Raw genomic sequence first — 71,755 nt, forward strand, 5'->3', positions numbered from 1 at the left:
TCTGTGCTCTTGCACTTTTGACTGAGTGTTTCCTCGTATCCTTTTGGCCTCCTACATGTCCTCTCTTCCTTGATATGATGTCATTCTTCTTGAAGAGACAAATCTTTGGGAAAAAATCGTAATATCCTCCCAGTGTCTGACAAAGCAAGGGTTGCATGTTGCGGAAGTAATAATAGAACCAATACTCAAGTACCATAACCATGTCAGATAAATCATTACCGTTGGTTGACCATTCGTCAAGAAATTTATAGGTATTACCTAACGAAGCTATAACCCAACTGTATCTAAGTTATTCAACAATAAAATCCGACATTTATCTACTCTTCTACTAGAATCCGCAAGAAGAAAATGACCAAAACACCAAAGAAAGAATGCTCGTGTCAATGTTTCTGCGCATCCAATGTTGTCCTGGTTTTCTCTAATTTTAATGTAGTTTTTCAAGATAGCCAAGAATGTTGAATTATTCTTAGTCTTCCATGCACCCTGATTTTTGATATCCAAAAAATATAAATCATCCAGAGCAGGATGTATTAGATCACTACCCAACGACGACATAACTACTGGACGTTTACTAGGGTCACCAGCGGGAATTCCCATTAACATGTACCAATCTAAAAGAAGGATGCCAATTTCAAACTCCTAAAATGAAGACTCTTTGTTTTTTCCCACCATCTCTCAGCTATGGCTTCAACTAAGCCTCTATCCCCATTGGCGAAATCAAACTCAAAAACAAAAGAAAACCCACAATTATCACAATATTGTTGTGTTGTAGGTTTATTTTGCACTACAATTTTATAAAACGCTTCAATCTCTTTCAAGGTACTTCTAAAATTTACATTGCGAGGATCTCTCGTAACAAATATACATGTTTATCAATATTCTTTGACGATACTATATCCAAACGATCTAGCAAATCATCCATACTCATACTACAATCAATAACAAACATGAAAAAAATATCAATCACAAGACTAACTAAATTTCATACAAATTTTCACACAAACACATACAAATTTACCTACAAACTAATCATACAAATTATCATTCATTTTCATCAGAAATAATCAAAATTTCATTTTTTTTCATCACAAATAATCAAATTAAAGCCCAAAAATTATAAAAATCAATTTCAATCACATATCATCTAAATCATCTAAACATCAATTTCAATCATGCACTGTAACACATATCGATCATCAATTTCATCAAAATTTCATGATAATTAAAAAAAAAAAAACTAAAATTTTAAGTTCTTATCTCAATCAATTTCGTGGACGGAATCGACCGAAAATACTCTCGAACGATCACAAATTTGATGTAGAACAAACCCACGGAAGGAATTGAGAAAAGCATCTCTAGCTTTCATGGAGTGAGAACATGCATTTCCGTTAGGTTTGCGAGATAAAGAAAGAATGAGGAAGAAATGAAGAAAGGTCGTTCTTCTATGAAGATAACACGATTTTCTCAGCGCCGAATAGTTCAGCGCTGCGCTGATTGAAACAGCAAAGTCCACCTAGTTAACTGGGTGAATCGTTGTTTTCTTCGACGAAAAGCAGATTTTTATTTTGCGTTGTACTGTTCAGCGCCCATCGCTATTTTATTCTGCGACTAGAATTCTAGATTAGAACTGCCATAAGACTTAGGTCCTAATTCACGTGGACTGCTAATCCAACTGCTAAATTAGCACACCATAGACTAAGCTTAAGTTCGGCGGATACAAATCGATACGCCTCTAATACCTCCCCACGTATACCGCTGATACAGTATCAGCCGACGGGGCAAACCCTACAAGGACCACATACAATCTAGACATCTAGAAATTTAGAATTATGGCATTTAGGCATGCCGCATGTGCTGTAAATAGACAAGGCGGTCAAGTGGTGTACGTGTTCCCAGCAGTTAACCAGACACTTAACAACACAATAGAGTGGTGCGAGTTGTGTCGAATCCTGCTGTTTGCTGCTGCACCAAGTGGGGTTCACGAACGAGTTCAGAACTTGTGGTGGTGCCATATGGGTTAGGTGGCATTACAGGAGAAGTTTTAACCATGTGCTAGGTGTGAACACATGAATCACGAAGCCATCCACGTTTTCACAAACAACATTCGCATACAGTCTAATTCTAGAATTGTACGTTGTATGTGTAAAGGGAATGATTATATCGATTCATCGACTCGAAGCCTTCGAGCTTGTCATTGTCTTGTCGAATATTATCATAAATAATGTTCGTATAAAGGAATAGACAGATAATCAAGTATAAATGTAAAGCACATGAAGTTCAACGCTGAATATAAGGTGCTGAAATGTAAATAAGACAAAGATTTACGTGGTTCGGTACTAAGGCCTACATCCACGGGGCTGGTGTTTTACTATGTATTGAACGATTACAAAGATATTCGAATGACTTTAGAGTATACATAGGTCTGCGGAAGTAGGGGGATTACTTACTCTTCCTATTTCTCTCTCCTATATTCTCCTATAATTGCTCTGGATTGGTCGACCCCTCCTCTCTTAGTGGAGAGGGGTATTTATAGGGTTGGAACGTGGGTCCTACTTCTAAGGTGCCGTTGTAATCTTATCTTCTTGTGCTTTGTTCCCATTACGCAGAGGTCTTCGGCATACGCTGCGTCCTGAGCTTGAATACGAAGGATTATCTTCGCCTCTTCCACGAGCTGATTGACACGTGTATATATCTTTGGTATTTAATGCGGGTAGATGGATGTCTGCTCGTGTCAGACAAGTGTCTCTTTGTCTGGTCACATCTATGTCAGTCAAACTTCCTCTCAGCCGTTGATCTGGGATCTTCCTCGGGATTGGGTGTATTAACACCCAAGGGGTATTATCTGGTGCTCCTCTGAGCCACCATACCTCTGTGATCCTCTGTCCCTGACCGTCGGATCTGCTGACCGGTGGCATCTTCTGATGAGATGCTTGCTATTAATGTTTTGATATCTTGTTTTGCATGCCTTCCACGTGTCTCTTTCTGTACACGTGGTGGATGATGAAAGGTGTACATACAATTTGCCCCTCTTCTTATGACTTGGGCGTATTTTGCAATTTAGAAGAAGAAAGGTCGTCCTACACGTTTCCCACTTTGCATTAACTTTCCCCATAACTGCTCCTTGGTACGAGGAACAATTATTGTCTTCTCTAGCTTCATAAATAGGAAAGAGAATGTGAAAAAAAACTTTTATCCTCTTCTTGTCAGTGTTCATCCTCTTCTTGTTTTCTATTCTTGTTCTTTAGTCATTTATTATCGTCATTCTTGTGAGGAAGATAACATCATTCAATTTTTAATTTTCTGTCTCTTTCGCTCTCGATTGTTGTTGCCCCTGTATCGCAGACAACTAGCTTTTGATATCTCCGATCCTCCTTTCTTCGACTGTGGTTGGTGCTTGTCGTCCTCTTCTATACAGGTATGGGGTTTTTCATTAGCTTCTCATCATTGATTTATCTATGTATCTACCCGTTTGTTTCCTGCTGCTGTATTGTTGGTTTTGTGATGAAGAACACACATGTCGAAGCATATATGTTTACCCCTGTTCTTTGTTACAAAGTCTGTGAGTCTGTATCTAAGTGTTATCCCTGGAGTTAGATGGAGTATTTCTGGTTATTTTTAGTTCTTAGGGTTTTTAATGTTTATCCGGATGAACCATCAATTATGGGTTTTTTGATCTTTAGTGATCTTCTCGTATTCTTCTCTAAACTGTTTTTGTGTTTCCTTGTAAATATGTCTGATCGTCCGCGGGATCCTTACCAAACCCCGCCGTCTAGTCCGCCAAGATCCCCTCTGCGTCGAGATTCTGACAGATCTCCACTTGGGGAAGGTCCTTACAAGTCTTCACAACCGGATCCTCGGAGTCATAGGGTTTCATCTTCCTCTGGTGCGAAGGTTGTGCCTACTAAGAAAGGGGATGTGCCGAAGGGTCCTTATGGATCTAGGTATGTTGTTAACCGCGCCCCTTCTCGTCCTCGTGAAGATTCTAGGAGTACGCGGGCTCCTTCTCCTCGTACTGAAACACTGGATGTTCCGCCCCTTCGTTCAATGGCTCCTCCTTCAGTGCCTCCGCAGAAATCTTTGCCGCCTCCTCCCGCGGTTTCTTTCAAAGGGAAGTACTCCAAGGGTACTATGCCGAGATCTGATCCGTCTAAAAATCTTCCTTCTAAAAGGAAAGCTTCGGAATTGAGTCCTACTTCTGATTCCGCAAACGAAGAAGAAACTTCCCCATGATACGCAACATTTCAGTTGGTAAGAAGAAAGTCACTTTCAAGCATATTGATCTTGAGATGTTCAAGGAAAAACATGAACTTCAAGCTTTTGAGGTTCGCTTTTATGCCCCTGACGATGATATCACTTACGAGCTCCTTGCTAAGTATCAGTTTGACGAGTTTCATCTGTTGACTACGGTTGGAGCCTTCGAGGCGGGTCTCATGTTGCCCCTATATAAGTCGGGTGACTCCTTTTATTATGACGTGTTGGCTAGTCGCGAAGGATCTTCCACGAACACTCATAATCGTTCCGTGTCACAACTATCTGGGAATTATCTTCGTTCACTGAAGGAATGTTACCTGCGAAGCAAGGGAGAGACTATGATGACCTGCTATGTTCCAAATCCTGCTGAGAGAGAGTGGTACACTCCTCAAAATTTTAACAGTTCTTTTGGGGATTATGTCAACAGTAGAAACCGTAAGCCGTGGAGTGTTAGTCTTCGTAATATTGCTGCTCCCCGTGGTGAAATTCGTCTTTTGAGTGAGGTGAGTGATGCCAAGCTGACGTATGTTCCTGGTACTGAGGGATCTGCTAAACGGAAACTCTTTCCTGCTCGTGAAAAGATTAAGCATGACCATGATTATGAATGGCATGCTACTGTTATTGAGGTAGTTGGTCCTTGGGATTATGGTTGGATTCCGGGTCCGCGCGGTTGGCGTCCTTCTGAAAACAGCAAGCCTCGTGAAACTCCTCCTGCTCGTTATGGATATTTCTGTCCTTGGCGTCCGAATTTCGTGGGCATGAATTTTCCTTACGCTCTTGATGTCGTTGATGGAGATGAGGAGGAGGGTTCTGGTGCTACCCATCCAACAAAGAGTGCTGCTGCTGCCAAGGTATAGTTTTTTCTTATATTCTCTATTCTATTTGCCCCTTTTTCCTTGCTTGAAATAATTTTCATTTTTGAAGTGAGGGAAAAAATGAGCCTTTGTGGGGATGTGTACTGGTTTGTAGGTGTCGAAGAAGAATAAACTTGGACCCAAACAATCTTCTACTGTAATTACCGGTGAGGCTGAGGTTTATGAGGAGGTTACGAGTCCTGTAAACGAAGGGTATGCTGAAGATGAGGAAATGTCCGATGGAGAAGAGCGTTCCGACACTTCTCACCCTGATGACGAAGGTGGTAATGGTGAAGAAGAAGTTGCCGCGGGTGGTGATGGTGAAGAAGGAATTGTCGCGGGTGGTGATGGTGAAGAAAGAATTGCCGCGGGTGGTGATGGTGAGTCTGAGGGCAATATTACCGTTGGTGGTACTGGCGGGGGTGGATCTGCCCCTGTTGGCGATAATATTGTTGGTGTGGGTACTCTGCCCGTTATTTCCCCTGAATTTTCTTTCGGTAGGATATATTCCGCGAGGGAATCCTTTGATGTGAATGATGCCATGGGTCTTGCCGAAGACTTCTCATTGCTTTCCCCAAATGATGATTGGGATGTGCTTGGGGATATTGGTAAAGAAGATGCCACCGGTCAGCAGGCTGAAAACGCCGGTGGTCATACTGAGGCTGGTGATGTCGAGACTTGCGCGAGTGAGGGGAGAACAGCCAAAGGGAAGTCTGCGGTTGAATCTCCTTCAGAGGATTTCCCTTACTCGCTAATGCCTGAAGGCGAAGATGCCATTTTGGCTTGGCTTAAGAAGAAAAGTCTGATGTTCGTCCCCAACCCTGCCCCAGTGGTCCTCGGTGAGAAGAATTCTGACGCTTATACTCGTCAGATGATGCAAGTGTCTTCTGAAGTCCGCGTTGCTGAGATGTGGGAGAAGAATCTGAGAGCTTCAGAAGCTAACCTAGTGGTTGACCCTCCCTCCTCTGTTGCTGATATGATGGCCATAGCTGATGGGTATCAATACGGTTTTCCCCAGCAGCGTGTCTTAGAGGTAAGTCCTTGTACTGATTCCCTCATGATATACGAACATTGTTTTCTTCGCGATATCCGATCCCTTGGGTATAATAATGTTTGTCGTTTGTGACATAGATGATGAGGAGCGAACATTGTAACCATGTTCTATACCAATTCTTTAAAGCAAAGTCTTTAAAGTTGGAGGCTAAGCTTCGTCATAGAGAAGAAGAACTATCTGCGGCCGAGATGGAAATAAGTGAACTGAAGGGTCGCCTGAAGGAAAAGGAGCGGCTGGGTAATGCCGAGGAGAGTCTCCGTTCGGAACTTGCTATAGTCCGCAACGAATTGGAGCAAGCTCGCAGAAATGTATCGTCCCTCACAGGTTCGTATTTTTTATTGGTCTTTTACTCCTCGTGATTCCCTATTTGTACTCTGGTGTTCTGTCTCAGTCTCCCCACCCTATCTTCAGTGGGTGGAGTCCCCGCTCTCATATGGCTTCGGAAAAAAAGGGAACGACAGAAATCCCGCATTGCAGAGTTGGTGGGTAAGTTGAAAAGCGAAGCCATAAAGTGGAATGCTTGTGCTGATGAACACAACGCCTTAGCAGCTGAGTGGCGTGAAAAGCGAAAAATGATGGTTGATATGCAAAATAAGTACAATCATGACTGTAGTCTGTTTAATGGTACGCTGCTATGGACGCGTGACAACCTGCGTGATGCTCGAGGACATGCTTCAGACTTAGAGGCTAGAGTGCGCTTTTTGGAAGGAGAGTTACAACGGGCTCATTCTTTCTTAGGCCCCGGGGTTAGGGATAGTATGTTGCATCTTTTCGAGGAAAGAGATAATGCTAGGGCTGAGGTTGGCGCTCTTAGTAAAGCCCTAGCAGCGTCTCAAGCTGATGTTGCTCGCCAAGTGGGATCTGAAAGAGATCTTGAAGTGAATGTGTATCGACTCCATAAAAGGATGGGGGAGATGAATGACGAAGTCAACCATCTTCGTCACTTGGATTCAATGAAGCAGGTAGACTTAGACGCGAGTCAATTTTCTCTTACGAACCTTCACACGGATTATAAGAAACTATCCGACGAATATGACTTTCTTGATGAGGCTTGGGATGCAGTTGTTAATGAGTATGAAGAGTCTTCGGCTAATGTCGAAGGTATAACCTCGTTTTATCGAGTGTGATTCTGTTATTTCTTCGTTTTAACCCCCTGGTATTTCTTGTTTTCAGCACTCGAGGGACAGCTTCACGCAGCAAATGATGAGCTTAAAAAAACTCAATCTGCCTTAGTGCAGCATGAAGGACAAGCCAACTATTTCAAAGAGTTGGCCGCGTCTCGTGAGGAAGCAGCGGAGATTGCCTCCAAAGAGGCGGAACGCCTATCTGCATTGCTGTCTCAGGCCAACCAGCGGACCGCTGTTATCACTTATAAAGCTCGATGTCAGTTGGCTGAGGAGACTAACAAAGTCCTAGATAAGATTGAACTTGATCTTAAAGTCGAACATGGTCTTGTCAAGAATTATCAGCGTCGTCCCCTTCCCGCGCCCTTGCCTGGTTCTTCTGGGCCTTCTTCAGGTGGTAGCGTATCTTCATCTCGCAGAGACAACCTTGTTGATGGAGCTGTATCGTCCAAGTATATTTCTTTTATTAGTCATAGAAAGTTGATCCTTGTTGATTATATAATTTCAGATCATTTTTTGATGTGTTTCCTGCTTTATCTTATTTGCTGAACTTGTAATCAACTCTTTATGAAATGGATCATCCTTTTGGCATACCTGCGTTATCAATTCATCTTTATTTTAAGTATTGTGAAGTGTTAAACTAGAAATAACTTGTTTTGTAAAAAGTTGAGAGTGTTTGGGTACGATACCGAAGGTAAATACCTTCGTGATCGTCTTGAGACCTGTCACTCCGCTGGCGAATCCTGGGCCAGAGGATTCCCAAACGGTGGGGTCCGAGGCAGTGTTTTAGGATATGGAATGCTTATTTAAAATATTTACATGCACCCATTCCGTCGACCCGCTGCCTTAAAATTGGTTGGGTATCTCTTTCTACTGGGTGCCTTCCCCCTGGTCTTACACTCATAGACACTGATAGGGGAGCCCTGAGAGATTGTAGATTAACTACTTTCCCCAATATTGTTAATTTATTATGTAATGTACATGTGTTCACCCAGCGGGCCTTTTGACCATTTTGTTTGCTTGAAGATTTCCCAAAAAGTTTGTTTGATTGATAGGTTGAGGCCTGCTACTCCTCGTCCAGAGATAGAAACATGTAATGCGGTTACGCTACCTTCTTCTTCTGGTATTCTTCACGCAGATGTAAAGCTGCGTTGTTCCTATGGGTAGTACGGTTTGAGCCATTTAGCATTCCAAGGGTGCCGGAGGACCTCGCCTTTCAGATTGCGAAGATAGTAGGAACCGTTTCCCGCAATGTCGTGTATTATAAAAGGTCCTCCCCATGTAGGTGCTAACTTTCCCCATTTCTTCTCTCGTTGATACTGCCGGATTGTTCTTAGCACATACTGCCCTTATACAAAATTTCGAAGCTTAACCTTTTTGTTGTACTCTCTCGCTAGTCTCCGTTGATAATTTTCCATCTTTTGGAATGTTGTTTCCCTCCTTTCTTCCAGGTCGTCCAGTCTCTCTATCATCATGTCTGTTGTGAGATTTTTCTCCCATGCTTCGGTCTTTGTGGTTGGCATGAGGATCTCTGTTGGGATGACTGCTTCAGCTCCATAAGTGAGGAGAAATGGGGACTCCCCAGTGGCAGATCTTCGTGTTGTCCTGTATGCCTATAATACATTGTGTAGCTGTTCACACCATCGCCCCTTGTGTTCGTCTAATTGCTTTTTGAGGATAAGGGCGAGGGTCTTGTTAGTAGCTTCCGCTTGTCCGTTGCTTTGAGGGTATATGGGGGTGGACTTGTTTTTCCTTATTTTGAAAGTGTCGAAGAGCATGTCTATGTTTTTCCCCTGTAATTGTTTACCATTATCGGAAACGATTTCCGCAGGTATGCCGAACCTGAAAATAATGTTTTGGAATACGAAAGTAAACACGTCCACGTCTCTGATCCTGGCTAAGGCTTTGGATTCCACCCATTTACTGAAATAGTCCGTGGCTACTATCAAAAATCGTCTTTTCCCTGATCCTTCGATGAAAGGCCCAACGATATCTATGCCCCATTTTGCAAATGGCCACAGGCTATCCACAGAATTCAACGTTGTTGCTGGTGCGTGTATCTTTTTAGCGAAACGCTGACATTCTTCACATCGTCGGGACATTCTTGCAGCATCTTGTATCATTGTGGGCCAGTAATATCCTTGCGTTATTGCTTTGTCGGCTAGTGATCTCATGCCGCTATGATTTCCTGCGTCACCATAATGGATGTCGTTTAGAATTCGATGTCCCTCTTTCCTGGATAAGCAACGTAGTAAAGGTCCGAGGAAAGATTTCTTGTACAGGATCCCATCCCGAAAATCATATCTTCCTGCTTTGGAGAATATTTTCCTGGTTTGTTTGTGATCCGCGGGTAAGGTTCCATCTTTGAGAAACGCATGGATCATCATTCTCCAATCATCTTCGTTGTTGAAATCTTCGTCTTGATTTGCTCTTGACAGGATATCTTCTTCGTCAAAATCGTCACGGATGTCTTCTCCCACCTGATCTTCGATATTTTCTTCCACTGTATCTTGATTTGTAGCAAAGGAAAATTGTGATGCAATCGAAGGCTCGTATACCCTTGTTATTTTGATATCTTCGATACTCTTGTCCTTCAGCATGGATGATATATATGCTAGGGAATCCGCGTGCCTGAGATCCCTTCTGCATAAGTGCCGGAACTTGATGTTCGGAATTTGTGATGCCAATGTTTGGATCAAGGCCATGTAAGCTGAGAGGGTGTCGTCGTACACATTGTATTCGAGCCCTATTTGCCGTATGACAAGCTGCGAATCACTTGTCAGTCTTACATCAGTTACCCCCATCTCTATTATTAAGCGGAGGGCATGTACGACTGCCTCGTATTCGATGGTGTTGTTAGTATGCTCTTTGAATTCTAACCTGAGTGCATGTACGATCCTTTCTCCAGTTGGGGTGGTGATGACAATGCCTATTCCTGCCCCTTCCTTATTTTTGGAACCATCAACGAAGACTTCCCATTGTCTTTGACTCGCAGGTTCGAGGACATCAACTGGATCCTTGCTTTCCTCGTCGGCTTCTGGTATTCCCCCAATCTCTTCATCGTTGTCCAGGGGGAGGTCTGCTAAGAAATCCGCCAAAACTTGGGATTTTTGGGAATGTTGAATTTCATGAATGATGTTGAACTGGTCCAGGTGGGTGTTCCACTTGGCTATTCTACCTACTTTTCCCGCGCTTTTGAGGACTTCTTCCAGTGGTGCTTTGCATGGGACGCGGATGAAGTGAGTTAGGAAATAGGTTCTCAGCTTTTGAGTAGCCCATACTAATGCCAGGATGAGTTGTTCGATCTTCGTGTAATTCCTTTCCGCAGAATTGAGGGTCTTGCTGACATAATAGATAGGTTGTTCTATCTTCTTATTGGTTTTGACCAACACTGCGCTAACTGCGTCTTCTGTCGCTGCTATGTACAATGCCAAAACCTCATCAGGATCAGGCTTCTGCAGGATTGGAATTGAAGCCAGGTGTTCCTTGATTCTTTGGAAGGCTTCTTCGCATTCTGCGGTTGGTGGGCCCGGAAATGTGTGAAAATTAAGCGAAATGAAAACGCGGGCCTACAGTAATACCGCAAGTGCACGGTCGTCAGTTGTAGCTCGTGCAAGTACGGGTCGATCCACAGAGACTGGGTGTGTTTGGAGTTTCTAGCTATTTGGGCTCTAAATTTCTATTGGGCTTCTAATTGTGCTTTGGGCTTATTGGGTTTTTGTAACAATGAAATGGTTTTGGGCTCAGTGGGTTTGGATTGACTGTGAACTTATGGACTTTTGGTCTTTTGAATTGCACTGGGCCTTTAGATTAGCTAGGCTTCTGAGCTATGAACTAGGCTTTAGGCCTTAACCTGGACTTTGAACCTGGGCTTTTAGCCTTTGGTTCTAAGCTAACTGTTTGGAGCAGCAGCAGACAAGGCTGGGCTGGAGAAGAAGCAGCAGCAGCAGTGGTGGCTTCAGCAGCAGCAGAAGCAGAAGCAGTGCACAGCAGCAGCAAAAGCAGTAGCAAGTAGTAGCAGCTGAGGGAGAACAAGGCAGCAGAGCACTACGCAGACAGGCACTAAATCACACAGGGCCAAGGATGGCATTTACAATGACAGGTACAAAGAAAAAGTGACAATGGTATATACATGGAAGCAACACAGGGCAAAAGGATGAAAATTTACAATGGCAAAAGCAAACAGCACAAAAGTATTATGAGAAGGTGACAGAACAATGAAACTAAACAAAGAACAATGGAACCAAGGCCTAAGCCAAGGGCAGGGGAGACAGTGCACTGACTTCAGTGCACAGCAAAATGTGAAGTGCAAAAAAAAAAACAGTTAAGTTGCAAGTGACTGTGAAAACAAAATGTGGGTTAAGCTAAGGCTTTGAATCCACCCTTGTGTCCTAGCCAAACAATGTGATCCTAGGTTGAGTTGAAAATCCTATGCATACATCTAGAATGGGAGGAAAACTAATTTGCTCACTAGTTTGCCCCTAGCATTGACTGTCTTTTGACAGAACAATCAATCACAGGCACTATGAGCATCAATCTCTTCCCATTGCTCAATCAACACACTGCACTAAGGCTCTAACCTAGCATTCCACTATCTAACAGTCCACTAAAGCTTCATCTGAGCCTCAGCAGTGAACTCAGAACATGAGAAAACAGATGGAACAACACATGATTAACAGGAACAACACAACATTTAAACTACTAAACAGTGAATGAAAATTGCAAAAGAAGAACCCTAAAAATTAACAGTGAAATCAAATTAAATTAACCCAATTAGGGGGTTTCTCGGCTAACCAAGAACAACCTTTAACATCCTACATCACTTCCCTTTTATAGCTTACCACAAAACCCTAAATTTCTACAAACTCTAATTTGAAAATCCCCAAATCAGCAGGATTAGGGTTTCGAGAATAACTAAAATTAACTCACCCTCTGATGCAAATAGACTCGACCCATGCTTCTTCTGACCTCCCTGCTCCTCTCTCATGCTTCAATTGACGCCTCTGCTGCTCTAATTGTTCCCTAGTTCGAGTTATTTTACTCACCCCAAAACCTAGGGTTTCAGTGGTTGTGAGATGGGGAAAATAACTAGGCTAGGGAGATGGGTTTGAGGTGGTGTCGGGGTATGGAGATGGTAGTGAGGCAGAGGGTGGCAGTGGACATGGAAGAGAGGCAGGAGCAGAGCTCGACTGCAACTGTCGGGGGAAGAAGAAAGATTTTGGGGAAAAAAGATTTGGGGAAGAAGAACTTGTTTGGGTGAAGTCGATGGTTTTGGATGCTAGGGTGTTGAGCGGGTGTAGCGAACTTTGATGATCTGCGACAAGGAGCGATGGATGGGAAGATGGTAGGTGGATCCAACGGCGATACGGAGGTAAGCGTGGAGCGACCGTCGGATGAAGGGATGTAGCAAAACGGACGACCCAAGATGGAGATGGGCGTTGCGATGTAAAGCGGGGGCTTCAGAGTTTGATGTGCGATGATGGAGCGACCGTAGGATGCTGAAATGCTTCGATCTGACGGCTGAAATCGAGACGGGCTTGGATAGTGGAAATGTGTTTGAGTAAGGGTTTTGGGCCTTGGGTATGCCAAACCCATATCTTCTTTAAGGACAATTCTTCTTCTTCAAGCCCACTTCTAGCCTTTTGGTCTTGTGCACAACATTCTTCGCGGCTTCCTTGTGTAATTCCTCCCGGCTTTTCACTACTTTTCTGCTCTTTTCCGCTCTGCTATTCATCCAAACTTTATTTATTACCTAAAAATGCAAAATTAAGTAAGAAAAATATTTATTCTTGAAAACAATGAAAATACAGAATATGGGATAAAATGTAGAATTAATGCACAAAAGATGAGTTAAATGCCAAGAAAAATATATAGAAATATGCACTTTTTAGCACTCATCAAATACCCCCAAACCTGAATTTTACTTCTCCTCAAGTAAAACAAAACTAAGGAAATCCTACCTATACCACTGTCGCTGGTCTCTCGAATGCATTTAGCGTATGCACTAAGCCTTTTAAACCACTAAGTGTCCCTAGTGGACGAGTTGAAGTCTCGTGAAGGTTTGCTTAGAACGTACCTACAAAGTTCTAGGTCAAATATAAGCTCAGATTCCATCAAATGTGACATGTGCAAGTCAGTTAAGCTCACAGCAAAATGGAGATGTCAATCTAGCTATCGAAGGCACAATCCTAGCACTGATAACAAATAAAGACATGTGATAAGAGTGTAAAGTGTATCTACACATGTGTAAAGAAAGATCGGATGTTATGACTACTAATCACCAAGAGATAGTTTCTCAGGCTAAGAACCAAGGTCGAAATCTAGCTAGCTGTCCGGACTTTACGAGAATTGTGAATGAGTTGGAGGTATTTCACAATTACTCGCGTTGTACATCAATGGCATACACCCTCCTTGCTTATTACAATGAAACAAAAAAGACTCTTTACATGACTCTTATTTACATTGACTACTCTCTTTTATTTTTGGAACAAGAGATTATGGAATTGATAATACTTGATTTTTTTTTTTTTTTTGTATTTTTCTGATATTTTTTTTTCTGAATATATACATCGTTTTTTTTTTTTTTTTTTTTTTTTTTTTTTTTTTTTTTTTTTTTTTTTTTTTTTTGAAAAGGAAACACTTTTGATACATACAAAAGGAAACAAAAGATTACAATACACTTTGCAAGAGGTAGCCCTTTTTGATGCACCCAGTTAAATTCGATGGTTGTCTTTCTTAATGTAACCTCCACCTTCTATCCCAACCAACCAAAGAACAAGCTAGTCAAGTTTCGTTCAGTATTCTAAAGTGATTGGCAATCGTGACTTCCTATCAAACACCTTGAAGATCGAGGCTATACATGTATTGGTAGATCGTGCGCGTGCAAATTTCTTATCACTATGTGAATTGTGCTAGAATCAGGGTGCCTAAATATCTAGACTAAGACTCCTAATAATTACATATTTGCACAAGAGTCAACATTTCAAGGTAAATGAGCTCCATTTTTATGTTTTTTTCAATTTTTCAATTTTTTTTTTTCATTTTTAATTTTTTTTTTTTTTTTTTTTTTTCAAAAAGAAGGAGTTCTTGTTTTCAATTATGGCATATATCAAAGTATCTACTTTTCACCCCCAAACCTAAACTAAACATTGTCCTCAATGTTTCAAAATATGAACAAAATTATAATACAACATATGAAGAGGATCATGTTGAGTAGAGAAAAAGGAAAGAGAATACCCGATTTCGGCGAAAACAATATTAGAACTCCGTTATTCAAGGCAAGAATCCAACATATGTCAGCCGAGATCATATTGGATTAGCAAAATATATACAAAAGGAACAAAAAGGTTTTTAAGAAATTTTATCTACTGGATTATATACAAAAATTCACCATACACTAACAATCTAAAGAGTTGAGGATCAACCCAAAAGACAAAGTGTAGAGGTTTCAACAGCTTTACACAATAATAATATGATAGGCATGCAAGTGAAGCTGTGAAACAAAATGAGCTACCCCCAAACCTGGATTTTCAACGGATAAAATTTTGGAAACAAAATCTCGCAGTTTTGGGGGTTCATCATGCACAAGGTCTAGCTCGAAATGAACTGTGCTAGGGACAGGCAAACATGCTCATTCCAACTGTGGCTCCTCAAAGATATTATACTTAGATGCAAAATAGTCCAAGAGGACTTGGGAAGCACACAGTTCCAATCCTAGATTAGGGACTCTCAGAAAAGTCGGTTTGACAATATGGGTACAAACCAAATCTAGGTTGGGTGGAAGGCCATCAGATTGTGACTCATGTAGGAAGATAGGCACATCATTATTAATCGCATCAACATCTCCTAAGTCTTCTACAAGTGTCACAACATGCTCACAATCATCAAACAAATTGGCAAGATCACAATCAGAGTCATCAACATCATCAACAGATTCATTCTCATGCATCGGCAAATCAGGAGAAATATCACAATGTGACCTAGGTAGAGAATCAGACACATCAAATATATTTTCATGCATATTAGTGTCTACAGAAGATTCAACTATTCCTATGTCATGCTCATCTTCACAGAATAATTGTACGAATCCCATGTCAATATCAAAATCATATGAATTACAATGAGTATTAGAAAGAACAACATGCATGAAGTTCGAGGGAGAGAAGCCATATGTTTTTGAACCAACAGGTTCCACAATATTTTCATGTTCTTCTAACATATCATCATAATCATCATAATCATCATCATGGTAGCATGCATATTGGTCCTCATTAACAGTGGTGGTGTCATTAGTCGATTCATGTTCCTCTAAATTAGGTTCATATTCAACATTATTTACATGAATGGGACTAGACACTTCATTAGGGACAACATACATTTCCTCATGAATTTCCTCCTTTTGTAGGTGAAGCAAAATCTGATCTAAATATGCATGAATTTGTGATGTAGATCTATCATAGTCTTGCTTACTGAGTCTTAAAGCTTCTGTGGTGGAGTCTAAATTCATGGGAGTACCAAATTCTTCATGTTCAAATTGTGGTGAATGGTACATGTGTGCATGGTCATTAGGGTTTACAAAATATTGATCGCAACCCTCAAAGGATTGATTATGGTCCCAATGACTACCATTCTCACAATTTATGGGCATTTCATACCTTGGATTTTCTCTAGATTGCCTAAAATTATGCAAAATATGACAATTCTCAACAGGGTGGTCTAAACTACCACATGCGGGACATGCATAGATTTCAGGTTGCCTAAGAAAATTCGATGTGACAGATTCCTCATGTGATTGCATTTCTAAAGCTGTGATTCGAGCTTCTAATTGATCCATAAATGATGATTGTGTGAGTGAGGCTCTAGCAGAATGTTCATTTTCACGTTGCGATGAATGATGCATGTATGAATAGTCATTAGGGTTCATGTATTGCGGCTCGGGACTTTGAAAATGTCCATAATAATTCCTATGACTATTGACATCATGGTCCGTGGAAGGTTCATAACGTGAAGTTTGTCCATATGCAAGTTCTCTAAGGGATTTCTTGTACTCCCCAACTGTAGAAAAAGATCTATTCATGATTGGCTCAAGAGCTAAGTAAAGAATGTACAAAGCTCAGAATTTAGTTTTTAAAGGGTATTTGGTTTTTATAGGTAACCTTTGGTTTTGTCGGGTTTGAAAAGAAATTTGGTTTTTAATGGGTTTGGATTTTTGGGAAAAATTTGGTTTTGGTGGGATAAAAGAAAAAAAAATTGGTTGTTAATGTGGGAGCAAAATAAAATTTGGTTTTAAAATTTGGGAGCAAGTAAAAATTTTGGTTTTTGAATGGGAGAGAAAATATTTATTTATTTATTTATTGTAAAAGAAAATAAAATTTGGTTTTTTGAATGGGAGCAAGCCCACTGTTGGTTTTGTGTTTGCTTTGGCTCAGCTGGTTTGAAAACGTTTGGTGAAACTGAGTCCAAAATCTCGGCCTAGAATTTGGGTACTCGGCCCACTAACGAGTTAACCTAGCGTGGTCGGTTACAAGCTCAGCTGGGTTTAAAAACCCAGAATACAAAATACCAGTCCAAATTAAACAAGCTCACAAAAATTAAATACAAGCCCACAAATTAAACAAACAAGCCCACAAAAATTAATTACAAACCCAACAGAAAATAAAAAGCCCAAAAATTGGCTTTAATATTACAAGCCCACAATTAAAAATTGGAAGCCCACAATTCGGGTTCTCTTAAATGGGTTACCTTTTAAGCACAGCCCAGCTGCTCTGATATTGTTGCAAAAACCCAGTTGGGATTTGGTTCTTTTCCTTGGTGGCGTCCCAGCAGAGGAAAAACTGGTTCAGAACAGCAGGTCCAACAGCAAATGAAGTGAAGCAGATGCAGATGCAAATGCTATGCAGTGAAATGCAAAATAGCCAAGAAAACTACAAGAAAAACACAGCACCAATCCCCGGCAGCGGCGCCAAAAACTTGGTGGGCCCGGAAATGTGTGAAAATTAAGCGAAATGAAAACGCGGGCCTACAGTAATACCGCAAGTGCACGGTCGTCAGTTGTAGCTCGTGCAAGTACGGGTCGATCCACAGAGACTGGGTGTGTTTGGAGTTTCTAGCTATTTGGGCTCTAAATTGCTATTGGGCTTCTAATTGTGCTTTGGGCTTAGTGGGTTTTTGTAACAATGAAATGGTTTTGGGCTCAGTGGGTTTGGATTGACTGTGAACTTATGGGCTTTTGGTCTTTTGAATTGCACTGGGCCTTTAGATTAGCTAGGCTTCTGAGCTATGAACTAGGCTTTAGGCCTTAACCTGGACTTTGAACCTGGGCTTTTAGCCTTTGGTTCTAAGCTAACTGTTTGGAGCAGCAACAGACAAGGCTGGGCTGGAGAAGAAGCAGCAGCAGCAGTGGTGGCTTCAGCAGCAGCAGAAGCAGTGCACAGCAGCAGCAAAAGCAGTAGCAAGTAGTAGCAGCTGGGGGAGAACAAGGCAGCAGAGCACTAGGCAGACAGGGCACTAAATCACACAGGGCCAAGGATGGCATTTACAATGACAGGTACAAAGAAAAAGTGACAATGGTATATACATGGAAGCAACACAGGGCAAAAGGATGAAAATTTACAATGGCAAAAGCAAACAGCACAAAAGTATTATGAGAAGGTGACAGAACAATGAAACTAAACAAAGAACAATGGAACCAAGGCCTAAGCCAAGGGCAGGGGAGACAGTGCACTGACTTCAGTGCACAGCAAAATGTGAAGTGCAAAAAAAAAAACAGTTAAGTTGCAAGTGACTGTGAAAACAAAATGTGGGTTAAGCTAAGGCTTTGAATCCACCCTTGTGTCCTAGCCAAACAATGTGATCCTAGGTTGAGTTGAAAATCCTATGCATACATCTAGAATGGGAGGAAAACTAATTTGCTCACTAGTTTGCCCCTAGCATTGACTGTCTTTTGACAGAACAATCAATCACAGGCACTATGAGCATCAATCTCTTCCCATTGCTCAATCAACACACTGCACTAAGGCTCTAACCTAGCATTCCACTATCTAACAGTCCACTAAAGCTTCATCTGAGCCTCAGCAGTGAACTCAGAACATGAGAAAACAGATGGAACAACACATGATTAACAGGAACAACACAACATTTAAACTACTAAACAGTGAATGAAAATTGCAAAAGAAGAACCCTAAAAATTAACAGTGTGAAATCAAATTAAAACCCAATTAGGGGGTTTCTCGGCTAACCAAGAACAACCTTTAACATCCTACATCACTTCCCTTTTATAGCTTACAACAAAACCCTAAATTTCTACAAACCCTAATTTGAAAATCCCCAAATCAGCAGGATTAGGGTTTCGAGAATAACTAAAATTAACTCACCCTCTGATGCAAATAGACTCGACCCATGCTTCTTCTGACCTTCCTGCTCCTCTCTCATGCTTCAATTGACGCCTCTGCTGCTCTAATTGTTCCCTAGTTCGAGTTATTTTACTCACCCCAAAACCTAGGGTTTCAGTGGTTGTGAGATGGGGAAAATAACTAGGCTAGGGAGATGGGTTTGAGGCGGTGTCGGGGTATGGAGATGGTAGTGAGGCAGAGGGTGGCAGTGGACATGGAAGAGAGGCAGGAGCAGAGCTCGACTGTAATTGTCGGGGGAAGAAGAAAGATTTTTGGGAAAAAAGATTTGGGGAAGAAGAACTTGTTTGGGTGAAGTCGATGGTTTTGGATGCTAGGGTGTTGAGCGGGTGTAGCGAACTTTGATGATCTGCGACAAGGAGCGATGGATGGGAAGATGGTAGGTGGATCCAACGGCGATACGGAGGTAAGCGTGGAGCGACCGTCGGATGAAGGGATGTAGCAAAACGGACGACCCAAGATGGAGATGGGCGTTGCGATGTAAAGCGGGGGCTTCGGAGTTTGATGTGCGATGATGGAGCGACCGTAGGATGCTGAAATGCTTCGATCTGACGGCTGAAATCGAGACGGGCTTGGATAGTGGAAATGTGTTTGAGTAAGGGTTTTGGGCCTTGGGTATGCCAAGCCCATATCTTTTTTAAGGACAATTCTTCTTCTTCAAGCCCACTTCTAGCCTTTTGGTCTTGTGCACAACATTCTTCGCGGCTTCCTTGTGTAATTCCTCCCGGCTTTTCACTACTTTTCTGCTCTTTTCCGCTCTGCTATTCATCCAAACTTTATTTATTACCTAAAAATGCAAAATTAAGTAAGAAAAATATTTATTCTTGAAAACAATGAAAATACAGAATATGGGATAAAATGTAGAATTAATGCACAAAAGATGAGTTAAATGCCAAGAAAAATATATAGAAATATGCACTTTTTAGCACTCATCAACGGTCCATTCAAATTTACTCCCTTTTTTGAGAATATTGAAAAAATGTTTGCATTTGTCCGAGGATCGGGTAATAAATCTTCCCAAGGATGCTAAGGACCCATTGAGCTTTTGCACTTCTTTTAAATTCTTCGGAGATGGAATTTCCACTATGTCCTGAATCTTCGCGGGGTCTACCTTAATACCCCTTTTTGTTACCAGATATCCGAGGAATTTCCCTGAGGTGACACCGAAGGTGCATTTTTCTGGATTTACTTTCATGTGATGTTTCTTCATTGCTTCGAAAATATCTCTCAGGTCCTGGTGGTGATCTTTGTTCAGCCTACTTTTGACGAGCATGTCATCAATGTAGACTTCTAGGGTACTACCAATCCATGGCCTGAAGATAGCATCGACCATTCTCTGGTAAGTTGCCCCTGCGTTTCGAAGTCCAAAGGGCATTCTAGTGTAGCAATAAAGGCCATGCGGGGTGTAGAATGCTGTGTGTAGTTGATATTCCTCTGCCAGGGCTACTTGGTTGTAACCAGAATATCCATCCATGAATGACAGCTCTTCGTACCCTTCCACTGCTTCAACCAGTTGATCTATGCTCGGTAGGGGATAGCTGTCTTTTGGACATGCCTTGTTGAGGTTAGTAAAGTCGATGCATATCCTAACCCCTCCATTCTTCTTAGGAACGACGACCATGTTGGAGATCCATGTAGGGTATTTGACTTCCTTGATGAAGCCTGCTTCTAGTAGTTTCCGAAGTTCTTTTTCTACTGTCTTATGATACTCTGGTGCAACTTTTCTTATTTTCTGCCTGAAAGGTGGCGTGCCTGGTTTGATGCGCAGCTCGTGTTGGATTATTTTCGGATCAATCCCCGGCATGTCTCCTAACTTCCAGGCGAATACATCCCGAATTCTTTAAGTAATTTGGTTAAGGAATCTTCTCTTTTTTCGTCCATTATGGTCCCTACTTTGATCATCTTCGGGTTTTCTTCCGTTCCTATGTTGATTTCTTTTACGGGCTCCACTGGTGTGAACACCGGCTTCGGGTCCCCAAGGACTGGGACGTTCTTTAATTGCTATTTGGTATGTTTCTGTCCTTCGTTGGCTGCTGAAGTACTTGCTTATGTGTTAAGGACATTATCATCATTTGTCAAGCCCTTACCTGCAGTTTTCTTGAGGAACAGGTCTATGGCCTTTTCTTTCGCAGCTTCTTTATTTTTGATCCTTCGGGTTTTTCGCTGCTCTTCCTGTTCGTTGTTGATACGATCCTGAGTGGCCTGTCACTCTATTGCAGAGACCCGATCTCCCTTGATTTCCATTACTCCCTCGGGTGTAGGGAACCTGAGATATTGGTAGTAATTTGCTGCCACCCCCTTGAGTTTATGTACCCACTTTCGTCTAATAATGGCGTTATAGGGGGATGGGGCGTCTACCACGCTGAATCGTGTTTCTACTTTCATGGGCCCGGCGTTCACCTGCAACACGATGTCTCCCAATGGCTTTGTGGGCGCTCCGTTGAACCCGTAGATGGTGTAATAAGAGGTCATCAGCTGTTCATCATGAAGCTTCATCCGTTTGAAGGTGTCGTAGAATAGAACGTTTACTGAGCTTCCCCCGTCGATGAGGATCTTTTTGAGGTTACATCCGGCCACTGGTAGTGTGAGGACCAAGGGATCGTTATGGTCTTCCATATCTTCTTCGATATCTTCAGTATCGAAGATGATAGGTGCGTCCATCCACTCTTCGTGCTCGTCCACCTCTACGCAATCAATCTTATACAATTCTCAGTGGTCTTCGAATTGTTTTCGTAGCCTCTTTCCTATCTGCGCCGTAAGTGAGGGCCCTGCGGCTTCGGAACACGAGATGGTGTTGATTGTGCGGTTTCCCTCTGGAAGTTGGACTTGCTTGGTTCGTTTGGATCTGTCCTTGGTGAGCTCCTTTCATATGTATTGCTTGAGTTCGCCAGTATCAATCAATTTTTGGATCATTATTTTGAGGTTTTTTCATTTCTCGGTCTGGTGTCCATTGAAGTAATGATACTCACAGTAATCTTTAGACTTCTCGGTCCTTGGGGGATCATTTCCCTTAGACCATGGCCACTCCAAATTTTTCCTTCCTTTGATCTCTCGCAAGATCCGAGTGTAGCTAGCATTGAGCTTCGTGTAAACCCGATCTTCGAATTTTCGATCGTCTTTTCGTCGTTCATCTCTTCGTTCCTTATTATCTTCGTGCGGTCGTTCCACTGAGTTATTTCTTTTGGCCCCGCTGGTTTGTTCTGCGGAATTGGTACGGTGAGACCTCTGCGTTTGTGCCCTTGGGTTCTCACGCTAGATTTCTTCAAGACGAGCATACTTCTCAATAATTATTCGAAGATCTCCTTCTGTCTTAGGTACGCTTCCGTGGATCTCAACAAGTAGTGGACTCATTCGGTCTAATCCCCACTTGTAGCAGTTGATGCTGACTACGGGATCCACACTCCCTATGGCTTGGCAGATCTTGTGCCATCTGTTGGTGTATTCCCTCGTGTTCTCCTTGTAACCAATTGCCAGAGAAAATTTTTTATCCATTCCGGTGTTGACAGCTTTGTTGTACATGTAGGTTCTCAAGAATTTCTCTGCGAGTTGATCGTAGGAGTTGATGGAATCAGGTGGCAGGTTGTCAAACCAAGACAAAGCCGATCCCTTCAGACTTGATGGGAAATACCTACAGAGGACGGCGTCGTTTTGACTCCATCGGGATAAGATACGATTATAATAACGGATATGTGCCGAGGGATCACTGGATCCGTCATAGCATTCAAAAGTTGGGACAGGGCACTTTAACGGAATGGGGGTATTTGCCAGGCGATGAGTTAGGGGCGTGGAGTTAGATTCTTTCATCACCTCTTGAAGCCTTCCTCCGCCTTGTCTGGCTTTTAACTGCCTGATCTCAGCCATCATCTCATCACGCAACTTCTCCATTGCGCGGTAATATCCCACGTTCTCATGCTCAGTTGAGCGTTTCTTTCTTCGAACTTCACTGTCATAATAGTCTAAGTCTTCGGCGGCATATTCCATATCGGGTGCACTGCTTCCCCTAGCGGCGTTTGCTAGGATGATTCTTCGGTCTCGATTAGGCTCTGGTGCTTTAGAATTTGCTTCATCCAGTTGTTGGCTAGTCTTCGTGCTTTGGGCAATCCTATCTTTGAAGTCTTGGTTCTCCCTGGCCAGAAGAGCTACGGCATCTGCGTAGACCTGCTGGCTCTTTTTCAATTCTTCGAGCTCTACCATCAGTCGGTGGGACTGGTTTGATCCCTGATTGGGAGTTCCGGCTTGTGCCCCTATGGCCATAGTTCCCCTTACTGTGTGTATTAAGGGTGGCAGAGGATCATCTTCAATTGTTGGTATCTCCAAGTTTGGTCCCCTCGGTTGAGCTTCCACCCGCGGTACTAAAACCACTGGTATGGTTTGATTCTGACCGTTGGTTGACGGCATTCCGAAGACTGGTGGATGTGCGGGCCGATGTGTCATAGATTCTGCCACCCCTTCTCTTTGTTGATGGATTTGGTTTGAAACCAAAGTCTTGTTAGCTTCTGTAGCCTGGAGGGCCGCAACAGTTGCGTTGTTCTTTGTGGCTGCTGTTTTGAGAGCCGCGGCTGCAATGGAGTTAGTGTTCATAGACGAGGTTATTTCCGCAGCATCCTGTCTTTGAGTAGCTGTTTTAACTTTGTCTCCTTTCTGCTTGCTTCGGGTCATGACCGGGGTAATCCTCGGTGTCTCCTTTGATGAGGCTTTGGTTTTTCCTGCCTCTAGTATCTTTTCCATTTTAGTCTTTTTCTGCATAGGGGAATAAATAAAGAGAACCAAAGATATCCACGAGGATCGGGTTAGTGCCATTCGTACCCGCAAAATTATTGGAATAGAAGGAAATGAGATGCCCAAGGGCCTTAATAAAAGAGAAACATAAAGATTCCATCAGTCTAGTTTTCTCAATACAAATCCTCTAATAAACAATCATGGACCTTGTTTTTAGACTACTTTTGAAAAGGAAAACTCTTGAAAAGGCAGATCCGTCGCGAGAACTCATGAATCTGGATTATTAAGTCTTAATTTTAAAAGAAAAACGCCTCACATGCAAATCTGTGATAGATAGCCGTGGATGTGTCTGCTTTGAAATGGTGTTTGTGAAAATGAAGCACGCTGAACCCAGAATAAAAAAGGTTTTGAAAGCACACTGAACCCAGAATTAAAAAAGGTTTTGAAAGCACGCTGAACCCAGAATAGGGCACAACCGTAATGCTCGTTTAAGGTGAAATCACAGGATAAGATAAATCTTTTACCGGGACAAAGTCCCTGTTTCTAGCGCCAGATTGTGAACACATGAATCACGAAGCCATCCACGTGTTCACAAACAACATTCACATACAGTCTAATTCTAGAATTGTACGATGTATGTGTAAAGGGAACGATTATATCGATTCATCGACTCGAAGCCTTCGAGCTTGTCATTGTCTTGTCGAATATTATCATAAATAATGTTCGTATAAAGGAATAGACAGAGAATCAAGCATAAATGTAAAGCACATGAAATTCAACGCTGAATATAAGGTGCTGAAATGTAAATAAGACAAAGATTTTCGTGGTTCGACACTAAGGCCTACATCCACGGGGCTGGTGTTTCACCATGTATTGAATGATCACAAAGATAGTCGAATGACTTTAGAGTATACATAGATCTGCGGAAGTAGGGGAATTACTTACTCTTCCTATTTCTCTCTCCTATATTCTCCTGTAATTGCTCTGGATTGGTCGACCCCTCCTCTCTTAGTGGAGAGGGGTATTTATAGGGTTGGAACGTGGATCCTACTTTTGAGGTGCCGTTGTAATCTTATCTTCTTGTGCTTTGTGCCCATTACGCAGAGGTCTTCGGCATTACGCTGCGGCCTGAGCTTGAATACGAAGGATTATCTTCGCCTCTTCCACGAGCTGATTGACACGTGTATATCTCTTTGGTATTTAATGCGGGTAGATGGATGTCTGCTCGTGTCAGACAAGTGTCTCTTTGTCTGGTCACATCTACGTCAGTCAAACTTTCTCTCAGCCGTTGATCTGGGATCTTCCTCGGAATTGGGTGTATTAACACCCAAGGGGTATTATCTGGTGCTCCTCTGAGCCATCATACCTCTGTGATCCTCTGTACCTGACCGTCGGATCTGCTGACCGGTGACATCTTCTGATGAGATGCTTGCTATCATGTTTTGATATCTTGTTTTGCATGCCTTCCACGTGTCTCTTTCTGTACACGTGGTGGATGATGAAAGGTGTACATACACTACGAAATGGTTCGTAACAGAGCCAGCCGAGTTTCGCATTCCTCCAAGGTTTTCTCAGGCACGCATTTAGGAGCCGCCGCTATGGCGGTGAAATTCATGAAATTCTTTTTTCTTTATCGAATGATCCATTTGGTTCCTGCACTTTCCTTTATCCTATGCTTCCCACCAAAATAATATGGTACGTCCACTTTCAATACATCAATCAAATTCGTCCAGCAATATATTTCAGCTGCAGATTCACACATCGTGTTACTTAAAAATGAGGAAGGAGACATGGTAAATAATAATATCCGTTGATCTCTCTCCATCCAAATAAAAAATGGACGATTAATCACAGTGATTCAAATGATGACACGTTCCCGCTTCTAGTTTCAGGAGCACAGTTAACAATTGTACATCTCACACCACTAGATAATTTAAGATTTAGTTGTAAACGTAGTTGAATCGGGGAGATGTGCACTAGGAACGACTGAACGAGTAGTTCACGTGGTCCGTTCACATCCTCATAAACTCACACCTTCTCTCTCCAACTTTTCCTCTAATTCCCACTGCACCACTCAATTAGAATGAAGATCCAAGAAAGAAATAAAAGGAAAAAAAATATCTAACTTCTTCCTTACCAAATTAACTAAATTCTCATCAAATCTCCATAACCCCAATTTCCAATTTTTCATCAAAGTGTCAAGTAGATTCTAGAGAGAGTGAGTTATGGGCGGGGGATCAATGGGGGCACTAGTACCATCTGTGAAAAGTGAAGGTAAATCAGAAGCAGTTGGAGCTTCATCAGAAGCTGTAGGTGCTGCTTCAACAGCTATGGTTGAAGTGGGGAAACAAAATGAAGAAGTAGAAGAAGAAGGTGGGAGAGGAAGAGGAGGAGGAGAAATGGATAAAGATTTGTTATGCCCAATATGCATGCAGATAATTAAAGATGCATTTCTCACAGCTTGTGGACATAGTTTTTGTTATATGTGTATCATTACTCATCTTAATAACAAAAATGATTGTCCTTGTTGTGGTCATTACTTAACCAATAATCAACTCTTCCCCAATTTTCTTCTCAATAAGGTAATTTTAATTTCTCTATGTTTACTCTAATTTGATGAATTCCTAGCTTGTTTAGTAATAAGTTCTGCCTGTTTACTCTAATTTGATGAATTCCTAACTTGTTTAGTTAGTTAGTGTTCATTGATGAATTCTTTAATTCCAGAGATGGTTTGATTATACCTTTTGTTGAGTAATTGGGATTGCAATTTATAGGCCAGAGTTCCATATTTAGGTAATCATGGGTGGACAAGAGACTTTAGTAGCCACATAATGTTGCAGAGTTATGGAATTCTTAGATGATAATTAACTTACCTTTACGAGGATAGGGCACTAGTTACTGTGGATTCATACATACTAAAACTTTTGTTCAACCCATGAAACTCTCATTTCCATTGGAGCGAGAGTTGCTTGGATACTGTTTGTCTTTTTCTCTCTGAGTGAGTTCAGAGAGGCCAGTCGTAATTGGACCGTAACTCTGAAGGTAGATGGTTTTGTCGACTTTAAAACTTCTCTCTTGGAGTCTGCTAGGTTTCTGAATAAATCATGGGTAGCAGGTTGAGCCAGTTCAGTTAGTATTTTTGGCAGGTATAGTGATGATAAAAGGTAAGGTTGGTCCGGATAGCCACTGAAGATACTTATCAAGGTTTGAGAACAACATCTAAGCTGTAGTAGCAAGTGCTTTTGGAATACCTTTTTGATGACCTTGTATCTAAGCATCTGTGGTTGCAGACTGATCAATTCGCTTGTTGGCAAATCAATGTGCAGAGAAATCATTTACAGTTTAGTATGGATAGGTCCAGCTGATCAACACTCAAAAAGTTGTATTCCCTAGTAATATTGTTTGATAAATCTAGACGGAGATATCCACTCACCAGCTAAACCCCATCATTGAAGATGAAGAAGATTTCTAAGATATTGCATTTGTGCTAATGATCTTCCTTTGTTGACATGCACGTATTTCACTTATTCATATGCTATGGTATTGTTTGTCTAGAAGTCCTGTGTACCCCTAAGTAAATGAACTAAACACGAATTACATGCTTAATATAGTTATTTAGTTTGCCATGAATAGTTTGTTGTTGCTCTCTTTAAGTTTTAATATGATCTATGGGGTGAATTTATTAAATTCCAACATGCAGCTTATTACTCTGAGGTTTCCTGTACCACATTTTGTAGCTTTTGAAGAAAACCACTGCTCGCCAAATAGGAAAAAATGCATCTCCACTAGAGCACCTTCGACAGTCATTGCAACATGTAAGTTATTGCTTCTGTGTATTGAGTGGTTTGAAGGCATTTGGATGATATTAGTCATGTCATACTAATCAGTATGTTTCTCAAAAGAATATAAACCTTCATATGTAGACTCTTAATGTGACACATTTCATGCATGCACGTAGACAGGGTTACGAGGTTTCAGTGAAGGAGCTAGATAGCCTATTATCACTCCTTTCAGAGAAAAAGAGAAGAATGGAACAAGAGGAAGCTGAAACAAATATGAAGGTTCTGCTTGACTTCTTGCACTGCTTAAGGAAGCAAAAGGTCGAAGAATTAACTGAGGTAATTGCTGGAGCTTGCTTTTGTTTTCTATTTCTTTTAATCAGTTAATGGCCAGAATATAGCTGATTAATACAGTAACTTCCAAAGATATTCTTATCCCTACTGTTGAAATTACCTTTTGGAATTTGCTTCTGAGAGATTTGGTGCCAAGTTCAATTGGATAATGAGTTTAATTACTGGTTATATTCATCCTTAGGTAGCAAATTTTTGTAAAAAGTTCTATAGAAGTTGATGCATTCAGTTATCCTACTGGTTACCTATGGGTATAATGTGGGTTGCCTGAATATGAGTCATTTTTATGTTTATATTTGGTGGTAGGTTGTCTTTGATTAACCAGTAGTTGCTGCCGTTTAAGTTTTAAAATTAAATTTATATAATACATCATCCTACCTTTTTTTTGCGTCTCTGCAGTTACAAACTGATATTCAGTACATTAAAGAGGACATAAATTTAGTCGAGAGACAGAGAATGGACTTATACCGAACAAGGGAGAGATACTCGGTAAAAATGCGGATGCATATGGATGATCATGCTGCAGCAAAAGCGCGACCATTGTCGATTGATAAGCAAAGTAGTGGGCTTGTTTCCAGTGGTCGTACAACTCAATCAGGATTAGGGTTTGGCAGTTTGGTAAATAGGAAAGCTGACCCAAAGCCTCAAGAGAGCTCCCAAGGTTACCAAAAAAAGGAGGCAATGGGCGGATCAGATCCACCAAGCGTTTCTCATTCTGGCTTGGCTATGGCAAGAAAGAGGCGAATCCATGCTCAGGTTTGTTTCCTCATTTCATCTACTGCCTTTAGTAGGGTATATGATCAGCGAATTAAGTAGCCAGAGGCTAAAATATTATTTGAGCAAGCTAATTTGGTATGTGTTATCGATCTTTATACTGATTCTCATTCTCATTGCTCTCATTGCCAACAGTTTAACGATTTACAAGAATGTTACTTACAAAAAAGGAGGCAATGGGTCAGTCAAACTCGTAACCAGCAAGAGAGGAGCATATATACATCAAAAAGGGAAGGTTACCATGCCGCCCTTGAGGACTTTCAGTCTGTTCTGACTACCTTTACACGATACAGGTTTTGATGATCATGCCATTTTTTCTTTTGTGTTGTTTCACAGGTGAGTTTTGTTCGCTCATTATTCTTATCGTTTTTGTAAATTAGTCGTTTGAGGGTAATTGCGGAGCTTAGGCATGGAGATTTATTCCACTCGGCTAATATTGTATCAAGGTGAGGCTCAAGACTAAGCTACTAGAAAACAAGAAGTTAGCAACTTCAAGCTGGTTCTGGTTTCCTATGCTGCTGATACTTCTGCTTCTGCTTCTGTTAGACTTTTGTTTTTTCCTTTTTTGAGTAATGAAGTGATACATTTCAAATGGCCCTTTCTAATGCAGTATAGAATTTGATCGGGATGATGAGTTGTTTGCAACTGCCGGAGTTTCTCGACGCATCAAAGTTTTTGAATTTGCTTCGGTAATGTCTCGACTCTGTATGCTTATACTAATCTTGGTCAAGTTTTATTCTCTACCAATGCTCCTTGTAAACATTTTTTTTGAACGGTCACCATCGACTTCACATCCAAGTGGCCCTTGAGACAGTTCTTGGATGTATTTACTTGGGTCGAAGTATTTTATTCTATGACAATTTGATTAATCTTCGTCTATGGGGTTTCTTTCAGGTAGTTAATGAACCTGCAGATGTGCACTGCCCAGTTGTGGAAATGTCTACCAGATCCAAACTAAGTTGCCTGAGCTGGAACAAATTCACTAAAAACCACATAGCAAGTAGCGATTACGAAGGAATAGTTACTGTTTGGGATGTAAATACTCGTCAGGTAATTTCTCCCATGCAGAATTTTTCTTATTTGCAACTCATCTTCTTTTCTCTCCAGAACAGCTATATCATTACTTTGATCCTTTCAATTAGTTTATGTGCTAACAGTACCCTTTGGTTGTTAGAGTGTAATGGAATACGAGGAACACGAAAAACGAGCATGGAGTGTTGATTTTTCGCGTACAGAGCCTTCAATGCTTGTGTCTGGTAGTGATGATTGCAAGGTACAAACACTCATCTGCTTGAAGTCTTTGGACTATTTGTGGATGCCCACAAGAATTGGTGATTCGTGTATTATCATTTTGAGAAGAAATTTTATTTGGTTACGAACAGGTTAAAGTTTGGTGTACCAACCAAGAAGCTAGTGTACTGAATATCGACATGAAAGCTAATATTTGTTGCGTCAAATATAATCCTGGTTCAAGCTACCATGTGGCGGTATACTCCTGTTCCCAGTTTATTAAAACAGTTGATAAAAGCAAGACTTCCGTTATCTAGAATGATGACTCAAAATGCACCTCACAAGTTGTTTCCCTTTATCATTCATATTTTGTTACGTAGTTGGGTGTTTACAAACTAGCTGGTATAAGCCGTATATGGTGACTGTTTGTTTTTGATATTACAGGTTGGTTCAGCTGATCATCAAATTCATTATTATGACTTGAGAAATGTCAGTGCCCCACTACATGTTTTCAGTGGCCATAGAAAAGCTGTTTCTTATGTAAAATTCTTGTCTAACAACGAACTGGCGTCAGCATCTACTGACAGTACATTACGATTGTGGGATGTAAAGGAAAATGTGCCGGTTAGTTTTTGGGGCTTCGAGTCTTTTTAACTATTCGCCTGTATTTCTTACTATGGTCATATTTACAGATTGAATTTTCATAACTCAGGTGCGTACATTTAGAGGCCACACTAATGAGAAGAACTTCGTGGGTCTAACAGTAAATAGTGAATATATAGCTTGTGGAAGTGAAACGAATGAAGTTTTTGTTTATCACAAGGTAAGGATAAACTTATTTCACAATCAGGTCTTGAAGTCTTTGTTTGCTCTATTATTTTATTTTATTTTTGATAAGATCGTTAGCTCAATATTACTGTAACCTTTTTGACTTGTTCCTGTTCTACGCATGCCATTATTCTTATAATATTGGAATTTCATCTGCAGGCTATCTCAAAACCTGCCGCCGGGTATAAGTTTGGTTCATCTGAATTAGATGATACCGATGATGATGCAGGGTCTTACTTCATAAGTGCTGTTTGTTGGAAGAGCGACAGTCCAACAATGTTAACTGCCAATAGTCAAGGAACTATCAAAGTGCTAGTTCTTGCTGCTTAAATACAAAAAAGTAGAAAAAAGGAGCTATATAGACACAAGAAAAATGATCTCATATTCGTTACATATAGAAAAATCTGATTGTTTTGCATATACCTATTTTTTGTACCACAAAGAACAATATATATGTGATTCTGAATGCTCAAATGAGATTTTTGTTTCTTCACATCTTGATCTGCACTGTTGTTGGTTATGTACATGACTGATGTTTCTGGCAAAACGAAGTCCACTCTAAACGTATATGGTTTGATTCTTTTCTCCCCTCATCGTCTTTCTTAAATCAATATTTTGAAGTTTTAGATTTTGTTAACCATGCATATTCCGTTCACTCAGGAAACTGAACAATCAATTCACTTGTATTGTCATGGATCTTCTATCAAATCCCAGCCTGGGAACTTTTCATCAATATCATTGTGATAGATTTTCAATCAAACCCAAAGTTGGGAACTGTCACTGCGTCAGTTCAGTCAATTAAGGAGATGGTCCATGAAATAGCAATAACATCACAACCGCAAACGCCTAGCTTTTTGTGAAACGTAACCAAGTTGCGGTCTTGCATCCTCCTAATTTGTAATGGCGATAATAACAAAAGAAAGGAACACATCACCAAAGCATATTCCTTGGAATGTACTCAAATTGACTTTATAAGAATCCCTTCAAACCTAAACTCGATGTATTTGTTTAAACAAAACATCAATCGCAAGAGATCTATGGTCACGTACCAACTCTTTTGAGTACTATCATTTTCTTTGAAAAGGAAATCTTAATTTAACTTCTTTCCCTTTTTTCCCCTCTTAGTGGATAAAATCCAATACAAGAGGTCTATTTAGAAAAGCATCTGTTTTCATATATATATATATATATGCATGGTTCACAGAACTTAGTCGGCAAGCACAAACCAGAACCTTGCTCTTTGACTCTCCTTGCCTAGAGTCCTGGACAGAAACTTAACTGCTTTTGTATTACATTTACCATTTCAATGTTCCAAGTTGCCAGCCAAGGTCATGCATAATTGCATACATTAGAATCACCGTTACGGTCAGCAGATCGTAGACGTTTAGAATCTCGTCATCGTGCAATTCATAGCAAATGGTGTCACATCGCATGGCATGCATATTACAATTGCGTACCGACACTTGAAAAGTAGGGTATGACCAAGAAATATGAGCCAGTGGTGGAACGCTGACACTTGAAAAAACAAAGTTGACCCAACTCTCTCAAGTTTCTTGCTTCTCGCTGTATCTTTTTATTTTCTAAAAGCAAACGAAACAACCACTGACATGACTTTGTAATTCTCGGGAAAGCTACTTTCACTGGCTATTCCAGCGAAAAGTAATAACTAGGGGATTTTAGAAGAAAATTAAGAGAGAGAAATAGATAGATAGATGAAACTACCCAAAAGCGTAGTCACAGAGGAGGTACAGGAATTGGTGATGGTGGCACCAGATTTGAAGATTTCAAGTTTACTGAAAGTAGTACCAGCAGAAGGTAGTAACGATAATGGTGAGGGAGGAGGAGGAGGGGAATTATTTGTACCTCCTTTGAACTTTGCTATGGTTGATAATGGCATTTTTAGGTCTGGTTTTCCTGATACCTCTAATTTTCCCTTCTTGCAAACTCTTGGACTTCGCTCTATCATGTAAGTTCTGATAAACTGAAAATGTTTTTTTTCTTTTTCTTTTTTCTTTCATCTTCTTCTTTATTGAGTTTGAATTAACGAAATTGGTGTGCAGATATCTTTGTCCGGAACCATATCCAGAAGCGAATATGGAATTTCTCAAATCTAACAGGATTCACCTTTTCCAGTTTGGAATTGAAGGCTGTAAGGTAGCATCTACTTTTTGACCTAATTATAACTTTACTGCTTGTTTTAAGTTAATAAATGTGAAATATGGTAGGGTTTTATTTAAGATTTAACAAATTGAAGTGATTTTATTGTTAAAATTACCATTTCTTGAGATCACAAAGTCTGTTTGTTGTTATTTATTCGATCTCCACTCTTTTTACCCAGGCTTCAAATAATGCGTCTAAGCTGCTTGCGTCATGCATCCTTAGAATTTACAGCATGTCCACTATCTATAGAAGTGTAACGACTATTTCTTTCATTTCCCACTTTGCGTCCTGTCAAAATGAATTTGAACCCTTTTGTTATCATCAAGATATCCCTATCCAACAGAAGTAATATGCACAAAGGCAGTGCAGGTGCACGATCTGATGCTAGTAATGCAGTTGTTACTGGTCAGATAAACTGTGAGTCTAAACACGCTTTATAGACATTGAAACTGAATTTGGTTGTTGTTATACAATCTGTAGAAGGAATAACAAATTTGTTAGCTGTATAATCTAGTAAGGACTTAAACTGTAGATATGTCTGCTAATTTATTAGTTGAATTGAGTCATTGTGACTGTTATTCTTCTGTGATACAATGCATCAGCCTTAGAAGTCTGTAAAATTTGGTTATCTATTGATGATCTGCATGGTGTCATACGAGTTTGTTTCAGGTCAGAAATATTCTTTCTGAGAGAACTTCTATAGAGTATAGACTTAATACTATACATATATCAGTTAGTGATTTCCATATGCAAAACTGGTATTTTAGGTTCCCCCTCTAAAATACATATATCAGTGAGATTGTAATTACCACTAGTATTTTAGGTTCCCCCCCTTCTTGCCATATTGTTTCATACTTTCATGGTAAAGACAATGGCTCGTTCAATTCATACCAATAATGCAGTCTGTACATGAGAATATCAATTCCAGAAAGCTCAAGTCTGTAGTATCCAGTGGTCATGATGGGTTTTGTTATATAGTTCCTTCTATGGCTTTGAAGTGTCAGAATGCCGCCTCTTTCTCCACGGATAAGAGGCTCAGGAGGTTTAAGTTTACTCTTTGTTGCGCAGAGCCATCTTTGCATCTTTAGAATAAGATTCAAGAGTTGAGCAAGTTATAACAACCATTATGTGTCTACACACTGGAGTCAGGATCAACTACTGAATATACCATGCATTGAAGATCATATGTATCCAATTGAATTTTTTATTTTTATTTTTTTGCCCTTACTAGTTTTTAGTTTCGATGTCTACTAATAGCGATAGCAGGAGTGATGAGAATTGCCCGGCTCTGCATACCTGTTTGTTATAGGGATTGAGTACGTCCTTAATGTAGCCTTTTTTACCCCCTTTCGGTTTTTAAGTATCCTTTTGACCTTTTGAACGAGCAAAAACTAAATCAATTTGAGTTTTGGTCCCGTCAATCACTAGTGTGGCATCTATCTAAAGGTGTGGTGTGGGGGTTTAAGTATGTAGCAAATATAAATAGTACATCACGAGTTGAGAGCAAGAGAAGAAGGGTTCTTTCTCTTGGACATCTCAGTCACTCTGTTGAGACTGAATATAGGGGTGAAACTTGAAAGTCAAATACCTCAGTGTTTGGGTACAATCACCATTGTCAGTGTATGAGGGCTAGTTTCTTACAAGCTTTGGCCCAGAAAGCTTTTGCATATTTTTTACAAGGATGCAGAGTAATCCTGTCCGTAAGTTTTGATATGTAACAAAACAGCACAGGGGTGAAGTTCGGGATGAAACTCAATCAATGTTGTGAAACAAATATCACATGAAAGGATCAGCTAGTTCCTCGTTTGATCTCGGACTGATCTGGTTCCTCATTGGTTAAATGAACGCCTAACCCTTATGCATGAAGTGTGTGTAAAAAGTGACAAAAAGCCACCAAAGCAGCTATAGATCTTGGATAAGGAAATACAACATGTTTTAAAAGATTATCATGCTATTTAGAGTGTACATATAAGAATGAATCTGCAAATTGAAGTTTAGTTTATTATATATATGCATTGACATTGGATTTGAATATCACCCATCCAGGAGCCCTTTGTCAACATCCCTGAAGATACAATTCGCGAGGCGCTCAAAGTTCTTGTTGGTATACAAAATATGATGCCATTCCTTTTTTTCCATTATTTTATTGCCAGTCAGGACCATAGCTTAATTTATTTGTTACATGTTATCAACAATGCAGATGTTAAGAATCATCCAGTTCTAATTCACTGCAAACGAGGAAAGGTACATATATGTAGACTCTTGCTTCTTTCATTTCTGAACCTTCTTTATTAACTTAGTTTCCATCTTTGATCTTGTACAGCATCGAACAGGTTGCCTAGTTGGATGCTTTCGGAAACTGCAGAGATGGTGTCTGTCTTCAGTGTTTGATGAGTACCAGCGTTTTGCCGCCGCAAAAGCTAGAGTATCAGATCAGAGGTTCATGGAGAAGTTTGACGTATCCAACTTGAAGCACTTGTCAACTTCCTTCTCCTGTTCAAATAGGTAAACATTTAGCTAAGTTTAGATTTTGAAGCAGCGGGGAATATGCAGTAGTTGCATATCTCCATGCACTTTATATGTTTAAAATCACCTATAGTTTGCTATTATGAAGAAGAATTCATTTCTATAAATAAAGTTTCATCTCAAGAAATTTCATGATACCATTGGTTGTAAAACAGGGTTACTGACCCTTGTCTGCGCTTGCATTTCTGAGCTATACAATTTCCGTCTGCTTTTTATCTTTAATTTGGGCGTACATCTAACTTAGAAAAAGACCTGCAATTTTGTTCCCAAATGATAATCATAGACACTGAAAGTTTATGCTGTGAAAATCTCACTCCCAAATGATAATCGATTTTTACTTATGTTAAATCTCCTCATTAACTCCGAGAAGACCTGCAATTTTGTTCCCTTTGCTCTTTTTCTTTTCGTGCTAGTAGTGCAGTATAAACTGACTGCTAAGCTAGTGGCAAAATCTAAACATATGGATGTTAGAGTGCTAATGCCCTACGCTTTTTGTTTCGGCTTTTTCTTTTGCTTGAGATTCACTTGTCATTTTGTTCTTGGGCTATGCCAAATCCGCCCAAAATTTTAAGTACAGTCAGGAAAATGGAAGGATCGGAAGAGTCCAGAGTAGGAAAATGGAAGGAGCCATCATTTAGGTTGCCACTTCTTCTTGGACACTCTACACGTAAGCCTTTTACATGTAACCTTTTGAGTTTAACCTTAAGAACTGTAAGAGGAGCGTTGCTTTAAACTAAGCTGGCAGGACCACTATGGTAAAATCTGTCCTTAACTTTCTTCACACTCATCAAATGGGTTGTTTCAACATCCCTAAAGGCATAGGCCTATGACAATCAACAAAAAATTTATTTGTTGAGCCAGGTGGATGGGAAACGTGATTGCACTATGAAAAAGCAGTGGACGGTGGGTCAAGAAGCACACGGGCGAAGACACCCGCGTGCGGGTGAGAATCATACGCGATGGGTGATCACAAACCATGGGGATGAGGAGAACATATTGGCGGGAGAAGAGAATCCTCGAACTGTTAAAAACCTAACGGCTCTCTTCTCAACGGCTACAATTTTGAAACCTATAAAATCCTTCATTTGAATTTTTTTTCACTCACACCGCTCCACTCACTTCTTCCTCATTCTTCTAAATAAAATCTTGCTACAAAATGAGCAATCTGGTAAGGGCTTCCGTCAACAGTTTTATGAGTAAAAGAGATCATGAAAAAATACCGAGACCTGCCACAAATGTAGATTATACTCAGAATCGTGAAGCAGAGTTTGCTTCGCCGAGTGTTGTTGTTGCTTCATCATTAGTTGAAGATCATGAATCGGGGCGTTAAAAGCGGTCAGATAGTTATTATAAAACGAGAGGTGGATTTCAAGACTTAAATGCTATTTATAATGGTTTACCCCTTATAACCCGAGATAGAGTTGACAGATATCCCTGGCGTGCGTTTTATTTTGTAAGGCCCAGAAACACAACGACAAAATTACGAGAGTATTAGTAGAAAGGTGGTGGTCAACGACGCACATGTTCCATTTTATGAATTTTGAAATTGGTAAGTTTGTTTAACTTAAATTAAAATTTATCAAAAGCATTATTAAATAAGCCAAAACAATTAATTGTATATCATATTATCCTTGTAATAGGAATTACGCCTCTTGATTTGTATTTTATTTGTGGAATTCCAAGTGGAGTGGAAGACCTTATATCCTTCAACCAAAACGAATGGGTGTCGGATGATAAATGGAAGACGCTTCTCCCCTCGTTTTTAGAATCACAAGTACGTGAAGATCATAAAGATTTGAAAGAAAATGGAATACATTGTTCAACGTTGAAGCGTTTCCTTCTCTACAATAAAAACTCAACAAATACAACTGACTATCCTGAACTCGACAGGGTGTTTATTTTATGGTTAATGGGTCAGACGTTCTTTCCAAACTCAACTAACGTTTCTCATATTGGTTGGCTTAAAGCGTTAGAAGATCTTGAAAAAGCACCACATTATGATTGGGGGTTTGAAATTTTAGGAGAAATGTACCGTGGGATTGGTCAAGCGTCCATAGGTATACCTAACTTCACTGGTTTCTGGGGCATCTTAGAGGTAAATATCTAAATTATTACTTTAAAATTTAAAAATTTTTATTAACAAATGTAGATTAAGTCAAAAAACTAAATTATAAAGTAATTTGCAGTATTGGTGGTATACGTACTTCTGTGTTCGTAAACCAATTCTTAAAGACAATACCGTAGACTTCCAATTATGGACATGTACTACACGAGAAACCGGGCAAAGGACACTGGTAGCGACGACTCGGTTTCCAGTTTTTTCCAGAGGTATCAACAGATGACTTAGAGCCACAAGAATGTTGTTGTTCACCCTTACTTTGATTTCTTGAGTATAATCATGAAGATGTACAAGGTATTCTTGATTATTCTCTCCTTAGAGTTGTTTTTTACACTCCATAAACGGATAGAGGGGTTTGGTACATGGAAGAAAGACCTATGTACCAGTTACGTGGGATTTATGCAATTGAAATTACCCGCCATCACAGATACAAATCTCTGCATCGGATTTTGATCGGGAGAGAATGACGCCGTTGGTGAGGTGTGAACTAAACACACAGGTGAATATTAGTGAAGTTCAGTATGTCAGATGGTACCAGTCGATTGCGAAGCCTGTAATTGGTATAAACGACATGTACGTCTATGGGTTCGATTTTCCAGGGTTATCACGCCTGGGTCATGATACAAACATCGTTCCTATCCAACAGCCTCAGGAAGATCCATGTTTTATGACTTACCCCACCACGGGTGCAAGTGATGAGTGCTAAAAAGTGCATATTTCTATATATTTTTCTTGGCATTTAACTCATCTTTTGTGCATTAATTCTACATTTTATCCCATATTCTGTATTTTCATTGTTTTCAAGAATAAATATTTTTAGAAGCAGTGAACTAATGAAGCAAAGAGTGACAGTGGCAAATGACAGTTACAATGGCAATGAGCCAAAGGCAGTGAAGTATAGAATTTAGAAGCAAACAATGAAGCAAGAATTTGGAAACAAATGTAAACAAAATACCAAGGTCTTTGAATCCACCTCTAACTCACACTGATTATTTATCACTGACAGTAACTTTGTTTTTCTATAACCACTAGCAAGAGGGATGTCAATCCTCTATATAGCAAGGGTCATTTTGATATGAAATCTCCTATCACAACTAAGGTACTCCTCCTAAGCATTAACTGTCTAGCTAAAGCACAATTAATCAAAAGAACAATATATAAAATTAAGCATGAGTTGCAGTTCAGCAACACTAGATGATTCTAACTACAATGGATGCCTGACATCCAATGTGAGCTAGTGTTGAAGCCCTAAGATGGAGTTTCACTATGAGCATTTAAACACCTCATGGCTACTGACAAGAGCATGAATAACAAATGTTAAGCTAGGGTTTCATCTAAACCCTGGCAAATTAAACTAGAACATGTTTAACACATTAAATAACTGGAATTGAAACATTGAACATAAACAGAGCATTGATAGAACAACTCAAAACAACACAGTTGAGGCACTGGCTAGTCCAGTCCTCTTGGGTGAAGCTCTGGCTAGCCCATGCATACCCTCAACACAACACAGACACATCATATTTATACCCAATTTATCAATTTAGGGTTTCCCCAAATTCCCAAATTCAACAGTTGAAATTAGGGTTCGACTCTACCTAATTTGACGTGACAAATCACTCAAGAAGGTCGACCCATTTCTTCTCTTCTTCTCCTGGTCCATTCCCATGTCTCAATTGATCTTCTAGCTCGACCTAATTCATTGATTTTCTCATCTAGGGTTTCAGAGAGAAAAGAGGGGAAATCGATGAATTAGGTGGGTAGAGTGGTAGGGAAATGATGAGAAAGGATATGGGTTGTTGTAGAGTGGTGATGGTGGCTATGGCAGGTGGAGAAGGTGGCTGTGGCAGTGGCAGGGCGTGGTGGTGATGGAGTTGCAGACGGAGGTGAGGGGAAAGAGAAGAAGAAGTCGATGGGAAATTTGGGTAAGGTGTGTTTGGTTCGGGTATAGGGAATTTGGTGTTTGGGTGTTGATCGGGACAACGAGTTTGATGATTTGCGAAGCGAGAGCGTTGGATGACCACATCTGAATCGAATCGAACGGCACGAGGGAAACAAATTATGAGCGACCGTTGGATGCCAAAATACAACGAAACTGACGGCTCAAGATGGAGTTAGGTGCTATAGTGTTAGACAGGAGCTTCAGATTTTGATGCACTATGATGAAGCGACCGTAGGATGCTGAGATGATCCAATCTGACGGCTGAAGATGAAGGCGGGTATGGATATTGGAAATGGGTTTGGGTGAGGGTTTTGGGCCTTGGGTATGCCAAGCCCATATCTTCTTTAAGAACAATTCTTCCTCTTCAAGCCCAGTTCTAGTCTTTTGGTCTTGCGCACAACATTCTTCGCGGCTTCCTTGTGTGATTCCTCTTGGCTTCCACCACTTTTCTGCTCTTTTTGCTCCGTAATTCATCCAAACTTTATTTACAACCTAAAAATGCAAAATTAATTAATAAAAATATTTATTCTTGAAAACAATGAAAATACAGAATATGAGATAAAATGTAGAATTAATGCACAAAAGATGAGTTAAATGCCAAGAAAAATATATAGAAATATGCACTTTTTAGCACTCATCAAATACCCCCAAACCTGAATTTTACTTGTCCTCAAGTAAAACAAAACTAAGGAAATCCTACCTATACCACTGTCGCTGGTCTCTCGATTGCATTTAGCGAATGCAATAAGCCTTTTAAACCACTAAGTGTCCCTAGTGGACGAGTTGAAGTCTCGTGAAGGTTTGCTTAGAACGTACCTACAAAGTTCTAGGACAAAATATAAGCTCAGATTCCATCAAATGTGACATGTGCAAGACAGTAGAAGCTCACAGCAAAATGGAGATGTCAATCTAGCTATCAAAGGCACAATCCTAGCACTGATAAAAACTAAAGACATGTGATAAGAGTGTAAAGTGTATCTACACATGTGTAAAGAAATATCGGATGTTATGACTACTAATCACCAAGAGATAGTTTCTCAGGCTAAGAACCGAGGTCGAAATCTAGCTAGCTGTCCGGACTTTACGAGAATTGTGAATGAGTTGGAGGTATTTCACAATCACTCGCGTTGTACATCAATGGCATACACCCTTCCTTGCTTATAACACAAAAACACAAAAGATGACTCTTTACATGACTCTTATTTACATTGACTACTCTCTTTTATTCTTGGAACAAGAGAGGATGGAATTGATAAATACTTGATTTTTTTTATTTTTTTTGATTTTTTTTTTGATATTTTTCTGAATATATATATCGTTTTTTTTTTTTTTTTTTTTTTAATTTACAACATGGTAACTCGTTTGATACATAAGCAAAAAGAAACAAAAAATTACATGACACTTTGCAAGAGGTAGCCCTTTTTGATGCACCCAATTAAATTCGATGGTTGTCTTTCTTAATGTAACCTCCACCTTCTATCCCAACCAACCAAAGAACAAGCTAGTCAAGTTTCGTTCAGTATTCTAAAGTGATTGGCAACTAAAACTTCCGATAGAACACTTCAAGGATGAGGCTATACATGTATTGGTAGATCGTGCGCGTGCAAGTTTCTTATCACTATGTGAATTGTGCTAGAATCAGGGTGCCTAAATATCTAGACTAAGAATCCTTATGTTTACATACATGCACAAGAGTCAACATTTCAAGGTAAATGAGATCCATTTTTATGTTTTTATCATTTTCTATTTTTTAATTTTTTTTTTGAATTTTTGATTTTTTTTTTTTTCAAAATGAAAGAGTTCAGTTTTCAATTATAGCATGTGATCGTGGTATCTATACCAGCAAGTTCTTCATCATCTTCGTCAAATTTGCTCGAAATTCGTTGGGAGATTCCAAATATTACTTCACAAGGTGAGCCAACCACGATCCCTATTGTTTCCCAAGCTATCGAACGTGATTATCCTTACCACAATGTGGATGCTTCTAATGAAGAGTTGAAGAGACAACTTGACGATATGCATTGGCTAGTTCTGAAAATGGAGAATGCGAGTGCATGTAGGAAATGGCTGACGGACACAGTGTTTGGGTTGAGTCCATCCGTAAATCCTGAGGGGCGTTCATAGTCTTCAAGTTCTACCAGGAGCAACAAATCATGGCAGTAGAATGATTCAGTGGTGGGAGATACACAGGTACCACACAATACTTAACCACAAACTGTGCCTATTTCTTAACCTCGAGTATATCCCCCATATTCTAGGCGCATTTCATCATCATTCTCGCTCTTCAACCCAAATGATTCTTACTACACTGTAACACCACCACCACAACAACAAACCGCTTATACGTTTGGAGGACCGAGTACTTTCCAACCATTTATTTCTCCTTACACAAATTTTGCAAATATCTTGGCATGTGGGGAAATCCTGAGTCTTGGAGAATGGACGACTCCAAGCCCTGAAGATAATAATGGAAGACGATAGAGAAATTGTAACTTTTAATTTTGCTATCTTTGTAATTCTAATTTTAATCAATTAAATGTACGACTGTTTGTTTAAATCAAATTACATATGTTTAAAGTTAAGCGTTACATTAACTTCACTGATGAGAAGTACTAGGTGGAACAACAACTAAAAAGAAGGGGTTGAAATTGTTTAACATGTTAAGGATTTCGAAACAATTTCCGAAACGAAAAACCATATTATCCATGTTCGCCATTCCTCTTTTGATATTATTACCAACTCGTCATCTGTTTCACCCTGGAGTCTAAATCGATTTACTTTCATGGTTAAGGCTACAAATTCACTTACTTCTTTCTTAATCGTATGAAAACGATTTTCTATGTCGCATATAGCACGACGACTCGGGTTACGGGTATCGCGGCAGAACCCCTCGTGAATAACCGCCCAGAACCCATGGATAGTGTGCTGAAGCAAGATGAGTTAATAAAAAAACATAGTTTTTGCAAATAGCTTTATCTCTTTTGCAGTATACGGAGCTCGCAGAATAATAAGGGTCGAGACATCTTTCGACAAATTTGTTGAATTGACGAATTTTTTTAAGCTCAAAGAAGAGTATAGAGACTAGAGGTGTTGAATGCATGAATTTGGAGTTGAAATGATGAGTATTTATAGAACTCAAAATCATGGCCATTGGATGAACAAATTTTTCAGCCGTTCAAATGTAGCCGTTGACGGGAAAAATAAAACCGCGAGGTTATAGATGAAACGAGCGGCTAATGTTGGACCGCACTCAAGAAACCTACAAATTTGTTGGCTTGGCCACTCATTTTTCATGTTTGTTGATTCCATTATGGGGGCAATTCATTCGATAGGAATTTCCCTAAGAGCAATTCCTATGTGATGGCCAAATCTCACTATGGGATGAACAATGGAGAAAACCGGATGGGAAAACCAATAAATTTATAGGTTTTCCCATTGCGGTTTACCAAGAACCGCGTGCTTTTTGTTAATCCTCGCGGTGCTTTCTCACCAATCAACAGTTTTCCTTTAACCGCTTGCGAGTCTTCTTCAACCGCCAGGTAGAATTTATTTTTCTCGATACTTACTTTGTTTACTTTATCCTATTTTATCTCACCTTATCCTATATTTAATATTATAACTCTATTTTATAAAGAAAAATTATTCTTTTTATATTATTTATACATTAAATTTTAATTATTGAATAAAGAGTATTATTACAAGAAACTAGTTGGAAGCTTAGCAAGTTGAGCTCCAACAACATACTACATTAGTTGAACAGGTTGCCGTGCTAGCCTACCAGCGAGCCTCATGAGGAACTAGACAAGGGAGGCGAATATGATAGGTTGGATGATTATGTCATAATGGGGGCTAACTAACTCTGCCTTCCATGTCAAATTCTGCGGTATTGCGTCATCGAAGACTCGAACTTGGGACCTCCTGGAGCGCATCAAACCTTTGAAGAACGGGGATGACCAGCTGAGCCAGCTACCCATAGTGGGCCCTGATGAACAAATATGTTGATTTAGAATATATTTTCCATGATTGAAAAACACGTTTGTTCATCCATGTGGATAAGCAAAAAACAATATTAGCAAATTCCCATAGGAATTACCCTAAGAACCTTATTGCTAAGTTAGATTTCATACTTAGAAAGTTTTGATGGGGAAATAAAGGTAACACAAGATATATCTTGGATCAGTTTATACAAATGAAAGGCCCTTAGTGGTCTGACTTTCATAAATATTAAGGTTTTATGTAAGCTTTAATTAGTAAGCTGGCTTGGAAGGCTTGTACTAATCCTAATGAATTATGGGACAAAATTTTGAAGGCTAATTAAGTATTCTAGAAATGGTATTTTTCGCATCAAGATCATACAAATTAAAATAGTTATTGAATATGGAAAGAAATCTGTATGTGGACACTATCGAACTAACTCTTGTTGGGCAGTTAGATGTGATACTAAGGTTGATTCTTATAGACTACCATATGTATATTGAATGGTGCCACGTAGTTTAGGGGGAACGCCTGAGTGTAGGGGTGAGAGAAGGAACTTCGATATATCCTCGCCTAAGAGTGTTTCATTTATATAAATACTAAAGGTGGGCCCAAAAAGTGGGGAAAATATATTCTATCAGATTTTTTCTTATAAAACGTGAATAAGCGATGATTTGATCCTCGTTTTCTACCTTACCCGCTTTCAAGGAGAGAGAAAATGAACGAAATATTACACCACGTTTTTAAGTTTCTTTCATCCTACTGAAGTCGTCCATAAGAGTCAGCCTAAAGTCAAGATCTAGTTTGATAGTTGGGTTGTTGGTCTGAACAAACTCTAGGTTTGGCTAACGCAATCATCTATACTCTTGTTTGGGTGTTAATTCTCTATGAAGAGTTTATTTTTGTGCACACTCTTTTAAAGAGTGTATATTTCACATTTAACTTGATTAGTTGATTAGTTAGCGAATGTTCCCATTACTATCCATGTTTAGAATCTGGATCCTCGTTAAATAACTCCCAAATTTAAATCAGTGATAGAGATTAAAATGTCACGTGTACACTCGTTAGAGAGTGCACAAAAAATAGGGCTCATCCTTGAATCTGGATAATGTAATGCTTCTCTAGTTAATAGCTTGTTTACTCACGACTCTGCTGTGAAATTTTATCTATGTCAATTCCTGGATTGCGTGAGGATATTTTGATATGACCATATAACAAAGATTGTTGTCTATAACACACTGATCAACTACATTAACTCTAGCATTTCTCACCATTATTCCATTCGTACCAATATGTTGAAATCTACCATAGCACATTAAGCAGGTCATTGGCCTATGGCCAATATCGCACCACAATGGTGCATCAGGAAAGAGTAGGCTGGCCGAGATAATGTACAACCTCATAGATGTAAGTATTGTAATTGGACTATCGGCTAGAACGAAAACAAAACCATCGTAACTAGTTATCTAAAGATACATGGAAACAAGCCAGAGTAGGATGGTCGAGGCAATGTACAACTATCATGTCTGGACATTGGAGTTGGCTATGGGCCAAAGTTGGAAATACATCCATCACGGAGCTTCATACACTTGACTTCAGTAACGACCATGAATACAAGCACCTCAAATTTGGACTTGGTTAGTGTCAAAGTCCTCCCCGGTTTGAGTTGTGAAAATATCCTTTAGACATATATAGGGAGGGGTAGTTGGTTGAAGGTGCATATACGTACTATGCCTACTGCTTGGTCACGCCCTTGCAACACGAATTGGATTAAGTTACTTTTCCCGTCGAGGATGAACTACAGTCAGCGCTTGATCCCTTTGAAGTAGGGAAGGGTACATAGGCAACCACAATAAGTTGTAGCATTGACTGTCCAGCACGTTGTTGCTCATATCATCTAATTGCGAGATAATTGCAACACATTAGCCTCTCATATTATCTGACTCGATGATGCGATTCAAGAGATGATTGTGCCATACTTGATGAGGCCAGTTGCATTCAATTCCTTGGATGATCATACTTCCTAGTTAGTGGAGCTTGCATAGCCAAAGGAAAGTATGGCATGAGCCTGATTGATGCACCCTTGGCACAACAAGATCAGTGCATGATTTCAGCAGTGCCTAAGCTAAGTAAGTAAGGAAGGTGGAATTAGGCCTACAATGTCCTATGCGCAAGTCTACCATGCCTGGACAAGTCCCAAAATCCAGTAATGCATGTAACAATGCATTGGAAATAGCCTTTATGGCTTTATACCCTTCGCAGAACAAGGGTAAGTTGGAACGGTGTGGAAGCTAAGCCAAGACAATATGCTTTGCCAAGCATGCTTGCAATGGAAAATGGACGTGCATTTGCTTTACATAAAAAAGAGTTATAACGCTTGGTTAGTAACATCAGAGTGGCGCATCGGGGAATTATGTTCTGCGCCCCGGCGCGTTAGGCTTAATTTTTTGATCTGTCACAGTTCAAGTTAATATTCTTTCTTTTCCGTAATAGGTGATATAGTTCAAGTTTGCACAGTTTTTAAGACAATGAGGAGAAAGCAGAGGAGTATTTTTAAGTATTTTTTTATTACAATGTACCTTTATGGATAATAATTAGTAAAATTTAAAAATGATATAATCTCTCAAACTACACCACAAATATTCCTAAATTTTATACCATTAAAAGGCATTTCTTACACCTACATAACCATTATAAACATGATTATAAAATTATACATATTTCTTACACTAACTATAGTCAATTAATTTTTTTTATAAATTCCTTTGTTTAAAGATGTAGATCACCTTTTGGTGAGAAAAAATACAGGCGACTGACTCGGTGATGGTAACTCAGTGACTCGGAATTTGTAACCAAAAGTGATCTTCCCCATATTTTTTTTGATCTTTGCATCTGATCTTATCTTGCATGGCTTAATTTATCGATCTTATGTGTTTCCTTGTCTTCTTCAATTCATTTATTTGTTCTGTTTTTTTTTTAGTTTGTCCTCTATTGATCTTTGAATCGGCTTTTATGTAAAGAACTAAGTAAATCATGAGTTTTCAATTAAACGGTAATTTCAGCGTCTAGTCTTATATTTTAATTTACTCAGCTTTTAATGCTTACTTTTAGTCGAATTAAAATCTCACTATTGATGGTTCGGTTTCTATAAGCGTTGGTTAAAGATCCTATTTTACTTTTATATCCGTACTGTTTACAATGTCTAGCGGGTATTGCTAGGTTTTGTGGTCTTTCTCCCTACTAAAAGGTTCCCTCATAAAGGTTGTCTAGTCTATCAAGGTCGTTGCATGGCTGAAAGGTTTTCTGGTCTGATCGAGACAAAGATAAGAAATTTAAATCAGGAAATGAATAAACCCATTAGCACCATTTCTCAAAAGAAGACTAAAACTCTTTGCGATCATCGAAATTGTTGAAATCATGCAAGCGTCATCTCATCTTCGATTTCATCATCTTATTCAGCTTTTTCTTCACCATGTCAAATTCATCAAAAGGAGAAGTTTCTGACCTAATTAAAAAAAAAATCTGGGAGAACAAGATGATATCAACAGAGTTATTAGGTACCCTCTGAAAATGTGGGGGTCTAACAACCTCACTCAATAAGTCGATTAGCAATCGGTATGGAATAACTCAAATATACTTTTAAGAGAATCAACTAGACAGTCAGACTCAATCTTAATAAAAAGTATATCAAGGAGTTATATCTCAATTCTCGATTCAATACTTACTCAAGCAAATAGAAATATGCGAGTCTAATTGAATACAAGAGAAATTAACTTGAACGGTACCAAAGACCAATGTTAAAGTATCAATCAATTTCAATCAACAACCAAAGGTTGGATTTACCAATTGATCAATTCAACGCACAACCTGTGATATTTTAATTATATAACAAAATATAATGCGGAAAAAAATAGCACTGTTAGAGCATAGCTCGGTTGAACCCACCAAGCGTTGGTATGTCAAGTTTGGTTGTCATATTTTAGTGAACCAAAACTCATTTAAAGAGTCTCTTGATTATGTACTAGAGTCAACTTCGTATAGGTTAGCTTGAAAGTATTAGCATATGAGACATTACAAGTATTACGAAGACTTGAATAAGTGAAGAAGTAAGGAGCTACAACGACAACATCGTCCATCCACTTGAGGTTAGTGATATTTGAATTGAACTGTTTCATTCCCAAACGTATCTTTCAAGTCGTGCATATTGAAAACATAACTGCGAAACATGAATGATTACACTCTAGTTATACATAGTATTAAGGAATACAATACGAAGTATAATGCTTATCTTTTGAACTTCGTATATAAGACATCGACATAATCGTTTGAATGCTATTGTGATTATGTATGGGTATGAGGTGAAGATTTCATCCTATGAAACAATGTTTTACATTCGTTTAAAGGAAGTAAATTCATGAACTTTTTTCATGAATCGGAAGGGAAATCGCCAGGCTTATTGGTATTGTTATTCATTGCATATCTTTTGAACTACCAATATATGTGATTAGTATAACCGCTCATGACTTGTTTATGTTCTTGGTAAAACTATTCACAAGGCCTAACTTTTGTATTGGTATGACTTTTATTAATGAAACCGATCTTAAGTAATCATCTGAGATGGTATGATCGATTTGTTGTAATTGGTATGACCAACTCTAGGCAAAGGGGAACCGATCCTAGTAAGAGGTGCAACCGATCACAAAGGGTAATCGATCCTTGTAAGAGGTGCAACACGTTTCTAGATATTGGGAACCGATCCTATGGACATGTGCAACAAATACAAGTTAGATACCATATATATGTGGGAACCGATCCTAGTACCTAGTAAACTGAATTTTGGAAAGCTAGTGTCACTAATTCCAGTACCCACATGGAGGTAAAACCGAAACTTGTTTTGGTAGATCCGTGAAACCCATGTTTGGTGATTGAGTGTTCTTAATCAATCACATAGCTCTTGAAAGTCAGATGAACTAATTCTAAACTTGTTTGGAAGTGTGGCAAATCGGTTTCAAGATTGTATGTATGAAAGAGGACTTACAAAGTTAAGATGTCGACATACTTTGAACATGTGCGGTAACGCCTATCTTTTATTGTTCAAAGATATTTCTTAATAGCTAAAGGAAAAAATCCCGGATCGAAAAATAAGTTGAGAATCTTTTAATTAAGGTTTTTAATTTTATTTTTGGAAAATGAAAATTAGTAATGTGCATTTACTAGTTGGAGATTTTCGGTCAATGTTTGGACAAAGCATTTCCGGGAATTATGGAAACCGAATTTGGAATATATTGCATATCTTGAGAATATTTTCGATTTTGGAAATTCCTTGGTTTCCAAACTTCCTTGGTCTATAAATATCAAAGTTTGCATTTCGAGCAAACTAATCCTCAGAGCCAGCAAAACTACTTAGTTGTGTTGTCACTGGTGGAGCCGCCTATTCGGAGAGGAAAGTAACCTAATTAGGCGAAATCTCTTACGGCCGCTCGGTTTAAAGACTTTTTTGGGATTGGGAAGCTCTATTAGTACCGTTGGTGGGAAACTAGATAATTGCGGTTTATTATTAGTTTTCGATTGATTTGATTGACTAAGGTTTGTTGAACTTTGATTGCACCTAGTTTGTTTATGCTTGAGAATCTTCTCTTCTGATATGAGATTCACTCAAACTAGATCCAAGTTTCGACGGGGATCTTTAGACTGTTTGTAGATCTACAGACGTCTTGTGATAATCCATCGTTAACAGACTCCGTTTTGTGCGTGATTGATCACAAGAGATTCAAGTTGATTGTGTGCAGGTATTTATTGAAGATCTAAGAAGATTTGAAGACGAAGAAAATTTCTGATTTGGGTTCATAATGTTTGGTGTGCACATTACTTGTTTCGGTTAAAGAGGATCCAACTTTATTCGGTTTATCCTTGTGGTAGATTGTATTGATTAGTTGAGTAGATCAGCATCAATACAATTCTTTGTGATTCAAAGTATTGATTGAAAAATCTTGACGATTACTTCAGTAGTTATTATTAGATAGATCTAAGGACCTGACAAAGGAGTTTATTGGGATAAACGGAAGAGCCTTTTGTCGAACTCACATCACTTGGTTGAAAAGAGTTTTTATCAAAAAAATTTGTTGTTCCTTTACTGTTTGGAATACGAACCAAAGGAATTGTTCCAAGTACATAACTTATTACAAGTTGGAGGCGTGGGAATACAGACGGAACTAGGTGAACTATAGGTTTAGTTGCTCGGTCTCAACTATACAAAGTTGGTTTGATTTTTTATAGCGGCTTAATCCTGAGAGTATTCAATTCTGGACAAGGTCCGGGGTTTTTCTGCATTTGCGGTTTCCTCGTTAACACAATCTTGATGTGTCATTTACCTTTATTTTCCGCAATTATAATTGTTGTTATTATAATTTAAAGTAAATTACACAAACATTAATTCCTATTTTACTTGATAGCAATCCTATTGTGTTTGGTTAAATCCGAACCTATTATCAAGTAAATATACTTCATTGTTGTATTGTCTCGATCTTGTATTCATAGTCAATCCAACAAGTTATCTTGTCGTCGTATTGTCCCGATCTCTTATCCATAGACGATCACACGAAGTGTGAACCGATTAGTTGTATTGTCTCGACTCAGTCCATAGAAAATCACTTTCGGATAAAGGACTTATAAGTACAAAAGTTTTAGATTGAGGTATATTTGAGTACTCTCGTCTTATCAAACACAGACACCAGAAGTTTTGTTAACGAGGAAACCGAAAATGCAGAAAAACCCCGGGACCTAGTCCAGATTGAACACACACTGTACTAAGACGCTACAGATACTAGCCTACTACACACTAACTTTGGCCTGGACTGTAGTTGAACGCCAATCAATCTCACACTGATCCAAGGTACACTTGCGCTCCTTACGTCTCTGATCCCAGCAAGATACTACACACTTGATTCCATTAGATGATCTTACTCACAACTAAGAGTTGCTACGACCCAAAGTCGAAGACTTTAATAAAAAAATCTGTATCACATAGAAAAGTCTACAAGAATAGATAAATCTGTCTCCCACAGAAATACCTACAAGTTTTGTTACGTCTTTTGATAAATCAAGGTGAACATGAACTAATCTATAACCCGGACTTATATTCCCGAAGAACAGACTAGAATTATCAATCACCTCACAATAATCTTAATCGACTAGCGAAACAAGATATTGCGGAATCACAAACGATGAGACGAAGATGTTTGTGACTATTTTTCTATCTTTCCTATCGGATAAATTAATCTCGAGCCAATTTTACAATTGTACTCAATACGATAGAAACAACAGGATTAAATCACTCAACTACAAAGAAAATTATTGGGTCTGGCTTCACAATCCCAATGAAGTCTTCAAGTCGTTAACCTACAAGGTCTCAATAGAAACCTAAGGTTAAAGGAGAATCTACTCTATCTTATACAACTAGTATCACACAGGAGATATGGGGATTTGGTTTCCCAGTTGCTAGAGTTCTTCTCTATATAGTCTTCAAATCAGGGTTTGCAATCAATGCTACCTTGGTAACAAAGCATTCAATATTCACCGTTAGATGAAAACCTGATTAGATTCAAGCTAATATATTTAAACCGTTAGATCGAATATTATCTTGTTATACACAAATGAAATGCACGTTCATTTAGGTTTGTGTAACCGTACCTAAACGTGTACACCTAGTTGGTTCAACAGTAGTTAACCAAATGGTTAGCCATATGAGCACTTTACTATCAACCATATTCATCTTCACCATAACTAGTTCAAATGACTCAAAAGAACTAGTTAGAGAGTTGTTCAATTGATTATATCCTATAGAAGTATACAAGACACAATGGAAGCGAAATTGGTTTTGATTCACTCGAATCGATTCATGAACATTATAGCCACGGTTTGCAAATTGCATTCCTTATTATATAAATGTTTTAGTTCATGAACAAACAAATTTTAGAAAGTTAGACACTTAAGTATGCGTACGGGTATGCGTACTTAAGTAACCGGATTTGAGTTTGTTTTGGTTTTCAAACTCAGCAGAAATTCACAGACGTGAATTTTCCGCTAGTATGCTACGGGTATGCATACTTAGGTAACCGGATTGAGTTGGTTTTGATTTCCAAACTCGGCAGAAATTCACTGTCATGAACTTCCGCCAGTATGCGTACGGGTACGCATACTTACCCAGTTTCCATCAACCATTTAGTACATACACAAGAATGCATACATTTGGTTCCCGGTTTTGGACTTATACACTAATGTGCGAACACACTATATGCTTATATCCAAAGATGGTTACATATTATAAACTCTCATTTCAATCATTGAAACATTCTTAGAGGATGTTATATAGAGGTTATTCACACTCCATTTTTCATCAAAGCGATTTTCAAAGATTGAAAAAATCAACATGACTTTCGTCACTTGTAAAGATGAACTTGGCCAAAGCGAAAGCTTACCAACACATATTTCGTGAAATAGATAAGCGAGATAAACTCGACTCGAAATAACAAATGTGTATAATCGAAGTCTATATAGAAAATACGAACTTTGTCTCAAGATAGGAGATAGAGTAGATAGACTTTTGAGTGATAGATAAGTTCAAGTCTCCACATACCTTTTAGTCGATGAAGTTCCAACAGTTCCTTGTGTAGTTCTTCGTCTTTGTATGATGAACATCGTGGAGTCTAGAGCTCAACTACACTTTCTATCCTAGTCCGAGACTTAGCTATAAGTAGACTAGAAATAAAGACTTATATTTTTGGCAACTAAACTTGAAAAACAAGCTTGAGATAGCAACGCTTGCGAGTTCGGCCGAGCAGTGCTCTAACACCCTCACATCAAGCTAAGTAAGGGAATAAAAAAATATGAAAAGAGTTTGCTTGGGAAGTTTTTTTATGAACACTCAATGAGTATTGAAAAAGTTGAAAGGGAAGCTACTTTAGCCTGGGATCATGGGAAATTTTAAATAAGAGCTCATGACAGAAATATGGTGATCTTCAGATTCTTTGATTGGAATGATTATAATGTTGTGTTAGAGAATGGTCTTTGGTCCTTGGACGGTTATCTTATCATTTTGAGGGATTGGAATCCGTCCATGATTTCAAGAGAAATAGATTTTCAAACTCAACAATTCTTGATCGACATCAAACAACTTCCTCCAGAAATTCTCAACTTGGAAGTAGAAGATCAAATTGCGAAAATCTTGGGCAATCCTATCAAAACTATTCCAGAGGATGGTAATCCGATTGATACTAATGTTGTTAGTGTTCTAATTGAGTTTAATGTTACTAATCCTATGCTGAGAGGAATTATGGAAAAGAAAAAAAAACAACTAAGTGTACCCAATGGATTCCAGCATATTTTCAGAAGCATCCAAGGAAACTCTGCTATGCTTGTCTTATAATTGATCATGTTGAAGCTGCTTGTGAAGAAAAGGTTGAGTATGTACAAGCCATAAAAAGTTATATATTCAAATTTGGAGAGGACTATGGCGAATACATTGATCCAAGAGATAATAATCCTTCTTATGGTCAAGGCGAGAGAATTTTAATCTCTCATAAGAAAAACAAAGGCAAGAAAAGGATGGAGAAAAAGCATTTCACTATCCTAGAAGACGACTTCTATCTCTTTACTATCAATACTTCATTCAGTTGGTGAAGCTGGAGAAATATCAAATGCTAGAAGGCCTAAAAGGACAAGAGATATGTCAAGAACTAGCAGCAATAACAATATTCAAAATAAGATGGTGGAAGAAGAAATTATGTCTCAACCAGATCACTTCTAGCAGTTCAATGAGCTAGAAATGGAAAATTATAACCAGAACATGGAGTTGATGTACTAATCCAACAGTAACTTTGGAGATTGGGAAATCATATCATCAATCTTGAGAGAACTCAGCAAGCAAGCAGGAAGATCGGGTCTTATTTCTTAACTTTTTCAATTTAAAGTTTCAATTCCGTTTTTATTTTTTTAGTCTTCATATAGATAACTCTCAGCATCTTCAGTTTAGTAAGCATTTCATTTTTAGTCACTATAGTCAGTTTCCTGTTAACATGAAGATTCTAGCATGGAATGTCCATGGTTTAGGAAATAATAACACTAGAAATGATCTTAGAGATTGCATACAAAAACATAACCCAGATTTAATCTTCCTCTCAGAAACAAAACAACATGATAAAAATGCATACTTTCTGTTGAACTCCATCAATTATCCTAATATTTGGTGCTATAACAATAAAATTAAGGCTGATGGTTTAGCTGTTCTTTGGAAAGATGGTTTCAAAATAGAACTAATGTATTATAATGATTTCATGGTTAACTTTATTGTTCATATGGGTTCTATAAATGTTGAGTGGGTATTAACTTGTCTTTATAGCTCTTGTTATCTTTCTGAAAGAGATAAGCATTAGAAAGTGATTAATGATATGGGGAATAATATGAATCTGTCGTGGGTCTTATTAGGGGATCTTAATGTAACTCTATCTAGTGAAGAAATAAAATCCTTATCTACTCATTCTAAACCCACACCTCCTACTTTGAATCAAACCATCTCTAGTTCTGGATTACAAGAGATTCTTTTTTCGGGTAACCCTTTCACTTGGACCAATCATAAACAGGGAAATAATTTTTTCAAAACCAGACTTGATAGATGCCTTTGTTCCAATGATTGGATGTCCTTGTTCCCAAATGCAATCATCAATAACCTTTCCCCTCTTGGCTCAGACCATTCTCTCATTCTTCTTCTGACCAATCCAATTTACTCATCTCATTGTAAACCTTTCATAGTTTATGAAACATGGACAAAACTTTTAAACCTCTAATTCAAGCTTAGTGGCAAGATAAATACAATGACTCTCCAACATTTCAGTTTACAAAAATCCTTTCAGGGGCAAGAAGAGTTATTAGAGATTGGAAAAGGACCAAGTTTGGAAAAATTGATACCAGAATTGCAAGTATTCAAGAACAGATAAAAGAAGATCAAAACAAACAAGATGAAGATCATGAAACAGTGGCTCAATTTCAAAAGGACCTATAAAAGTGCTATGAAGTTACAAGACATCATCTATCAGCAATCAAGAGAGAATATTATCAAGAATCAAGATAAAAACACTAAATATTTTCATTCAAAAGATAATTTTAGAAGAAGGAGAAATCAGATTGACACCATCAAAGATGAAAAGGGTATTTGGAAGAGCTCTAAATAAGAAATTCAGGAAGTTTTGATCAAGCATTTCATCTCAATTTATACTACAACAAATCCACCTCAAGAAGCAGTTTTTCTAAATCTCATTCAACCCCGCATCTCTGATACATAAAATAGTCATCTTACAAAAATTCCTTCACCTCAGGAAATAAGACAAGCGGTATTTCAAATAAAAGCGTGTGTTTCTGCGGGACCTGATGGTTTTCAAGCTGGATTCTACGAGATCTGTTAGTATATAGTTAAGGAGGATATAGTCAAAATGGTTTAACACTTCTTTAGAATTGTATTTCTTTTAAAGCATATGAACCAAACGTATCAAGTTTTAATTCCTAATAAAGCTTGTGTGGAGTCAGCAGAAGATTTTCGACCTATCATCTTGTGCAACATTTCTTACAAGATAATTTCGAAAGACTTAAGAAGGTGATTCACAAAATTGTTTCACCATGGAAAGAGACATATGTACCTGGAAGAAACATAATGGACAATACCATCATTGTCCATGAGATTATTGATTACATGAAGAAAAATAGAGCAACCCAAGAATCTATTTCTATCAAGATCGATATGGCTAAAGCTTTCGATAGAATGGAGTGGTCGTTTGTGCTTAATATGCTTCAACAATTAGGGTTCAGTAAAAATGGTGCCAACTCATAAATAAATATATCAGCACAACATCAGTCTCAATCATGTTAAATGGTTCTCCAACTACTTATTTTCATCCCACAAGAGGTCTGCGCCAAAGTGATGCTCTCTCTCCATACTTATTTATTATCTGCATGGAAGCTTTTAGTAGAATGCTACAAAATTCCTGATCATAAACTCATTTCTCCAATCAAAATCAACTCCTAGTGCCCACCTATCTCTCACTTTTTCCTCGCAGATGACTGCATTTTTTCTCATCAGCAAATGAAAACGCAGTTTATTACACCCTAAAAATAATCAACCAGTTCTGCAACATTTTTGGTCAGTTGGTAAACACAAATAAATCTAGTGTGCATTTTAGCAAGAATTTAAGTCGATATGCTAAGGAAGGCATAGCTGGTATTCTGAAATGAGAGTATCCCTCTAGAAGAAAAATGTCTGGGAATAAATCTATTTATTGGAAGAAATAAGAACCAATGCTTTGAAGATACCACCAATAAAATGGGTACCAGACTCAAATCTTGGGAAGTCCAACTCACAACCCAAGATGGAAGGGCAACTCAAATACACTCAACTCTTAGCACCATGGCTCAACATCGAATGGGTTGTATGAAATTACCTGACAAGACCGTAAAGAAGATAAATTCCATACAAAGAAATTATTGGTGGGATAAGAAGAATGTTAGGGGCTGGATTCCTAAAGCTTGGAAAGAGGTCAGTACACCAAAAAGATAAGGAGGATTGAATTTCGAAAACACAAAATTTTTCAATGAAGCCCTTCTGATTAAAGTAGCTTGGAGGTTGGTCAAGGAAAAGGATGCTGCCTGGGTTAAAGTGTTGGAAGATAGATATTTCAAAGATGGTGACCTTTGCAAGGAAAAGTTAAAAAGAAAGGTTCTTGGATGTGGAGTAATATTCAAGTTGGTTTATATTGGGTGAAAAGATTTCGTATATGGGAAATAGGAAATGGGCAGAAGGTTCAAATTGGAAAAGCAAATTGGATAAGGAAATATCAAGAGGATAATCTGATTATTCAAAATAAACCAATTCAGAATTCAAGTCAAGGTATCACAAGAGTTGTTGATCTAATCAACTCAGAAGAAAAAAGGTGAGATTTAGATAAAGCTGTTGTTGTTTATACTCCTCATCAAATAGAACTAATAAAATATAAAAGAATCCCATCACAGGGAGAAGACAAACTTCAATGGTCCCTAACAACAACATGAGACTTTTCTGTAAAGTCTACTTATAAATCAATCCTAAAGGTTCAAAATCAAACTACTTCAGATCAACACTCAAAGTTCTGACTTCTCTTATGGCACTTAAAGATATCCCACGAATGTAAGATGTTCTTGTGGAAGTTGGCTCATAATATTCTTGATGTTTCAGCTAGACTTCAACGGAATACAATAATTTAGAATCCTAACCATCCTCTATGCAACCAACATTTGGAAACAAAAGAGCATCTATTCCTTCAATGCCATTTTGCAAGAGATATGTGGCTTTGCTATTTCTACCACTATACACCATAATGCTAACCAGTTTGCTAGTACACAGGGTTGGTTTCTCTCGTGGCTTGACAGAGACAATACTGTCTCTAAGGATAAAATCCACCTCATCAATCTTGTTGTTATTACTATGTGGCACATCTGGAAATGTATATGTAGCAAGCTTTTTGAAAATAGAAACCAGAATCCTTATACATTGGTTCAACAAATCATGAGATTTAGTCAAAATAATCAGATAAACATTTCTGAAGAGAACAACATAAATACTAGTAGCTCTCATCATACTGCGTTAGATAGACATAATAGGAAAAAACCTTGATCTCCACCTCCCATTGACTGGTTGAAAATTAATATAGATGCTTCCCTATTGCTTAAAACTAATGATGCTGGTTTGGCTATGTTGATTCACAGTTCTACAGGAAACTATGTGGAGGCCATGACCTGCACAATGAGAACCAGCGACATGGATCAAGCTGAAGCTCTTGGACTAATCCATGCCATAAATTTGGCGAAGAAGAAAAACAAATCAAAGATAGTCACTGAAGGTGACAACAGGAAAATTATGGAAAGGAGTTTTAAATCCAGATAAAGCAACAGTCAGATCACTAGTGGAAAATGGAAGTTAAACCACTGTCAGGACAAGAAGTAATATCGTTAAAAACGACTGTGTCCATAAGCAGTAATCTAGAAGTGGTTTTTCCCAAAACGACTGTGCCTGGAAAAGGTTGAATTCATTAAAAAAAAACACTGGCTTCAACAGTCAAGCATGAAGCGCTGATAGACACAGTCGTTTTATTGATGATATTTTATAAAAAAAAATGATATTGATTCAGCTGAATCCAAAGCTGATTCAACTGAATCAAAAAATAAAAGCTAAATCATAATTAAATTAATAATGACTTCAAAACTGAATTTAGCAAAATTAAATTGATAATAACCTTGAACTCAATTTGTATTGAAAAGTGTATTCAATTCATAATTTCAACTATCTAAAATACTGCAAGTTCTAAGTCTCAAAAAATTCTAACAGTATGTGGAAAACCTTAACCTATATTCATATAATTACGAGCTTAAGATAACAAATTGGCTCAACTCAGCAGCAATGTTCTACCATCAGTTCGTCATTGAAAATATTCTTACGGCAGGCAAGATGCTCAAACCCAGTTTAAAGCTTTTCAGCCATTCAACGTGACATTTTTAGCTTGTCTTGCAGCAACCTTTGACTACTGTAGTTGTGGTTAATATTCAACAACGGTTATAGCTCTCTATCCCTTCACGTTCATTCTACATATCATGCTTTGCGTTATAATGCCATCAGTTCTTGTCGAGCTCAAATGCATAGGTTTTCATATAAATATTATGTAAAGGGTTGAACAAAGGGAAACAAAAACTTATCTTTGAATTAGTGATTTTTCAAAAATAATGACGACTCTGCAACATCCTTTTTCCTCACTGCAACTACTTTCCATTCAAAGTTCAGATATTGCTCAACTCCAACAATGAAACAACAAGGAAGTTTAAAGGATAAGATATGATATCTTTTAAGTACATCAAATAACACAACAATTCCAATGGTACGCCGACTAGGAACTACTTCAGATTGAAAATGCAAATCTGATAAACCATTTTCCAATAATTGCACATTTAAACTAAAAAGGCATTATGAAAACCAGCTGCCCTGTTGAAAGGTTTTAATTGGGTGGCTTAGTTTTGATGAAAATTTGTCAACCTGCGTTCTGATACAAGAAAAAATCCCCAGATTCCCCCTTTTTTGGTTAACGAACTTGATAAAGAAGACATGGAGAAAGTTAAATATTTATAGAATTGATAAACTACATGTTCTTTAATATCAGCGTAATTCTTCTTACTTCTAACCTCTTCTGAACCTCAAAACTCTCTAAAACCCTGTGTTGCAACAATGCGTCAAAACTTCTTTTTTTGGCGTATCAATACGTATTGTATGGATACGTGTATCCAATACGTCCAATACGGCCAATACCAACTGTATAATCCTTTTTTTCAGTTAAAATACCAAAAGTTGGATAAGAAGCAACAGCTGTCCATATATTTCTTTAATACTAATAAAAGTTAGATATTTATCACCAGCTGTCATCACCCCCTCCAGTCAATACTTATCCCAAACTTTCTCCTCCTCCTCTTAATCTCAACACTTATCTGATTACCTCTAACTCTCTCTGTTTTATCTCCTCCAAAACCAGTAGAATACCCAAACCCTATTTATCCCAGATACTGATATACAACTATGAGCAAGAAAACAAAAGACGCAAATCTCAACACCCCCCTTTGGAATTATGTTGAAAAACAAGGAAAAAGTGACGAAGGTGGTGGAAACAATAAAATCCAGTGCACAATATGTAACTATATATTCTTTGGTTTTATACTCGGGTGAAAGCCCATCTTCTTCGTATATAAGGACAAGGTGTTAAGATATGTGAGGGCATAGATCCTGATAGTTTTGAGGGCATTCCGTATCGCCGTATTACCATTTTTTTGTTGGTGTATCCTAGTAACGTATTGGTATCCTGTATCGGATACCGTATCCGTATCGTTGCAACACAGCTAAAACCACATGAAGTGACAAATTAAGTTGAATCGACCTGCTTCGCAAAACCTGCAAAAAGAAAGAGATACTACTAAGTTTAACTGAACTCATGCAGTACTACAATGTCATAGAAACAAAATTTTCAGTAGTAGAGGAAGATCATACTCTGTTGTTAAAACTTAACCACAAAATTTAAACCATTATTTTAAAATAAATTACATTAGTATACTTACATATAGGCCAAATCACTAGGAGATTTACTAGGCACTTTCACCTTCAATGTAACAACAACGAAAGTAAATAAATGAAATCTAAGAAAGTAGAGAATGTATACCTTTCTGCCCTAGACATTCCAGTAAATTGATGGGAAGTTGCACCCCACAAGTAACTTGTTAACTTGTTAAAACAAATTACAGTAGTATACTTACACATTGGAAAAATCACTAGGAGATTTACCAGGAACTTGCACCTTCAATGTAACAACAACGAAAGTAATTAAATGAAATCTAAGAAATGAGAGAATGTATACCTATCTGACTGAGACATTCCAGTAAATTGATGGGAAGTTGCACCCCACAAGTAACTTGTTAAGTTCAGCTGCTCTACTCACACTTTTGACAAAAATAACTACTTGATTGAAGTCCAACCCTTCCAATAATTCATCCAACTTGCAGTTTTTCTCCAAGTCGGTCAATTTTATGTACTGCTGAGAAAAACGAAAAAGTAATCAAGGAAAATGTTGATGGGCAAAAAAAATACTCAGCAAACAAATGTTATAAATGTTGATGGATACATTTCTTAAACTGAGTAGGTGCCATAACACATAACCTCACTACTAGGTGATATATTGACAGCATTTTTACAACATATACATTGGATGAAAACACACATGGCATAAATATCAAATTCGAGAAATGCAAGTGTTAACTTTCCAAAGGGACCAGTGAACCGATGAAACAACAGTGGAAAACACTAATCTACTAGATCTATAAGACTTAAAAGAATTAAAACTTGGCTTGAAAGGAATGCTGAGCCAAGCAAAAGAATACATGCAATATTTGTTGCCAGGTACAAAGAACTTGATGCGGTTATAACCAGATTTATTAGAATCCAGATCACAAAGGAAATGACTTACCGAAAATCTCTTTCAGATGTCCATCATTCACATTCGTAGTGAGATGATCAACGTGCGGCATTAAAGATTCTGGATATGCTTTTCTGAAAACATGGTATGTTTAGTACAGCAAAGTCTATAAAGCTAAAACAATCACGCATGGAGTGAACCTAATACCATTATCATACATCCCACCAAATTAGAATATTGACAAAAAAAAAACTTTTATCTACAAGTTGACCCAAAACAGATGTTCACCTGGACTCAATGTAGTCTTTGCCTTTACAGACGAGAAGTTGCGCAAAGGTTTTGTATCAGAGAAAGTTCCAGAGTATCTCCTACTGCTCCTATGATCCAGTGTTTCCTTAGTTCCAACTGCACAAATTCGCCTACCTTAATTAGAATTCATAATAACACAGTATCTTCACCACATAATTTGAGATTTTACCAGCCCCCAAAGATAAAAGAACAAACCAGATGGAGGAGTTCTAGTAATTGCAGTTCTTGCCCGTAGAGATGAATGAACATAATAGCAGGACTGTAACATCGAAGGAAACACGTGTGAGTGGTCACATTCATTACAGACGAGAAGTTGCGCAAAGGTTTTGTATCAGAGAAAGTTCCAGAGTATCTCCTACTGCTCCTATGATCCAGTGTTTCCTTAGTTCCAACTGCACAAATTCGCCTACCTTAATTAGAATTCATAATAACACAGTATCTTCACCACATAATTTGAGATTTTACCAGCCCCCAAAGATAAAAGAACAAACCAGATGGAGGAGTTCTAGTAATTGCAGTTCTTGCCCGTAGAGATGAATGAACATAATAGCAGGACTGTAACATCGAAGGAAACACGTGTGAGTGGTCACATTCATTAAATATATGAAAAAGAATAATTTGTTGCTTACATTGACGTTGTCAATAAAAAAAACCATAACTATAAAATTACCTGAACGAACGGATGTTGTAGTGCCTCAGAAGTTGTCAACCACTTGTTTGGGTCCCAAGAACATAGGGACTGGACATATTTGAAGAAAGGAAAAAGCGTTCACAGTTTTTTTCGTTCTACACAATTTATAATGACAACTTGTACCAAAATGAAAAATTACACTAATGAGATTTGAAGCATCGTCACTAGCATATGGAATAAGCACAGAAAGGTGGGCACCTGGTAACTGCAACATTTAAAGTTATTGGTTAATTATAAACAAAAAAAGATACATAGGAAGTAAAAAGAAGAGTAAAACAACGGTTAACCAACTGAGTGAATAGGTAGACAAAACACAAGCAAGCTTCACATTATAGACATGCACAAGGACTCTTACCTCAGCCCATGATCTCTGAGTTGGACTGCCAATCACACTACATATTTTTTATATCTCATCCGTTTCACTGCATCACAAAAGAAAAACAACAGATGGTGAGATTCACATTTTGTAACCTAGTTTAAATTTAGAACAACAATAAATATCGGTTCCATTCACATAAGTCATAACCTGCAGTTGTAGAAGAGAATACCTATCAACGAATTTCAATAATTACCATACGCATGTTCACAAATCTTTAAGAAAAAGGAATTCAACTTTGATCAGTTCATGTGAATGCACACCTGGAACCAGGAAAAAGAGGGCTGAGTGAAAGCAATTCAGCCATGATACCACCCATAGCCCACATATCAGGAGAAGGAATACTTGATCTATTAAATTATAATCAAATAGGATCAGTACAACACTATCATACGCACCAACTGCGGAACTGTATCATGGTGACTGGAGCTTCAGCAAGTTGGGGACATTCAATTGAAACCAAATCCCTAACTGAAACATAAAACAAAAATATTCAGAAATGACACAAAATGAAACTATGATTGTTACAAATAGAAATCCAAATTAAAAATTAAAACAAACCTGAATCTCTTGCAGAGCTTAAACACATTTATTAACATTTGTTGAAAGGGAATCAAGAAATTCAGATTGTGCTCCTTGCGATAAAGGCATTAGCTCACCCTGCAGTAGCAACAACAAAAACTCCAAATAAAATCAAAACCCTGCATTCAAAATTGAAATTAAAAAAAAAAACAATGGAACTTAAAAATTACAGATCAAGTACTACCTTAAGAGTATATACAAGATATGTTCGATCTTCACCACTCAAAGCTTCAAATACCCAAAACTCAAAACTATAGATCCGAGTTTTCAAACACTAAAAGCAGAGTCAAAAAACCAACTACAGTCACGAGTTTTTGAGATTATCATTAGTACCGGCAGGAAAACAAGATTCAATATTCGATTTAGGGGTTTTTCAGATTATCATTACCACTTAAGAAGGAGAAAAAAAAATGGTTCACAATTGAGATTGAAAAAAGAAAATGTTTACAGATCAAAGAAATTGGTTACGGATTGAAGAAATTGTTGAAAGCTTGAGATTGAATCATGGGTTCCGGGAGAAACGATTAGAAGGAGAACGATTGGTTTCGGTTATTTTTTAGTTTTTCAGAAAAAAGGATAATGAAGAGACGCAACTGGGTTCGAGGTAAGAACACCACGTCTTTGCCTTGAAAACAGGGACTATGGAAATATCTTGGTCTCACAGTCGTTTCTAAAATCCATAGTGAAGCTTTAGTTTTTTACAGAAATATCCCTCATTGAAACGACTGTGTCAGAGACAAGTTTTCTTTTTCCTTAGAAAACAACTGTGTCTCACAGCTCATATAGTTACATCATCCTGTGTAAGTAGATTTTCTAAAACCCAGGAAGTAGTTAAAAATCCATTCTCCACTAGTGGATGAGAAGACAGAAATATTATCAGAGAATGTTATTTTCTAGTTAAGAGTTTTTTTTAGGCCTATAACACTAGTGGAAAAAAGCCGTTTTAAGATACATCGTAAGTATCGTATTATCGACATATAAGACACTTTGGAGTTGTCGCTGAAAGTTCCCTAGACTCAGTGTCTTCTTTGGAACGACACTTTTAAGTTGACTCAGAATTAAATTGATTTACGGTACTTCCAGGTTGTCTTTAGGTACAACATCTGGATAGAGTCGTAGATTTAATTTTATAACAATATAAAAAAATTAGAAATTCAGCTGAATTCCAAAGCTGATTCAGCTGAATTCCAAATCAGATCTGGCTGACTGGGACAATGAATCTGAATTGAGCTCAAATTACCTTGAAATAAAACTTGGACTTAAAATTCAAATAGTTATTTAAATAAAAATCATCTTATTGGTTACACAACTCGTAACTGAATTCAGTTTACACTTGGTTTCAAAATCATAAAAAAAGAAGGTAATCAAATCTTGAATTCTTACAAGCCATATCTAAGTTCTAAGGTTCATAAAGACAACTGCGAACCAGCAAAACAAGATACTGCCGGATGGTTAACTGAGCCAACACTTGAAGAATGGCACACCTACAACGAACAAAAGGTTCAACATCACTGTAAGTACAAAACAAGTGTGAAAAAAATCAGTTAAAAGTAAATATACTATATGGATGGACATGTATGGATGTATAACAATCAGACATGCAATATCATATTAGCACCATTTACTATAAGATGAATTGAAGAATCAAGAACCAAGGATGACATGTACTTGTAGTGATACCATACACTCAGACATGTATTTGTAAGTGTTGAAATATTCGTCTCATGGTCAGGTTATACTAGTTAGTCTAGTATAGAACATGTGAAGAATACACTCTTCACATGTACAGTCTGTGAAGAAAGCCTTCTTCACGATATAATCTGTGTACATACGATTATATTGTGTAGGAATAGTGTATAGTGATTTGTGAACAGTGTTTTGATATTTTTATGGTATTCTTATAACTGTGCATACTCAATCTGTAAAATAGAGGGTTCTCACCTCTGAGTGGCTTACACTCTTCCATTCATTCTCTCTTAATTTCCACATGGTATCAGAGTTCAAGAGAGAAAGAAGAGAAAACCCATCTTATTTCCTTCTTTAGCTCGATCTACTATTGCTTCGATCTGTGATTAAGATCTTGAAGTTAGATCCTAAAGTTGTTTCAAAGCAGCTGCAAACTGCTGTTCTTAAAGAACCTGTGGCTGTTTGTAAGTTGTTTTTTCCTTAAAGTTTGTATTTATTTGTTGAGTTAAGTTATATATATAGCTAGCACTTCTGAAAACAGTAGTTTATCTAACTATAGGAGTTCAGCATCTCTAGATTTATCTCACGATGATAGTATGAATGTCAAGATGACATAATGTAAGTTGGATGATTCAAACTACCTTGTTTGGTCTCACTGAGTGAAGCTTTACATCACCGGTAAGGGAAAAATTGGGTATTTGACTGGAAGCAAGGCATGTCCAGTAATCTCAGACCCTACACATGAGACTTGGCTGGATGAAAATGCCCTAATAATGAGTTGGCTGTCAGATTCTATGTCTCCTGATTTAAGGAGCAGTTTTATGCGCCTAACCACTGCAAGAAAAACCCTGGGATGCAATTTCTCAGATTTATGTGGTGAATGGTGATTCTACGCAAATCTATGAGTTGAATCGTAGAGTTATAGAGACAAGGCAAATGTAGTGCCCCCTAAGCTAGAAGCTGACTAATCCAAGAGATTAACTATAAAATGAGGCATTATGAATCTAAAAGATCTATTTAAACAATAAGAAAGTAGTTCTAAACAAGGATTAACCCGAATCTAAAACCCTCTCTGCAATAAATATAAGAACTCATCTCATAAGATACATAAATACTTGTGAGTTGGTTTACAAATGGAATAGAAACACAAAATAAACATAGTGGAAGCTAACCAACTAATGAAACCAACTCCTCGAAGCTTTCATCACCACGTGCACATCTTGAATCTATCTCTGAAACTGAAAGTGGGAATGAGTGAGCACATCATTCCTAAAAGGGGTGCCCAGCAGAAACAACGACTAACTTTCAAGTAATCACTAAAATGATTTAAAGTCAATGCACGTTTTACTGAAAACCGTTAAAACACGGAAAACAGATAAATCATAAAGAGAATAATAAATTATACTAAAAATAATAGTTGTACTGAAATATAAAGATTTACCAACCAATCTTGCAGCACACATTCACAACAGTAATAATAGTTAAGCGACGTAATCCTTCAGAGTAGCAAGGCATGACTGTTGCGGAGTCTTCAATGATGATTAAAGTACCGTGAGGTTTTACGGCCTCGAAGTCATAAACGATGTGTACCTTACTAGTACCTCATTCTACGCGCACTCTACATAACAAGTACTTAAAGAAACAAATGACGGCAATAGTATATCCGACTGATAGTCTAAATTTTATGGAATATCATCAGATTCCATAAAACAAGTCCAACAACCACCTATAATATTCCCAACATTCTTTCCCTAAAATACTGGAACAAAATATAATAGCTTTTGAAAGTAATTTAAAGGAACAGTAAACATCCACGTATGAGACATGTGTTGCCCGTACAGAAATATGGAAAATAATATTCAGTGACACGAGTACACACCTATTAGTTTATTAGTGGCAGCAATTTTCACTCCTTTGGCGCATAAATATAGATATAACTTTTGGGCACACACATCTCACACCAATCAAAAGGAAACCTTCTCTGAAAAGGTGAGGGTACCCAAATATACCTCAAGCTAAAACTTTTACTACCTATAAGTCCTTTCTCCGAAAGTGATTGTCTATGGACTGAGTCGAGAAAATACAATTAATCGGTTCACACTTTGTGTGATCCTCTATGGATACGAGATCGAGACAATACAACAACGAAGTATGTTTACTTGATACAAAGTTTCGGACTTAACCAAACACAATAGGATTTCTTACCAAGTAAATAGGAATTAACGTTTTTGTAATTTACTTTAATTACAATAAAACAATTATAATGCGGAAAATAAAAGTAAATGACACAACAAGATTTTGTTAACGAGGAAATCGCAAATGCAGAAGAACCCCGGGACCTTGTCCAGAATTGAATACTCTCAGTTACAACCTTGAAACCTTGAAATCGATTTGCCACACTTCAAAACAAGTTTAAAATTGGTTCATCTAACTTTCAAGAACTATGTGATTGATCAAACCAACATTCAATCACAATCATGGGTTTAACGGTTCTACCAAAACAAGTTTCGGTTCTACCTCCATGTGAGTACTGTGTATAGTCACACTAGCTTTCCAAAATTCGGTTGACTAGGTATTAGGATCGGTTCCCCATATATATATGGTATCTAACTTATATGTGTTGCACATGTCCATAGGATCGGTTCCCTTTGCCTAAAAACGTGTTGCGTATGTCCATAGGATCGGTTCCCCTTTCTTCTATAAACCTTGTTGCACCCCGTACAAGGATCGGTTCCCCTTGTGATGTACTGCACCTCTTACTAGGATCGGTTCCCCTCTCCCATATTTGGTCAGACACACAAACCTGATCATACCACAGGTGATTACTTAAGATCGGTTTTACTAATAAAAGTTATACCAATACATAAGTCAGGCCTTTGTGAATAATTATACCAAGAACACAAACAAGTTGTGAGCGGCTATACTCAATCACACGTATTGGTTGTTCATAAGATATGCAATGAATAACAAAACCAATAACACCTGGCAATTTCCTTTTCGGTCCACAAACAAGTTTATGAACTTACTTCCTTAGAACACATGTAAATATTGTTCCCTAGGATGAAATCCTCACATCATGCCCATACATAATCACAATAGCATTCAAATGATTATGGCGATGTCTTATCTACAAAGTTTAATAGTTAAACAATAAACCTCGTATTGTATTCCTTAATACTATGTCTATCTAGAATTCAAACATGCTTCGCAGTTATGTTTTCAATATGCACGACTTGAAAGATACGTTAAAGAATGAAACAGTTCAAGTCAAATATCACTAACCTCAAGTGGAAGGATGATTGTTGTTGTAGTAGCTCCTTGCTTCTTCACATCTTCAAGACTTTGCAATACTTGTAATGTTTCATTGATAGACACATTTTTGTGTCCGATTTGTCTCGATTCTATATATTGTTAGGGCTCATTTTTGTACTTATTATGGTGTTTTATTTATTTGTAGGTATTTTTGGCTAATAAACATTTTTGGAAAAAATTGGCTCGAAAAGTTGTCGGAAAGCACCCGGAGGACATTTGATATTCGGACTTTCACTTTGGATAAGGGGTAACCTAATTACTAAGGGGCATCCCATTTCCATGCAGTTGCTAATCACACCCCTACTCTGGATAAGGGGCAACCATCTTCAACATTCAAAAAAAGGGATTTTGGCGGGAAAAAAAATGCAGTTAAAGAGCAGTTTTGGCAATCGTGATTTGAAGGAGTTTGAGGTCGATTAAACCTCTGATTTTCATAGGATAGACTCCTTATGGGTCTAGGAATCTGATATGGGTGTTTAAATCGATTAGAATGGGATCAAACGACGGATTTTTCTCACAACAAGAAAATATGGAAAGTCACGTGTGTGATCTGTTTTAGGGAATTTTAGAGTGATTTAAACGCTGTAAACCTTCCCAAAGATTTGTATCTATCTAAGGAAGAGTTTAGAATAAAAAGGAAAGCTCAGAAACGCGTAGAAATCCTAAAACAAGAAATTGTCGCACCTTGGCCATGAAGAGAAGGAAAGATATTAGGTCATTCCTAGGGCATGCAGGTTTTTACCGTCGATTCATTAAGGATTTTAGCTTGATTTCTAGACCTCTTTGCAATTTGCTTGCAAAAGATGTTAAGTTTGTCTTTGATGATGCTTGTTTAGAGGCTTTTGAGAAGCTTAAAACTTTACTCACTACTTCCCCGATAGTCCAGGCACCTAACTGGAAACTACTCTTTGAGATTATGTGTGATTCTTCAGATTGTTCTATAGGCGTCGTTTTAGGACAACGAGAAAACAAATTACTTCATGTGATTTTTTATGCTAGGAAAACTATGAATGATGCCCAAATGAACTACACAACTACCGAGAAGGAATTTTTATCCATCGTGTTTGCCTTGGTTAAGTTTAGGTCTTACCTATTAGGTTCTAAGATCATAATCTGTACAGATCATGCTGCTTTGAAATACCTTTTATCTAAGAAGGATACCAAACCTAGATTGATTAGATGGATCCTATGGTTACAGGAATTTTCCCCAGACATTAGAGACAAAAAGGGTGCAGAAAATGTAGTAGCAGATCACTTGTCTAGGCTAGTTGTTAGTTCCCCTAGTGATTCCCTTTCTATAAGGGATAGCTTTCCTGATAAAAAATTGTTCTCTGTTTCCCAATCACCTTGGTATGCAAATATAGTGAATTATCATTTTACTGGTCGAACCCCTCAACATTGGGGTAAGCAAGATTGTTCTAGGTTTTTAGCCGAGCTTAAGCATTTCATTTGGGACGATCCTTATCTGTTGAAGACTTGAAGTATTGTCCAGACCATATTATTAGGAGATGTGTATCTGAGAGTGACCAGTCTAGTATTATCTCCTTTTGTCATGAACATGCATGTGGGGGTCATTTTATTGCTAAGAAGACTGCTGCTAATATTTGCAGTGTGGATTTTACTGGCCTTCGTTGTTTAAAGATTCCCATAGTCATTGTGTTTCTTGTGAGCGTTCCCAGAAGTTAGGAACCATTTCCCGTAGAAATATGATGCCTTTGAACCCTATTTTAGTGATTGAGGTCTTTGATGTGTGGGGCATTGATTTTATGGGTCCATTTCCTATTTCGTTTGGTTATCTTTACATACTTGTCGTTGTAGACTATGTGTCTAAGTGGGTTGAGGCGGTTCCGTGTAGAACGAATGACCACAGGGTCGTAGTCCAGTTTTTAAAAGAGAATATACTTACACATTTTGGTACGCCGCGAGCTATAATTAGTGATGGAGGTTCACACTTTTGTAATAGAACGTTTTCTCTTTTAATGAAACAATACGGTATTACCCATAAAGTGGCAACCCTATATCACCCTCAGACTAGTGGTCAGGTAGAGGTTTCCAATAGGGAAATTAAACGTATTCTATAGAAAACAGTTAATCCAAATAGGAAAGACTGGTCGTCGAGGCTTACTGATGCCTTATGGGCTTACCGTACTGCGTTTAAGACACCCATTGGAATGTCACCTTATCGTTTAGTGTTTGGCAAGGCATGTCACCTGCCTGTTGAGTTAAAGCATCGAGCCTATTGGGCTATTAAGAACTTAAAATTTTCACTTGACAAGGCAGGAGCTCAAAGAAAGCTCCAACTCAATGAGTTGGATGAGATTCGTAGAGATGCATACGATAGTGCTAAGGAGTATAAGAACAAAATGAAACTTGTGCATGATAGGAATATTTTACGAAAGTCATTTTCTCCAGGTCAAAAAGTTCTTCTGTATGACACTCGTTTGCATCTATTCCCAGGGAAGTTGCGGTGTCGGTGGACCGGTCCTTTTGTGGTCCGTACTGTTTTTCCTCATGGCGCTGTTGAGATTGAGACACCAGATGGTAGTAGTTCTTCGAAGGTTAACGTCCAACGATTGAAGCCCTTTTTAGAGCCTTTTCCTACAGGTGATGTTGAGGAGGTCCCTCTGGAGGACCCTGTTTACCTTGATTGACCATCGAGGCGATTTTGTATGTTGTATAATATTTTTGTAGGTTTTTGGTTACACTTCACCCAGGTACTATCTTTCCGACTTCTCTCTTTACTATTTCCTCATGTTACTTAGATTTTTGGTACTGTTCTTTGATTAGAAACATTGAGGACAATGTTAGATTTAAGTTTGGGGGTGGGGTAGAACTTTTTGTTACCTTTTCGTTGCAATAATTAAACTCCAGAGCCTAGAAATTTATCCCTATTAAGGATGGCACTAACCAATCTAAGTGGATGGAATCATTTTGGTTGTAGGAGTTGAGGAACCAATCTGACTAGATGAAAACATCTAAAGAGTCTATTCATAAAAGCACAGAGCTCAGGTGTTATAAATAACATGATAGTTTCACCATATCTCGTTGAGTCCTTTTCACTTCTGTTTTTTTTTGTTTTGTTTTTAAACTATGTTTCTCTAAGTGATTAGGTGGGGATCACGATTTAAGTTGTTACCAATGCTAAGGTGAATTAGAGTGATTGAGATACCAAAAAAAAAAAAGAGTTGAAAAAAAAAGAGTTGAAAAAAAAAACCCAGACCATCAGACCAACTGGAATAAATTCAATAAAGTCGACCACTGGAACCCTTGTATATGCCAGTTGTGTTGACCTAGAGTTAGGATTATCAATCACTGGTTCCATTGTATATGCCAGTGTGTTGATATTAGTCAGACTAGTATCTCAGTCCATTAGGATAGGTTCATTTTGGCGGAAGCCTTCAGACAGATATGAGAAACACCGTTCACCTAGTAAACATCAAAACCATCTATGTTTTTCTATATCCATCTTCTTGATCTATCCATGTGATTAGTTTTGACTCCGGATATTGATGTCCATAGTGCGACTATCTTAGTAGATCTCTGTCACTTCATATGAATTTTAGTATGCTTGAGGGCAAACTCGTGTACAACAATTGGAATTTCGCATCAGGGTACTTCCTCCTTTAGTCAATAAGTATGCCGACCAAGGAGATTCTTTAGTGCCTTCCAAGGTTCTGTGTAGATAGCTAGGGTCTGGAGTAAAAAGGTTTTGTGGGTATACCTCTGGTAAGCCCTCCGGAGACAACACTCCGCCACTAGGGACACCTAGGGGTTTAAAGGCTTATTGCATACGCTAAATGCAATCGACGATGCCTGCGACAGTGAGTTAGGATTTTATTTCTATTTTATTTTTGCTCGAGGACTAGCAAATAATAGGTTTGGGGTATTTGATAGACACATTTTTGTGTCCGATTTGTCTCGATTCTATATATTGTTAGGGCTCATTTTTGTACTTATTATGGTGTTTTATTTATTTGTAGGTATTTTTGGCTAATAAACATTTTTGGAAAAAATTGGCTCGAAAAGTTGTCGGAAAGCACCCGGAGGACATTTGCTATTCGGACTCTCACTTTGGATAAGGGGTAACCTAATTACTAAGGGGCATCCCATTTCCAGGCAGTTGCTAATCGCACCCCTACTCTGGATAAGGGGCAACCATCTTCAACATTCAAAAAAGGATTTTGGGGGAAAAAAGTGCAGTTAAAGAAAGTTTTGGCAATCGTGATTTGGAGGAGTTTGAGGTCGATTAAACCTCTGATTTTCATAGGATAGACTCCTTATGGGTCTAGGAATCTGATATGGGTGTTTAAATCGATTAGATGGGCTCAATCGACGGATTTTTCTCACAACAAGAAAATATGGAAAGTCACGTGTGTGACCTGTTTTAGGGAATTTTAGAGAGATTAAAACGCTGTAAACCTTCCCAAAGATTTGTATCTATCTAAGGAAGAGTTTAGAATAAAAAGGAAAGCTCAGAAACGCGTAGAAATCCTAAAACAAGAAATTGTCGCAACTTGGCCGTGAAGAGAAGGAAAGAGATTTTGGAAGATTTGGGAGAGATTTAATCGGTATTTTTGATATAAATAGATGTCTTGGGTCATATAGAAGAGGTGTCGAGAGTTTGGGAACCTAAGGAGAGCCAGAGAAGAAGAAATCAGAGCTTTACCAAACTCTTTTGCTGCTG

General features: G+C 38.4%; 4 protein-coding genes across 6 annotated transcripts; 3 read left to right on the forward strand and 1 right to left on the reverse strand.

The window, feature by feature from the left end:
• Window positions 1–25,417: 25,417 nt before the first annotated feature.
• On the forward strand, window positions 25,418–30,960 carry LOC113288046 (E3 ubiquitin-protein ligase COP1-like). The gene is made up of 13 exons (XM_026536986.1): window positions 25,418–25,992; window positions 27,148–27,225; window positions 27,373–27,528; window positions 27,940–28,296; window positions 28,450–28,607; window positions 28,695–28,760; window positions 28,925–29,003; window positions 29,209–29,364; window positions 29,489–29,587; window positions 29,697–29,801; window positions 29,989–30,168; window positions 30,257–30,367; window positions 30,532–30,960. The coding sequence occupies exons 1-13, from the start codon at window positions 25,636–25,638 to the stop codon at window positions 30,700–30,702; spliced, it is 2,073 nt and encodes a 690-aa protein (XP_026392771.1). The 5' UTR covers window positions 25,418–25,635; the 3' UTR covers window positions 30,703–30,960.
• Window positions 30,961–31,602: 642 nt separating this feature from the next.
• On the forward strand, window positions 31,603–35,280 carry LOC113288049 (probable tyrosine-protein phosphatase DSP4). Its single transcript, XM_026536990.1, has 5 exons — window positions 31,603–32,338; window positions 32,433–32,526; window positions 34,579–34,636; window positions 34,733–34,776; window positions 34,856–35,280. The coding sequence occupies exons 1-5, from the start codon at window positions 32,085–32,087 to the stop codon at window positions 35,039–35,041; spliced, it is 636 nt and encodes a 211-aa protein (XP_026392775.1). The 5' UTR covers window positions 31,603–32,084; the 3' UTR covers window positions 35,042–35,280.
• A 371-nt stretch (window positions 35,281–35,651) lies between these two features.
• Window positions 35,652–37,947, forward strand: LOC113288047. 3 transcript variants are annotated; one of them, XM_026536988.1, is made up of 4 exons: window positions 35,652–35,813; window positions 35,920–36,607; window positions 36,699–37,153; window positions 37,245–37,947. In XM_026536988.1, exons 2-4 carry the CDS (start codon window positions 36,580–36,582, stop codon window positions 37,398–37,400), a joined length of 639 nt encoding a protein of 212 aa, XP_026392773.1. In that variant the 5' UTR covers window positions 35,652–35,813; window positions 35,920–36,579; the 3' UTR covers window positions 37,401–37,947. The 3 variants fall into 3 exon arrangements, with proteins under 3 accessions (XP_026392773.1, XP_026392772.1, XP_026392774.1); XM_026536989.1 differs by having other exon boundaries at window positions 35,654–35,725; XM_026536987.1 differs by having other exon boundaries at window positions 35,652–36,607.
• Window positions 37,948–59,071: 21,124 nt separating this feature from the next.
• Window positions 59,072–62,080, reverse strand: LOC113290956 (cyclin-dependent kinase F-4-like). The gene is made up of 11 exons (XM_026540537.1): window positions 62,053–62,080; window positions 61,902–61,962; window positions 61,755–61,841; window positions 61,471–61,507; window positions 61,255–61,320; window positions 61,095–61,163; window positions 60,890–60,979; window positions 60,620–60,683; window positions 60,379–60,520; window positions 60,167–60,249; window positions 59,072–59,100 (listed from the first exon to the last, which is right to left on the reverse strand). The coding sequence occupies exons 1-11, from the start codon at window positions 62,078–62,080 to the stop codon at window positions 59,072–59,074; spliced, it is 756 nt and encodes a 251-aa protein (XP_026396322.1).
• Between the last annotated feature and the right edge of the window lie 9,675 nt (window positions 62,081–71,755).

The sequence above is a fragment of the Papaver somniferum genome, chromosome 6 (assembly GCF_003573695.1).
Source record: "Papaver somniferum cultivar HN1 chromosome 6, ASM357369v1, whole genome shotgun sequence".
NCBI classification, from domain to species: domain Eukaryota; kingdom Viridiplantae; phylum Streptophyta; class Magnoliopsida; order Ranunculales; family Papaveraceae; genus Papaver; species Papaver somniferum.

Excerpts from the sequence above, each read along its gene's own strand:
- LOC113288047 (XM_026536987.1), top strand. The coding sequence starts at position 36,580 with ATGTTCCATTTTATGAATTTTGAAATTG. Across the intron at positions 36,608-36,698 it reads TTTTATGAATTTTGAAATTG|GAATTACGCCTCTTGATTTG; the intron begins GTAAGTTTGTTT and ends TCCTTGTAATAG. Across the intron at positions 37,154-37,244 it reads GTTTCTGGGGCATCTTAGAG|TATTGGTGGTATACGTACTT; the intron begins GTAAATATCTAA and ends AGTAATTTGCAG.
- LOC113288049 (XM_026536990.1), top strand. The coding sequence starts at position 32,085 with ATGAAACTACCCAAAAGCGTAGTCACAGAGGAGGTACAGGAATTGGTG. Across the intron at positions 32,527-34,578 it reads TTGGAATTGAAGGCTGTAAG|GAGCCCTTTGTCAACATCCC; the intron begins GTAGCATCTACT and ends TCACCCATCCAG. Across the intron at positions 34,637-34,732 it reads GGCGCTCAAAGTTCTTGTTG|ATGTTAAGAATCATCCAGTT; the intron begins GTATACAAAATA and ends TCAACAATGCAG.
- LOC113290956 (XM_026540537.1), bottom strand. The coding sequence starts at position 62,080 with ATGTGTTTAAGCTCTGCAAGAGATTCAG. Across the intron at positions 61,963-62,052 it reads AAGCTCTGCAAGAGATTCAG|TTAGGGATTTGGTTTCAATT; the intron begins GTTTGTTTTAAT and ends TTTATGTTTCAG. Across the intron at positions 60,980-61,094 it reads TACAACATCCGTTCGTTCAG|TCCTGCTATTATGTTCATTC; the intron begins GTAATTTTATAG and ends TCGATGTTACAG.
- LOC113288046 (XM_026536986.1), top strand. The coding sequence starts at position 25,636 with ATGGGCGGGGGATCAATGGGGGCACTAGTACCATCTGTGAAAAGTGAA. Across the intron at positions 28,297-28,449 it reads AGAGGCGAATCCATGCTCAG|TTTAACGATTTACAAGAATG; the intron begins GTTTGTTTCCTC and ends CATTGCCAACAG. Across the intron at positions 30,169-30,256 it reads ATGTAAAGGAAAATGTGCCG|GTGCGTACATTTAGAGGCCA; the intron begins GTTAGTTTTTGG and ends TTCATAACTCAG.